This window comes from Pseudophryne corroboree, chromosome 10 (assembly GCF_028390025.1).
Source record: "Pseudophryne corroboree isolate aPseCor3 chromosome 10, aPseCor3.hap2, whole genome shotgun sequence".
NCBI classification, from domain to species: Eukaryota; Metazoa; Chordata; class Amphibia; order Anura; family Myobatrachidae; genus Pseudophryne; species Pseudophryne corroboree.
The window spans coordinates 361441688-361513776 of NC_086453.1; the positions used below are offsets into that span (position 1 = coordinate 361441688).

At 43.5% G+C, this 72089-nt stretch overlaps 1 protein-coding gene across 1 annotated transcript; it reads left to right on the plus strand.

Moving 5' to 3' along the window:
- Nucleotides 1-18333: 18333 nt before the first annotated feature.
- On the plus strand, nucleotides 18334-47174 carry LOC134965657 (indolethylamine N-methyltransferase-like). Its single transcript, XM_063941989.1, has 3 exons — nucleotides 18334-18484; nucleotides 28708-28915; nucleotides 46754-47174. Exons 1-3 carry the CDS (start codon nucleotides 18334-18336, stop codon nucleotides 47172-47174), a joined length of 780 nt encoding a protein of 259 aa, XP_063798059.1.
- Nucleotides 47175-72089: the final 24915 nt, after the last annotated feature.

Genomic DNA, 72089 nt, shown 5'->3' on the forward strand with positions numbered 1-72089 from the left:
TGCACTGCTCAGGCTCAGGCCAGTGTGCTGCATCATCTATTATCTATATATAATATTATATATATCTGATTATCTGTCTGACTGCTCAGCTCACACAGCTTATAATTGTGGGGGAGACTGGGGAGCACTACTGCAGTGCCAGTTATAGGTTATAGCAGGAGCCAGGAGTACATAATATATTATATAGTGAGTGACCACCAGACACATAGTGCAGTTTATTTAATATATCCGTTCTCTGCCTGAAAAAAGCGATACACACAGTGACTCAGTCAGTCACATACCATATCTGTGTGCACTGCTCAGGCTCAGGCCAGTGTGCTGCATCATCTATATATTATATATCTGTCTGACTGCTCAGCTCACACAGCTTATAATTGTGGGGGAGACTGGGGAGCACTACTGCAGTGCCAGTTATAGGTTATAGCAGGAGCCAGGAGTACATAATATTATATTAAAACAGTGCACACTTTTGCTGCAGGAGTGCCACTGCCAGTGTGACTAGTGACCAGTGACCTGACCACCAGTATATATAATATTAGTAGTATACTATCTCTTTATCAACCAGTCTATATTAGCAGCAGACACAGTACAGTGCGGTAGTTCACGGCTGTGGCTACCTCTGTGTCGGCACTCGGCAGCCCGTCCATAATTGTATATACCACCTAACCGTGGTTTTTTTTTCTTTCTTTATACATACATACTAGTTACGAGTATACTATCTCTTTATCAACCAGTCTATATATTAGCAGCAGACACAGTACAGTGCGGTAATTCACGGCTGTGGCTACCTCTGTGTCGGCACTCGGCAGCCCGTCCATAATTGTATATACCACCTAACCGTGGTTTTTTTTTCTTTCTTTATACATACATACTAGTTACGAGTCTACTATCTCTTTATCAACCAGTCTATATATTAGCAGCAGACACAGTACAGTGCGGTAGTTCACGGCTGTGGATACCTCTGTGTCGGCACTCGGCAGCCCGTCCATAATTGTATATACCACCTAACCGTGGTTTTTTTTTCTTTCTTTATACATGCATACTAGTTACGAGTATACTATCTCTTTATCAACCAGTCTATATATTAGCAGCAGACACAGTACAGTGCGGTAGTTCACGGCTGTGGCTACCTCTGTGTCGGCACTCGGCAGCCCGTCCATAATTGTATATACCACCTAACCGTGGTTTTTTTTTCTTTCTTTATACATACATACTAGTTACGAGTATACTATCTCTTTATCAACCAGTCTATATATTAGCAGCAGACACAGTACAGTGCGGTAGTTCACGGCTGTGGCTACCTCTGTGTCGGCACTCGGCAGCCCGTCCATAATTGTATATACCACCTAACCGTGGTTTTTTTTTCTTTCTTTATACATACATACTAGTTACGAGTATACTATCTCTTTATCAACCAGTCTATATATTAGCAGCAGACACAGTACAGTGCGGTAGTTCACGGCTGTGGCTACCTCTGTGTCGGCACTCGGCAGCCCGTCCATAATTGTATATACCACCTAACCGTGGTTTTTTTTTCTTTCTTTATACATACATACTAGTTACGAGTATACTATCTCTTTATCAACCAGTCTATATATTAGTAGCAGACACAGTACAGTGCGGTAGTTCACGGCTGTGGCTACCTCTGTGTCGGCACTCGGCAGCCCGTCCATAATTGTATATACCACCTAACCGTGGTTTTTTTTTTCTTTCTTTATACATACATACTAGTTACGAGTATACTATCTCTTTATCAACCAGTCTATATATTAGCAGCAGACACAGTACAGTGCGGTAATTCACGGCTGTGGCTACCTCTGTGTCGGCACTCGGCAGCCCGTCCATAATTGTATATACCACCTAACCGTGGTTTTTTTTTCTTTCTTTATACATACATACTAGTTACGAGTCTACTATCTCTTTATCAACCAGTCTATATATTAGCAGCAGACACAGTACAGTGCGGTAGTTCACGGCTGTGGCTACCTCTGTGTCGGCACTCGGCAGCCCGTCCATAATTGTATATACCACCTAACCGTGGTTTTTTTTTCTTTCTTTATACATACATACTAGTTACGAGTATACTATCTCTTTATCAACCAGTCTATATATTAGCAGCAGACACAGTACAGTGCGGTAGTTCACGGCTGTGGCTACCTCTGTGTCGGCACTCGGCAGCCCGTCCATAATTGTATATACCACCTAACCGTGGTTTTTTTTTCTTTCTTTATACATACATACTAGTTACGAGTATACTATCTCTTTATCAACCAGTCTATATATTAGCAGCAGACACAGTACAGTGCGGTAGTTCACGGCTGTGGCTACCTCTGTGTCGGCACTCGGCAGCCCGTCCATAATTGTATATACCACCTAACCGTGGTTTTTTTTTCTTTCTTTATACATACATACTAGTTACGAGTATACTATCTCTTTATCAACCAGTCTATATATTAGCAGCAGACACAGTACAGTGCGGTAGTTCACGGCTGTGGCTACCTCTGTGTCGGCACTCGGCAGCCCGTCCATAATTGTATATACCACCTAACCGTGGTTTTTTTTTCTTTCTTTATACATACATACTAGTTACGAGTATACTATCTCTTTATCAACCAGTCTATATATTAGTAGCAGACACAGTACAGTGCGGTAGTTCACGGCTGTGGCTACCTCTGTGTCGGCACTCGGCAGCCCGTCCATAATTGTATATACCACCTAACCGTGGTTTTTTTTTTCTTTCTTTATACATACATACTAGTTACGAGTATACTATCTCTTTATCAACCAGTCTATATATTAGCAGCAGACACAGTACAGTGCGGTAGTTCACGGCTGTGGCTACCTCTGTGTCGGCACTCGGCAGCCCGTCCATAATTGTATATACCACCTAACCGTGGTTTTTTTTTCTTTCTTTATACATACATACTAGTTACGAGTATACTATCTCTTTATCAACCAGTCTATATATTAGCAGCAGACACAGTACAGTGCGGTAGTTCATGGCTGTGGCTACCTCTGTGTCGGCACTCGGCAGCCCGTCCATAATTGTATATACCACCTAACCGTGGTTTTTTTTTCTTTCTTTATACATACATACTAGTTACGAGTATACTATCTCTTTATCAACCAGTCTATATTAGCAGCAGACACAGTACAGTGCGGTAGTTCACGGCTGTGGCTACCTCTGTGTCGGCACTCGGCAGCCCGTCCATAATTGTATATACCACCTAACCGTGGTTTTTTTTTCTTTCTTTATACATACATACTAGTTACGAGTATACTATCTCTTTATCAACCAGTCTATATATTAGCAGCAGACACAGTACAGTGCGGTAGTTCACGGCTGTGGCTACCTCTGTGTCGGCACTCGGCAGCCCGTCCATAATTGTATACTAGTATCCAATCCATCCATCTCCATTGTTTACCTGAGGTGCCTTTTAGTTGTGCCTATTAAAATATGGAGAACAAAAATGTTGAGGTTCCAAAATTAGGGAAAGATCAAGATCCACTTCCACCTCGTGCTGAAGCTGCTGCCACTAGTCATGGCCGAGACGATGAAATGCCAGCAACGTCGTCTGCCAAGGCCGATACCCAATGGCATAGTACAGAGCATGTCAAAACCAAAACACCAAATATCAGTAAAAAAAGGACTCCAAAACCTAAAATAAAATTGTCGGAGGAGAAGCGTAAACTTGCCAATATGCCATTTACCACACGGAGTGGCAAGGAACGGCTGAGGCCCTGGCCTATGTTCATGGCTAGTGGTTCAGCTTCACATGAGGATGGAAGCACTCAGCCTCTCGCTAGAAAACTGAAAAGACTCAAGCTGGCAAAAGCACCGCAAAGAACTGTGCGTTCTTTGAAATCCCAAATCCACAAGGAGAGTCCAATTGTGTCGGTTGCGATGCCTGACCTTCCCAACACTGGACGTGAAGAGCATGCGCCTTCCACCATTTGCACGCCCCCTGCAAGTGCTGGAAGGAGCACCCGCAGTCCAGTTCCTGATAGTCAGATTGAAGATGTCAGTGTTGAAGTACACCAGGATGAGGAGGATATGGGTGTTGCTGGCGCTGGGGAGGAAATTGACCAGGAGGATTCTGATGGTGAGGTGGTTTGTTTAAGTCAGGCACCCGGGGAGACACCTGTTGTCCGTGGGAGGAATATGGCCGTTGACATGCCAAGTGAAAATACCAAAAAAATCAGCTCTTCGGTGTGGAGGTATTTCACCAGAAATGCGGACAACAGGTGTCAAGCCGTGTGTTCCCTTTGTCAAGCTGTAATAAGTAGGGGTAAGGACGTTAACCACCTCGGAACATCCTCCCTTATACGTCACCTGCAGCGCATTCATAATAAGTCAGTGACAAGTTCAAAAACTTTGGGTGACAGCGGAAGCAGTCCACTGACCAGTAAATCCCTTCCTCTTGTAACCAAGCTCACGCAAACCACCCCACCAACTCCCTCAGTGTCAATTTCCTCCTTCCCCAGGAATGCCAATAGTCCTGCAGGCCATGTCACTGGCAATTCTGACGAGTCCTCTCCTGCCTGGGATTCCTCCGATGCATCCTTGCGTGTAACGCCTACTGCTGCTGGCGCTGCTGTTGTTGCCGCTGGGAGTCGATGGTCATCCCAGAGGGGAAGTCGTAAGCCCACTTGTACTACTTCCAGTAAGCAATTGACTGTTCAACAGTCCTTTGCGAGGAAGATGAAATATCACAGCAGTCATCCTACTGCAAAGCGGATAACTGAGGCCTTGACAACTATGTTGGTGTTAGACGTGCGTCCGGTATCCGCCGTTAGTTCACAGGGAACTAGACAATTTATTGAGGCAGTGTGCCCCCGTTACCAAATACCATCTAGGTTCCACTTCTCTAGGCAGGCGATACCGAGAATGTACACGGACGTCAGAAAAAGACTCACCAGTGTCCTAAAAAATGCAGTTGTACCCAATGTCCACTTAACCACGGACATGTGGACAAGTGGAGCAGGGCAGGGTCAGGACTATATGACTGTGACAGCCCACTGGGTAGATGTATGGACTCCCGCCGCAAGAACAGCAGCGGCGGCACCAGTAGCAGCATCTCGCAAACGCCAACTCTTTCCTAGGCAGGCTACGCTTTGTATCACCGCTTTCCAGAATACGCACACAGCTGAAAACCTCTTACGGCAACTGAGGAAGATCATCGCGGAATGGCTTACCCCAATTGGACTCTCCTGTGGATTTGTGGCATCGGACAACGCCAGCAATATTGTGTGTGCATTAAATATGGGCAAATTCCAGCACGTCCCATGTTTTGCACATACCTTGAATTTGGTGGTGCAGAATTTTTTAAAAAATGATAGGGGCGTGCAAGAGATGCTGTCGGTGGCCAGAAGAATTGCGGGACACTTTCGGCGTACAGGCACCACGTACAGAAGACTGGAGCACCACCAAAAACTACTGAACCTGCCCTGCCATCATCTGAAGCAAGAAGTGGTAACGAGGTGGAATTCAACCCTCTATATGCTTCAGAGGTTGGAGGAGCAGCAAAAGGCCATTCAAGCCTATACAATTGAGCACGATATAGTAGGTGGAATGCTCCTGTCTCAAGTGCAGTGGAGAATGATTTCAACGTTGTGCAAGGTTCTGATGCCCTTTGAACTTGCCACACGTGAAGTCAGTTCAGACACTGCCAGCCTGAGTCAGGTCATTCCCCTCATCAGGCTTTTGCAGAAGAAGCTGGAGGCATTGAAGAAGGAGCTAAAAGGGAACGATTCCGCTAGGCATGTGGGACTTGTGGATGCAGCCCTTAATTCGCTTAACAAGGATTCACGGGTGGTCAATCTGTTGAAATCAGAGCACTACATTTTGGCCACCGTGCTCGATCCTAGATTTAAAGCCTACCTTGGATCTCTCTTTCCGGCAGACACAGGTCTGCTGGGGTTGAAAGACCTGCTGGTGACAAAATTGTCAAGTCAAGCGGAACGCGACCTGTCAACATCTCCTCCTTCACATTCTCCCGCAACTGGGGGTGCGAGGAAAAGGCTCAGAATTCGGAGCCCACCCGCTGGCGGTGATGCAGGGCAGTCTGGAGCGACTGCTGATGCTGACATCTGGTCCGGACTGAAGGACCTGACAACGATTACGGACATGTCGTCTACTGTCACTGCATATGATTCTCTCAACATTGATAGAATGGTGGAGGATTATATGAGTGACCGCATCCAAGTAGGCACGTCACACAGTCCGTACTTATACTGGCAGGAAAAAGAGGCAATTTGGAGGCCCTTGCACAAACTGGCTTTATTCTACCTAAGTTGCCCTCCCACAAGTGTGTACTCCGAAAGAGTGTTTAGTGCCGCCGCTCACCTTGTCAGCAATCGGCGTACGAGGTTACATCCAGAAAATGTGGAGAAGATGATGTTCATTAAAATGAATTATAATCAATTCCTCCGCGGAGACATTGACCAGCAGCAATTGCCTCCACAAAGTACACAGGGAGCTGAGATGGTGGATTCCAGTGGGGACGAATTGATAATCTGTGAGGAGGGGGATGTACACGGTGATATATCGGAGGGTGAAGATGAGGTGGACATCTTGCCTCTGTAGAGCCAGTTTGTGCAAGGAGAGATTAATTGCTTCTTTTTTGGGGGGGGTCCAAACCAACCCGTCATATCAGTCACAGTCGTGTGGCAGACCCTGTCACTGAAATGATGGGTTGGTTAAAGTGTGCATGTCCTGTTTTGTTTATACAACATAAGGGTGGGTGGGAGGGCCCAAGGACAATTCCATCTTGCACCTCTTTTTTCTTTTCTTTTTCTTTGCATCATGTGCTGATTGGGGAGGGTTTTTTGGAAGGGACATCCTGCGTGACACTGCAGTGGCACTCCTAGATGGGCCCGGTGTTTGTGTCGGCCACTAGGGTCGCTAATCTTACTCACACAGTCAGCTACCTCATTGCGCCTCTTTTTTTCTTTGCGTCATGTGCTGTTTGGGGAGGGTTTTTTGGAAGGGACATCCTGCGTGACACTGCAGTGCCACTCCTAGATGGGCCCGGTGTTTGTGTCGGCCACTAGGGTCGCTAATCTTACTCACACAGCTACCTCATTGCGCCTCTTTTTTTCTTTGCGTCATGTGCTGTTTGGGGAGGGTTTTTTGGAAGGGACATCCTGCGTGACACTGCAGTGCCACTCCTAGATGGGCCCGGTGTTTGTGTCGGCCACTAGGGTCGCTAATCTTACTCACACAGTCAGCTACCTCATTGCGCCTCTTTTTTTCTTTGCGTCATGTGCTGTTTGGGGAGGGTTTTTTGGAAGGGACATCCTGCGTAACACTGCAGTGCCACTCCTAGATGGGCCCGGTGTTTGTGTCGGCCACTAGGGTCGCTAATCTTACTCACACAGCTACCTCATTGCGCCTCTTTTTTTCTTTGCGTCATGTGCTGTTTGGGGAGGTTTTTTTGGAAGGGACATCCTGCGTGACACTGCAGTGCCACTCCTAGATGGGCCCGGTGTTTGTGTCGGCCACTAGGGTCGCTAATCTTACTCACACAGTCAGCTACCTCATTGCGCCTCTTTTTTTCTTTGCGTCATGTGCTGTTTGGGGAGGGTTTTTTGGAAGGGACATCCTGCGTGACACTGCAGTGCCACTCCTAGATGGGCCCGGTGTTTGTGTCGGCCACTAGGGTCGCTAATCTTACTCACACAGCTACCTCATTGCGCCTCTTTTTTTCTTTGCGTCATGTGCTGTTTGGGGAGGGTTTTTTGGAAGGGACATCCTGCGTGACACTGCAGTGCCACTCCTAGATGGGCCCGGTGTTTGTGTCGGCCACTAGGGTCGCTAATCTTACTCACACAGCTACCTCATTGCGCCTCTTTTTTTCTTTGCGTCATGTGCTGTTTGGGGAGGGTTTTTTGGAAGGGACATCCTGCGTGACACTGCAGTGCCACTCCTAGATGGGCCCGGTGTTTGTGTCGGCCACTAGGGTCGCTAATCTTACTCACACAGCTACCTCATTGCGCCTCTTTTTTTCTTTGCGTCATGTGCTGTTTGGGGAGGGTTTTTTGGAAGGGACATCCTGCGTGACACTGCAGTGCCACTCCTAGATGTGCCCGGTGTTTGTGTCGGCCACTAGGGTCGCTTATCTTACTCACACAGTGACCTCGGTGCAAATTTTAGGACTAAAAATAATATTGTGAGGTGTGAGGTATTCAGAATAGACTGAAAATGAGTGTAAATTATGGTTTTTGAGGTTAATAATACTTTGGGATCAAAATGACCCCCAAATTCTATGATTTAAGCTGTTTTTTAGTGTTTTTTGAAAAAAACACCCGAATCCAAAACACACCCGAATCCGACAAAAAAAATTCGGTGAGGTTTTGCCAAAACGCGTTCGAACCCAAAACACGGCCGCGGAACCGAACCCAAAACCAAAACACAAAACCCGAAAAATTTCAGGCGCTCATCTCTAGATTTAACATGTGCGGAGAGAGTTAGATTTGGGTGTGGTGTGTTCAATCTGCAATCTAATTTGCAGTGTAAAAAATAAAGCAGCCAGTATTTACACAGAAACAAAATAACCCACCCAAATCTAACTCTCTCTGCACATGTTATATATGCCCCCCCCCTGCAGTGCACATGGTTTTGCCCAACTGCTAAAAAATTTCCTACTGCGATCAACTTGGAATTACCCCCAATGACAGTAAAGATAATGACTCTTGGCTAGATGCTTGTTTAAGTGAGGAAGTAGTCTTGAAGAGGCTGAGCAACAGAAAGATTAATAAATCACCAGGCCCAGGGTTATTATGGAGCTTAGGGCACAGCTAGCAAAACCCTAATACTTGATTTTCTGTAGTTCAATTAGATCAGGTATGGTACTGAGGGATTGGGGTATAGCTGAGATAGTGCCATTATTTAAAAGGGATCAAAAAATCATCCTGGGGACTATAGACCAGTTAGTATAACCTCTATAGTGGGTAAAATATTGGAAGTAATTTTGAGGAATAGGATAGAGGATTATCTGCAGAATACTAAGTTTATTAGCAAGAGTCAGCATGGGTTTGTGAGGGACAGATAATGTCAAACTATCTTAATTAGCTTCTATGAGGATGTGCCTCTTTTCAACCTCATTATATATGTTACTACATTACTATGTTACTATGAGATAACACTGAAATCCTGGTTACTGATAAATATATATTACTGGCCAGTTTAAATATCTCAGCATTCAAATTTCTCATTCTCCTAAAGATTTTATAGCCATGCATTTGTCCCCCCAGATTGATCATTTACATACAAAGATGCAAATTTGGCAGAAACTCCCTTTAACTGTTACGGACCGTGTGAATATTGTTAAAATGATCATCCAACCCAAATTTCTTTATATACTGCAGAATGAACCAGTTTATATCCCTGTCTCACAATTTTTGTTGATCTCCCGACATATTGCTTCCTTTATTTAGGGTATTAAACGGGCCTGTATTGCATATAAAACACTTAGCAGACCTAGAGCAGAAGGTGGTCTATCATTGCTGGATATGCGTCTATATTATTTAGCTGCCCAGCTGGTGCAACTCTATGAGTCGGTTACCATTGGGGACTATGGAAACCTCCCTGTGCCTCTTTTGGATAAAGCTGGCCTATTGTTTTCTCCGCTCCAGTTTCTACTAGCACATGTTTCATTGTCCTCTCTTCCCCCGTTATTACAACAGTCTCGTTGAGTCTGGCTGGCAGCTGAGAAGTTAATAGGAGATTCCACAATGGACCCCTGTTCTCCACTCTGGAACAATATATCTTTTTCTGAACTTTATGGTTTGGAGGGCAGCTATGGCTGGACCTCTTTCGGGGTATCTACCTTGGGGCACCTTTATCTGAATGGAGTGCTCCATAGTTTTGATTTTTTATCTACTACATATGCCATCCCTAGACATTATTTTTTTCAGTATTTACAACTCCGGGATGTGTTGACGGTGCAGTGGTGGGGCTCTGCTCCATGACTCTCTGAATCCCCTGATCATATCCGTACATTGCCTTCTCGTGGAAGGGTCTCAGTTCTCTACTCCTCCCTCCTCTCCTTCTCTGGTTCGGATGGGTTGAGCGCCCTCCGAGCTAAATGGGTACTATATTTGGGTGCAATTGATGATGAAGATTGGGACCATATCCTTTCCTCCCCACGTGTGGCCTCAGCGAGTGTTAGATTCCAGCAGATACAGCTGTACATCCTGCATAGTGTCTACTGGACTCCCTTTGGCTTGTTTAAATTTGGAGGCTCTGCTTCTGATAACTGTCCGAAATGTTCTGGTTCAGCTTCTGGGTTTTGGCACTTGCTCTGGCAGTGCTCGCAGGTGTATGCCTTCTGGGAAGAGTTCACGGCCTCTGTGAGTCACACGGGTATACGGATTCCTTTGATGACTCCGCGCATTTGTATATTTGGCCTTGATTTAAAGGAATCCCTCCCGCTCCATTCTCGTTTTTATGTTAACACTGCTTTAACATTTTCCAGAGTGTGTATAGCCCGCAACTTGATGGCTCATGCCCCTCTGACCTCTGCTGAGTGGGTTGCCTTGGTGAATACTACTATCTCTCATGAGCGCTTTATGTACACTAAACGTAACTGTCCACATAAATTTGATAAGATATGGGGGTCTTGGAGGAAATCTCTGCACTTTCTTGATCCTCCGTCTTAAATATTGTGTGAATGAGTTATGTATGGCACTCAGTTGTCCCCGGCATGGTACAGCCTACCTCCCACGCATCTCAGCACGTAATTTAACTTGATTCTCCCTTTCTCCTCTATTTTTTTATATAGTTATCTTATGTATGGTACTGCTGTATCTCTTTTACTTACTGAGGATATGATATTTTTTATTGTACCGTTGCTGGCTGTTATAGTTTAAAACCCTTTATACCCTATTACTAAAAAAATTTGGATCTCCTATCTCCTGCACTCCCCCAATATATAAATATATAAAAAAAGGAATGAACCTCTACTTATCTTAGAAGGCCGGTAATTTTTTCACACGTCCCACCTTCTTCTCATTAGATTTTATTACGAGTATTATTAGATGGTATTATTCCAATGGTCCAACAATAACCCATGCAAGAGACAATAAAACACAATCTAGTGTAATACCGTCATACAAATCCCTTCATTGGATAAAAATACAACATAGATTCATAAGTTCGAATCTATAATAAGTGTGATCCACACATATGTATAAAATACAATTTCTTTAATACTAAAAGTTCCAATCATAAAATATGTTTCAGTCACATTAATACATGACACATGTCCGCTTTTCCATCCAATAATTTGTGAGGGTGGCTTCCTACCAGATTTGGGAATTTTGAAGTGCTTATAAAAAAGCTGTGCAGATGTTTCAGCAATCCCAGGGAAAATCAGCTCCAATGGTCAGCACCCCGTCCTCTCCTCGTCTGGTATGTCCGTCACAAGTCCTCACCGTCATCCTTCAAAATTCCCAAATCTGGAAGGAAGCCACCCTCACAAATTATTGGATGTAAAAGCGGACATGTGTCATGTATTAATGTGACTGAAACATATTTTATGATTGGAACTTTTAGTATTAAAGAAATTGTATTTTATACATATGTGAGGATCACACTTATTATAGATTCGAACTTATGAATCTATGTTGTATTTTTATCCAATGAAGGGATTTGTATGACGGTATTTCACTAGATTGTGTTTTATTTTCTCTTGCATGGGTTATTGTTGGACCATTGGAATAATACCATCTAATAATACTCGTAATAAAATCTAATGAGAAGAAGGTGGGACGTGTGAAAAAATTACCAGCCTTCTAAGATAAGTAGAGGTTCATTCCTTTTTTTATATATTTATATATTGGGGGAGCGCAGGAGATAGGAGATCCAAATTTTTTTAGTAATTGGATAACTTTATTGGGGTGAGGGTAACACCCTTTTTTTGTATTTCCATTCCCCTGCTGCTTGTAAGCGCTTTTTCAAGCAGGTGTATTTCTGACCTTTATACCCTATGCTTACAGATTGTTTTGCTACTAGACGGCCTTTGCATCTGATATATGGATATGACTCTTTACCATATGTTATAGCTAATTTTTGGTAGAGATATATGAAGAACACAAATATGGTTTTGCAACTGTTTATTTGAATGTTTTGTATTGTTTTATGTTGTACTGTTTTTGAAAAAGCAATAAAAAACACTTTATTAAAAAATATATATAACTGGATCCTGGTGAAAATAAGCAGAATTATTTGCAGTCACCTACTAAATCTGACTCCTAAGGGGGTGAAAAGGTAATAAATGTTTTGACCAGCAAACCTTTGCCCAGTTGAAACCAGGCACATCAACCAGTAGTAATATAAATATACACGGTCAAGTCACATTATTATGACCACCTCCTACCTTTAACTTCAACAGTGCATAGTCCATGAAGTATGTCATGTGTTATGCACTGGCTCGGTGGGTATATACGGTGTGTGATTGGCCATCTGCACATATCACTCATTGCTGTCCTGGGTAAAAGGGGTGATTTATTTGAGTTGCAAAAAGGGATTATTATTGGCTTTCAGCACAAGGGGGGTTGTTTTTTTGAAACAGCGCAGTTTGTGAAATGTCACCTGCTGCTGTGGTAGAGGTGTATTGTGATGGTACAAATGGCAACATTGTGAATAACCGACATGGAAACTGTAGAGCACCATGTGCCATTGATTTGAGAGGTGAACATCAGCTATGAAGCTGCGTGAGGGCCGAGCAACACATTGCAGTGGAGTAGCTCACCATCAAAATTAACCTGGGGGGTTCCAGACATGTCTAAAATGACAGTTTACCTAACTCTGCTGCATATGTGGCTTCTAAGCAGACAGGAGAAGATTACAGTAATCCAGTATGGAGATGACCAGTGATTGGACAAAGGTCTTAGTGTTATCCTGGATGAGAAAGGGTCTGATCCTAGAAATGTTTTTGAGATGAAAATGACAGGTTTGAGAGATGTGCTGAATGTTTGGTTTGAAGGAGAGGGAGGAGTCAAGAATTACTCCAAGAAAACATACTTAGGGGCTAGAGGAGATAGTAGTGCCATCAATAGATAATGAAATTGTGGGAGGTGAGATAGTGTGAGAGGATGGGAAGATGATCAGTTTAGTCTTAGATATATTAATTTTAAATAAGTGCTGGGAAATCCAGGAAGAGATAGCAGAGAGACAATTGGATACACGAGTGAGTAGAGCAGGATAGAGGTCAGGGGAGTTAAGGTAGACTTCAGTTTCATCAGCATAGGGATGATATGGTAATTAAGAACAGGTAATTAGCTCACCTAAAGAGGTTATATAGAGAGAGAAAAGGAGTGGTCCAAGAACAGACCCTTGGGGGATACTTACAGTTAGTGGAAGTTTTAGGGAGGTGGAGTCATGAGAAGAAATGTTCAGAGATGAAGGAGCATAGCCAGGACAGTATCATGCAGACCAAGGAAGTGAAGGATTTGCAGAAGGAGCAGGGGTCCACAGTGTCAAAAGCAGTAGAGAGTACAAGGAGAAAAAGCAGAGAGTAGTGGCCCTTGGATTTAGCAAAAAGGAGGACATTGCATACTTTCTTGAGGGCAGTTTCAGTGGAGTGGAGAGTATGGAAGCCAGCAGTGAGTGGTAAGAAAGAAAGGCAGTATGGCAGTTGTAGATATTGCATTCAATGAGTTTGGAGGCAAAAGGGAGGAGAGAGATGGATCTATAATTGGAGAGAGTGTGTGGATCAATGGTAGGTTTTTTAAGAATAGGAAGCATGAGTGCATGCTTGAAGGCAGTGGAGACAGTGCCAGATGAGAGGGAGATATTGAGGAGGTGGGCAAGATGGGAACAGGCAGTAAGAGAGAGGAAGCAGATGAGGCAGGAGGGAATAGGGTCAAGTGGGGAGGTAGAGGGGGGGGGGAATGGATAAGGCCCATAACTTCCTCGCCAGAAACTGTACATAGGAGAAAGATGTCAGAGTTGGTAAGAGGGATTGGGGAGGAGTGGCAAGGGAGAGGAGCTGGCTGGTTCTTGATGGCTTAGTTGGATGTGATGTTCTGACGTATGGAGTCAATTTTGGAAGTGAATTAAGTGGCAAAGTCAAGAGCAGAGAGTGAGGAGGGTAGATGAGGTGGTGGAGGGCAGAATAGGGATATGAGAGTGGCAAAGAGGTGCCAGGGGTTTCAATACTGTGAGGAGATGAGGTTTTTGAATTATGACTGTTTAGCAAGGAAAATTGCAGCACTGAAGGATGAAAGCACAAGTTTGAAATGGAGGAAGTCTGCATTAGAATGTGACTTCCTCCACTGTCCCTCAGCAGTACATGATCATTTTTGCAGATATCTGAAGCATATGGTGTGCCAGGGTTCAAATGTTGATCTGTGAGGGTGAATGATGGTTTGTGGTGTGACAGAGATAAGAGCGGAATTAAGGGAAGCATTGTATAGGGAAATGGCTTGTTGAGGGCATGAGAGAGACAGTATAGGAGAGATAAGGGAGTAAAGCAGGCAGGACTGGGAAGTGGTTTCTACATCATTGTCACTACTTTTTCTTTGTTCACTTGTCCAGGCTTAATACAGTACATCTACCCCTTTTTTAGCCAACAAACAGTTGATTATTGGTTGTCTTGTTCAGAATCTTCTTCTACCCATGAATTATTATTAGCTTCTGCTGAGGTACTTGACGCCCTGGGGGAATTTAAGGGAGCTTCACAGACACCAACATTTTCTGAACCTCCATAGATCCAAGACTTAAATGCAAAATAAAATTCCCAATGTAACCCCCAAACAAACACCTGTTCAGAAGTGAGTATATTAATTTAATTTTTACATAAATAATATTCTAATAAATAAGACTAGGAGATCTTGTGCATAGAAGATTCACAATCTTAATAAGTGGAACATTAATCCATTAATAAAAATCAAATAATTGCCTGATGTTGTAATAAAACCTTCAGATAAAGGGTGCAATGTTGTATTATGGCCCACAGAACTATGGTTGATCGCTCGCTAGTGTTATGAAACACAAGTAGTGCTTCATTCCTGTTTGCTTTCTGTTCATGAATTTTATGTTATAGTTCTGTTTGCATGCCAGGATTTCTCTTGTACTTGTTTAGAAGACTCTTGTTGGCTGCCGGTGGTGCGTCTGTGTAACTGCAGCCTGATTTCTATGTGTTAAGCCTCACCTGTCAGATATTTGGTCATTATGTGGTGAGTCTGTGTACTGCAGTCTGGCTCTTGTCTGTGTAACCTCACCTGCCAGTATTTTTGCCATTACCTTGTGCCTGGCTTCCAGCCATCCTGATTGGGATGTGCTTTCCTTATTACCCAGCTAGCCCTGCAGACCAGTGCTGGTGACAGAAGTTTTTTTATGGTACCTGTATGTTTCAGTTCTTGTTTAGCTTCCTGCAAGCTTGTTCCTGATCCCTGTCAGCAGCTTCCAGTGGAGCCTGTCTTCCTGCATCCAGCTTGTGTACTTCAGTGTCCTGTTTCCAGTTTCCAGAGTACGGTCTGAGGGATCGTTTCCTGCTGTCCTCCAAGTTTGTCTTCCAGTGGAGTGGTTTGGTGTCTGAAGTCTTGGGGTTCCAGTTGTTTCCTGTGCACACCTTCCGTGGTGTCGTGAGTAGCGGCTCTGCCGCATCTTACGGCTGAAGCCGTGTTCTCGTTATCTGTTTTTGGTTGAGTCATTTTGGTGGAGGCTTCTGCATGGTTGTCCTTGCCGAACCATGATGGATTCATATTTGGCATTTGGGCAGCGTTACTTTGGTTACGTTTTTCTTGGTGGCTGTGCCGCACATAAATTAGTTTATTATTTTCTGTGGTTTCCCCTTTCTCTTTTGTGTCTGTCTTAGTTAGTTTTCCCCTTGTTCTCTCTCTGTCTAGGTTAATGCTTTGTCACCAACTAAGACCGGGGTCATCAGAGTTCAGGCAGACCTAATCCGCCCATTCAAACGTGGCTGCCATGGGCCCAAGAAACCATAGTCTCACAGGCGTTAGTCGACCACTAGGGAAGAACAACGGAGTCAAGGTTTTCTGTTAGGTATTGCTGTGTACCCCAGTTCTGTTGCAGCTTCACGCATCTCTACTTGGAACTCTTCTGCTGCCACTCTATCTCCTAGATTCCAAGTACAGAGAACATAACAGCTAGGGTTTTTTTTTGCATTCCTGCGTTCGTATAGTCGCCGCCCACAGGGTAGTGTATTTTAGCTGTGCAAGTGTGTGATTGCATGTGTAGCAGAGCTGTACAAAAAGATTTTGTGTACTGTCTGAGTAGTCCAGAACTTACTCAGCCGCTGCAATCATTTCTGCCTGTGTGGGACCGGAATTGACGTAAGACAACTGCCCTGCAAACGCATGGACATGCCTGCATTTTTCCAACCACTCCCTGAAAATGGTCAGTTGCCACCCACAAATTCCTTCTTCCTGTCAATCACCTTGCGATTGCCCATGCAATCGCTTTTTTCACTCCAACCCGCCACTACAGTATGTCCCGATGCACTGTGCAGTCGTCTGATATACCTGAGCATTGTGGTGCATACACTTGCGCAGTTCAGACCTGATCGCAGGCTTTGAAAAAACACAGCCTAGCGATCAATTCTGCATTACCCCCTATATCTCAAAGAAGTCTAACATCAATTAGAGGACAAACTGTATTAACGATAAATAACTTTAACCCCACTGAGAATTTCTCCATCCTCTATAATCAGATCATCATTAAGGCCAAAGCAGACAGCATTATAACAAAACCTGAAAATGTATTTCTCCATGTAGCCCACCCCAAGATACCCACGTTTTACCTCCTGCTAAAGATGTATTAATATCGCACCGGCCCACCAGATAGGACAATTGTGTCTGGCATACGGGGACTCTCCAAACAGTTGAGCATCCTTGTGGAAAACATTTCATGAATCATGTAACAATCTTACCCTTTTATGCCCAGGATACTGCAGACTTTCTCAGGAGGATTAACAACATCGTACTGAACAAAGATCACATGCTAGCCAGTATAGACATCAAATCTCTCTACACCATCAGCATTCATCTACAGTCAATGGAAGCCATCATTTTTTTTTCTGGATAGAGAAAAGACATCGGACTTCCATAAGTTAATTCTGGATCTACTGGAATTCATACTAAACAGGAATTATTTTGTTTTAAATAATATTTTTTTCCTCCAAACCAGGGCATTGCATGTGCACCCACTTATGCAAATCTGTTCATATGGTGGTAGGAACATGTTTATGTCTTCAATGATGCAAATGATGAATTTACCACACTTATATAAATGTGGATTTATTACATCAATGAAATTTTTCTGATTTGGAATGGATCAAAACAGAAATTCCATGACTTCATGATGAAGCTCAAAAGGAAAATCACCTATGCCATTCATTTTCTAGACCTTTTACTTAATATTTATGAAAAGAGGGCAATCTCTTTTCTCTCCTATATAGGAAGCCAACTGCAACTACAGCCTTCTTCTTTACAAAACACATCACTTTCCACCACCAATTAAAAATTACCTGAAGGGTGAGTTTATAAGAATATGGAGAAATTGCTCCAATGACCTCACCTTTAAAATGCAAAGCAAGGACTTGGCTAAGGAATTATGCAAGAGGGGGTACCATAATATAATGATCAAAAAAGCCCAATACATGGTTGTCAAAACAGCAAGGGACTCACTTATCTTCACTCATAAAAATACTGCTGAGAAACAAATTTTAGGTTTACTAATAACTACTGCAACACGTGGAAAGATTTGACTGACTATAATCATCATCACCATCATCTCTTATGTTTTATTTTTATTAAATTATTTGAATATGCACTTTCTCTTTTTTTTTTCTTTTTTTTCTATTTCTATTTTCTTTTTTTATTTTAATTCTCTTTTTCCCTTTTTCTTCTTTTTGTATTCCCCACCTGCTTCCACTCTCTCTCACAATTATATCCTGGCTGGCATATTTTTATTATTCGTATTCTACTTTCACTGTTCAAACTTTATTTTTTCAAACAAATGACTGTGCCTTTGAATTTTAATTCCAAAATGGCATGCCCAATATCTTTATACAGTATGTGTTTTCACTAGAAATATTTTAATTAAATTGCTTGAATATTTTACAATATTTAAATATAAATTGAAAAATAATTAGTATGATGATTTATTTTGCTTTAGGAGATGATCACACTGTCACCTGCATTACCATGACAGCTCCTGAGGCTGATACCCCATCATGTGATAACACTGATATCCTGGTTACTGATGAATATAAATAACTGGATCCTGGTGAATATAAACAGAATTCCAGAGCCAGTAAATTAATAGACGTGAGAGTCAGACAGCCTGTGACACAGTAATACAAGATGGATTCCAGCGCCCATAAATTCTATCCTGTACACGGCTTTGATTCTAGAGAACATCTGGAAACATATTTTTCTAACAAACCAGACATGATCTTTGGAGACGATTCAATTAAATTTCCAATGGAATGTTTACACCATGCATTCAGTGAGGGTATGTATATTATACTGACAGTATGTATACTATAATGACCAACTTACCCTAGTGTGAGTGACTGCATGTACATGATTGTGTGTTAGGGAATTTAGACTGTATTCTCTAATGGGGCAAGGACTGGTATGTATGACAAATATATTCTCTGTACAGCGCTATATAAAATGCTCGGACTATATAAATAAATTGTAATGATACCTTATGATGGTTTCTAAGATGATATATTTCTATGCAGTTGTTATAGTGAAGAATTACTTTTTTACTTTGCTAAATGCAATGCCTATGACTCTTTCTTTGATGACGGAACATGACTGTGTACAGTACATACTGATTGCCATTGAGTATTAGGAATATGCATTACATAATTATATTATATACATATATATTATATACATGTCTATTTATATACAGTACTGTACAGTAAAGTAGTTCTTGCACTATAGTGTATTTCAATGGAGACATCTCGCATGTGCAATGGTGATTCTTGCACTATAGTATTTTATTTGACACCTCATACATGTGCAACAGTGATTTTTAAAAGCAAAATCTGTTGGATGATCACTAGTATTACACCCACCAGTAATGACATACACCAAACACCAGAGATGGATAGATGAGCGAGGCTCCATCTGTATGCATTATATCATTAGATCTGCCCACTTACATACTGTAGTTACAGTGTATTGAGTGAGGATTGAAGAACCCTGTGTAATCACTAGAGATGAGCGCCTGAAATTTTTCGGGTTTTGTGTTTTGGTTTTGGGTTCGGTTCCGCGGCCGTGTTTTGGGTTCGAACGCGTTTTGGCAAAACCTCACCGAATTTTTTTTGTCGGATTCGGGTGTGTTTTGGATTCGGGTGTTTTTTTCAAAAAACACTAAAAAACAGCTTAAATCATAGAATTTGGGGGTCATTTTGATCCCAAAGTATTATTAACCTCAAAAACCATAATTTACACTCATTTTCAGTCTATTCTGAATACCTCACACCTCACAATATTATTTTTAGTCCTAAAATTTGCACCGAGGTCGCTGTGTGAGTAAGATAAGCGACCCTAGTGGCCGACACAAACACCGGGCCCATCTAGGAGTGGCACTGCAGTGTCACGCAGGATGTCCCTTCCAAAAAACCCTCCCCAAACAGCACATGACGCAAAGAAAAAAAGAGGCGCAATGAGGTAGCTGTGTGAGTAAGATTAGCGACCCTAGTGGCCGACACAAACACCGGGCCCATCTAGGAGTGGCACTGCAGTGTCACGCAGGATGGCCCTTCCAAAAAACCCTCCCCAAACAGCACATGACGCAAAGAAAAAAAGAGGCGCAATGAGGTAGCTGTGTGAGTAAGATTAGCGACCCTAGTGGCCGACACAAACACCGGGCCCATCTAGGAGTGGCACTGCAGTGTCACGCAGGATGTCCCTTCCAAAAAACCCTCCCCAAACAGCACATGACGCAAAGAAAAAAAGAGGCGCAATGAGGTAGCTGTGTGAGTAAGATTAGCGACCCTAGTGGCCGACACAAACACCGGGCCCATCTAGGAGTGGCACTGCAGTGTCACGCAGGATGTCCCTTCCAAAAAACCCTCCCCAAACAGCACATGACGCAAAGAAAAAAAGAGGCGCAATGAGGTAGCTGACTGTGTGAGTAAGATTAGCGACCCTAGTGGCCGACACAAACACCGGGCCCATTTAGGAGTGGCACTGCAGTGTCACGCAGGATGTCCCTTCCAAAAAACCCTCCCCAATCAGCACATGATGCAAAGAAAAAGAAAAGAAAAAAGAGGTGCAAGATGGAATTGTCCTTGGGCCCTCCCACCCACCCTTATGTTGTATAAACAAAACAGGACATGCACACTTTAACCAACCCATCATTTCAGTGACAGGGTCTGCCACACGACTGTGACTGATATGACGGGTTGGTTTGGACCCCCCCCCAAAAAAGAAGCAATTAATCTCTCCTTGCACAAACTGGCTCTACAGAGGCAAGATGTCCACCTCATCATCACCCTCCGATATATCACCGTGTACATCCCCCTCCTCACAGATTATCAATTCGTCCCCACTGGAATCCACCATCTCAGCTCCCTGTGTACTTTGTGGAGGCAATTGCTGCTGGTGAATGTCTCCGCGGAGGAATTGATTATAATTCATTTTAATGAACATCATCTTCTCCACATTTTCTGGATGTAACCTCGTACGCCGATTGCTGACAAGGTGAGCGGCGGCACTAAACACTCTTTCGGAGTACACACTTGTGGGAGGGCAACTTAGGTAGAATAAAGCCAGTTTGTGCAAGGGCCTCCAAATTGCCTCTTTTTCCTGCCTGTATAAGTACGGACTGTGTGACGTGCCTACTTGGATGCGGTCACTCATATAATCCTCCACCATTCTATCAATGTTGAGAGAATCATATGCAGTGACAGTAGACGACATGTCCGTAATCGTTGTCAGGTCCTTCATTCCGGACCAGATGTCAGCATCAGCAGTCGCTCCAGACTGCCCTGCATCACCGCCAGCGGGTGGGCTCGGAATTCTGAGCCTTTTCCTCGCACCCCCAGTTGCGGGAGAATGTGAAGGAGGAGATGTTGACAGGTCGCGTTCCGCTTGACTTGACAATTTTGTCACCAGCAGGTCTTTCAACCCCAGCAGACTTGTGTCTGCCGGAAAGAGAGATCCAAGGTAGGCTTTAAATCTAGGATCGAGCACGGTGGCCAAAATGTAGTGCTCTGATTTCAACAGATTGACCACCCGTGAATCCTTGTTAAGCGAATTAAGGGCTCCATCCACAAGTCCCACATGCCTAGCGGAATCGCTCCGTGTTAGCTCCTCCTTCAATGTCTCCAGCTTCTTCTGCAAAAGCCTGATGAGGGGAATGACCTGACTCAGGCTGGCAGTGTCTGAACTGACTTCACGTGTGGCAAGTTCAAAGGGCATCAGAACCTTGCACAACGTTGAAATCATTCTCCACTGCGCTTGAGACAGGTGCATTCCACCTACTATATCGTGCTCAATTGTATAGGCTTGAATGGCCTTTTGCTGCTCCTCCAACCTCTGAAGCATATAGAGGGTTGAATTCCACCTCGTTACCACTTCTTGCTTCAGATGATGGCAGGGCAGGTTCAGTAGTTTTTGGTGGTGCTCCAGTCTTCTGTACGTGGTGCCTGTACGCCGAAAGTGTCCCGCAATTCTTCTGGCCACCGACAGCATCTCTTGCACGCCCCTGTCGTTTTTTAAAAAATTCTGCACCACCAAATTCAAGGTATGTGCAAAACATGGGACGTGCTGGAATTTGCCCATATTTAATGCACACACAATATTGCTGGCGTTGTCCGATGCCACAAATCCACAGGAGAGTCCAATTGGGGTAAGCCATTCCGCGATGATCTTCCTCAGTTGCCGTAAGAGGTTTTCAGCTGTGTGCGTATTCTGGAAACCGGTGATACAAAGCGTAGCCTGCCTAGGAAAGAGTTGGCGTTTGCGAGATGCTGCTACTGGTGCCGCCGCTGCTGTTCTTGCGGCGGGAGTCCATACATCTACCCAGTGGGCTGTCACAGTCATATAGTCCTGACCCTGCCCTGCTCCACTTGTCCACATGTCCGTGGTTAAGTGGACATTGGGTACAGCTGCATTTTTTAGGACACTGGTGACTCTTTTTCTGAGGTCTGTGTACATTTTCGGTATCGCCTGCCTAGAGAAATGGAACCTAGATGGTATTTGGTACCGGGGACACAGTACCTCCAACAAGTCTCTAGTTGGCTCTGCAGTAATGATGGATACCGGAACCACGTTTCTCACCACCCAGGATGCCAAGGCCTCAGTTATCCGCTTTGCAGTAGGATGACTGCTGTGATATTTCATCTTCCTCGCAAAGGACTGTTGAACAGTCAATTGCTTACTGGAAGTAGTACAAGTGGGCTTACGACTTCCCCTCTGGGATGACCATCGACTCCCAGCGGCAACAACAGCAGCGCCAGCAGCAGTAGGCGTTACACGCAAGGATGCATCGGAGGAATCCCAGGCAGGAGAGGACTCGTCAGAATTGCCAGTGACATGGCCTGCAGGACTATTGGCATTCCTGGGGAAGGAGGAAATTGACACTGAGGGAGTTGGTGGGGTGGTTTGCGTGAGCTTGGTTACAAGAGGAAGGGATTTACTGGTCAGTGGACTGCTTCCGCTGTCACCCAAAGTTTTTGAACTTGTCACTGACTTATTATGAATGCGCTGCAGGTGACGTATAAGGGAGGATGTTCCGAGGTGGTTAACGTCCTTACCCCTACTTATTACAGCTTGACAAAGGGAACACACGGCTTGACACCTGTTGTCCGCATTTCTGGTGAAATACCTCCACACCGAAGAGCTGATTTTTTTGGTATTTTCACCTGGCATGTCAACGGCCATATTCCTCCCACGGACAACAGGTGTCTCCCCGGGTGCCTGACTTAAACAAACCACCTCACCATCAGAATCCTCCTGGTCAATTTCCTCCCCAGCGCCAGCAACACCCATATCCTCCTCATCCTGGTGTACTTCAACACTGACATCTTCAATCTGACTATCAGGAACTGGACTGCGGGTGCTCCTTCCAGCACTTGCAGGGGGCGTGCAAATGGTGGAAGGCGCATGCTCTTCACGTCCAGTGTTGGGAAGGTCAGGCATCGCAACCGACGCAATTGGACTCTCCTTGTGGATTTGGGATTTCGAAGAATGCACAGTTCTTTGCTGTGCTGCTTTTGCCAGCTTGAGTCTTTTCATTTTTCTAGCGAGAGGCTGAGTGCTTCCATCCTCATGTGAAGCTGAACCACTAGCCATGAACATAGGCCAGGGCCTCAGCCGTTCCTTGCCACTCCGTGTCGTAAATGGCATATTGGCAAGTTTACGCTTCTCCTCCGACAATTTTATTTTAGGTTTTGGAGTCCTTTTTTTTCTGATATTTGGTGTTTTGGATTTGACATGCTCTGTACTATGACATTGGGCATCGGCCTAGGCAGACGACGTTGCTGGCATTTCATCGTCTCGGCCATGACTAGTGGCAGCAGCTTCAGCACGAGGTGGAAGTGGATCTTGATCTTTCCCTAATTTTGGAACCTCAACATTTTTGTTCTCCATATTTTAATAGGCACAACTAAAAGGCACCTCAGGTAAACAATGGAGATGGATACTAGTATACAATTATGGACTGCCTGCCGAGTGCAGACACAGAGGTAGCCACAGCCGTGAACTACCGTACTGTACTGTGTCTGCTGCTAATATAGACTGGTTGATAAAGAGATGTCTATGTAACTATGTATGTATAAAGAAGAAAGAAAAAAAAAACCACGGTTAGGTGGTATACAATTATGGACGGACTGCCTGCCGAGTGCAGACACAGAGGTAGCCACAGCCGTGAACTACCGTACTGTACTGTGTCTGCTGCTAATAATATAGACTGGTTGATAAAGAGATGTCGTAGTAGTATGTTTGTATAAAGAAGAAAGAAAAAAAAACCACGGTTAGGTGGTATACAATTATGGACGGACTGCCTGCCGAGTGCAGACACAGAGGTAGCCACAGCCGTGAACTACCGTACTGTACTGTGTCTGCTGCTAATATAGACTGGTTGATAAAGAGATGTCTATGTAACTATGTATGTATAAAGAAGAAAGAAAAAAAAACCACGGTTAGGTGGTATACAATTATGGACGGACTGCCTGCCGAGTGCAGACACAGAGGTAGCCACAGCCGTGAACTACCGTACTGTACTGTGTCTGCTGCTAATATAGACTGGTTGATAAAGAGATGTCTATGTAACTATGTATGTATAAAGAAGAAAGAAAAAAAAACCACGGTTAGGTGGTATACAATTATGGACGGACTGCCTGCCGAGTGCAGACACAGAGGTAGCCACAGCCGTGAACTACCGTACTGTACTGTGTCTGCTGCTAATATAGACTGGTTGATAAAGAGATGTCTATGTAACTATGTATGTATAAAGAAGAAAGAAAAAAAAACCACGGTTAGGTGGTATACAATTATGGACGGACTGCCTGCCGAGTGCAGACACAGAGGTAGCCACAGCCGTGAACTACCGTACTGTACTGTGTCTGCTGCTATTATAGACTGGTTGATAAAGAGATGTCTATGTAACTATGTATGTATAAAGAAGAAAGAAAAAAAAAACACGGTTAGGTGGTATACAATTATGGACGGACTGCCTGCCGAGTGCAGACACAGAGGTAGCCACAGCCGTGAACTACCGTACTGTACTGTGTCTGCTGCTAATATAGACTGGTTGATAAAGAGATGTCTATGTAACTATGTATGTATAAAGAAGAAAGAAAAAAAAACCACGGTTAGGTGGTATACAATTATGGACGGACTGCCTGCCGAGTGCAGACACAGAGGTAGCCACAGCCGTGAACTACCGTACTGTACTGTGTCTGCTGCTAATATAGACTGGTTGATAAAGAGATGTCTATGTAACTATGTATGTATAAAGAAGAAAGAAAAAAAAACCACGGTTAGGTGGTATACAATTATGGACGGACTGCCTGCCGAGTGCAGACACAGAGGTAGCCACAGCCGTGAACTACCGTACTGTACTGTGTCTGCTGCTAATATAGACTGGTTGATAAAGAGATGTCTATGTAACTATGTATGTATAAAGAAGAAAGAAAAAAAAACCACGGTTAGGTGGTATACAATTATGGACGGACTGCCTGCCGAGTGCAGACACAGAGGTAGCCACAGCCGTGAACTACCGTACTGTACTGTGTCTGCTGCTAATATAGACTGGTTGATAAAGAGATGTCTATGTAACTATGTATGTATAAAGAAGAAAGAAAAAAAAACCACGGTTAGGTGGTATACAATTATGGACGGACTGCCTGCCGAGTGCAGACACAGAGGTAGCCACAGCCGTGAACTACCGTACTGTACTGTGTCTGCTGCTAATATAGACTGGTTGATAAAGAGATGTCTATGTAACTATGTATGTATAAAGAAGAAAGAAAAAAAAACCACGGTTAGGTGGTATACAATTATGGACGGACTGCCTGCCGAGTGCAGACACAGAGGTAGCCACAGCCGTGAACTACCGTACTGTACTGTGTCTGCTGCTAATATAGACTGGTTGATAAAGAGATGTCGTAGTAGTATGTATGTATAAAGAAGAAAAAAAAACCACGGTTAGGTGGTATACAATTATGGACGGACTGCCTGCCGAGTGCAGACACAGAGGTAGCCACAGCCGTGAACTACCGTACTGTGTCTGCTGCGACTGGATGATAAATGATATAAAAAATATATATATATCACTACTGCAGCCGGACAGGTATATATTATATATTATATAATGACGGACCTGCTGGACACTGTCTGTCAGCAGAATGAGTTTTATTTTTATAGAATAAAAAAAACAACAACACACAAGTGAAGTCACACGACGAGTGTTTAACTTTTTCAGGCAATCACAATATAAGTATACTACTAACTATACTGGTGGTCAGTGTGGTCAGGTCACTGGTCAGTCACACTGGCAGTGGCACTCCTGCAGCAAAAGTGTGCACTGTTTAATTTTAATATAATATTATGTACTCCTGGCTCCTGCTATAACCTATAACTTGCACTGCAGTGCTCCCCAGTCTCCCCCACAATTATAAGCTGTGTGAGCTGAGCAGTCAGACAGATATATAATATACATAGATGATGCAGCACACTGGGCTGAGCCTGAGCAGTGCACACAGATATGGTATGTGACTGAGTCACTGTGTGTATCGCTTTTTTCAGGCAGAGAACGGATATATTAAATAAACTGCACTGTCTGGTGGTCACTCACTATATAATATTATGTACTCCTGGCTCCTGCTATAACCTATAACTGGCACTGCAGTGCTCCCCAGTCTCCCCCACAATTATAAGCTGTGTGAGCTGAGCAGTCAGACAGATATATAATATATATAGATGATGCAGCACACTGGGCTGAGCCTGAGCAGTGCACACAGATATGGTATGTGACTGAGTCACTGTGTGTATCGCTTTTTTCAGGCAGAGAACGGATATATTAAATAAACTGCACTGTCTGGTGGTCACTCACTAGTAAACTCTCTGCACTCTCTACACTTCTACAGTACTCCTCCTAGTCCTAAGCTCCAGTAAATCTCTCTCTCTTATAATCTAAATGGAGAGGACGCCAGCCACGTCCTCTCCCTATCAATCTCAATGCACGTGTGAAAATGGCGGCGACGCGCGGCTCCTTATATAGAATCCGAGTCTCGCGATAGAATCCGAGCCTCGCGAGAATCCGACAGCGTCATGATGACGTTCGGGCGCGCTCGGGTTAACCGAGCAAGGCGGGAAGATCCGAGTCGCTCGGATCCGTGTAAAAAAAGCTGAAGTTCGGGCGGGTTCGGATTCCGAGGAACCGAACCCGCTCATCTCTAGTAATCACACTGTCAGATGACAAGGACTAGAAGGGCAAATTGAGCACTTGAAATGGCCTCAGACAAGACCAACTAAAAAGTAGGTGGGGGTGAATTGTCACCCAGGACAAGGCAGCAATTTGGGAACCCATCCCTTTCTGACATAAAATTAACATCATTCCCCCTCCCTACCACACTTTACAAAGGACAGAGGGGGTAAAGTTCTGATTGTAGTAGCAAATTTGTAAGCAGTTGGGGAAAACCATGTGCACTGCAGGTGTGGCAGATATAACATTTGCATAGAGAGTTAGATGTGGGTGGGTTATTTTGTTTCTGTGCAGAGTAAATACTGGCTGCTTTATTTTTACACTGCAAATTAGATTTCTATTTGAACACCCCCCCCCAAATCTAACTCTCTCTGCAGATGTTATATCTGCTCCCCCTGCAGTGCACATGGTTTTGACCAACTGCTAACAAATTTGCTGCAATGATCAGGTCTGAATTATCCCCAGAGCGCACTTCAAAAAAAGGGGTCTTACAGTAGGGTGGGTCCCGTGGGTGGGTCCCTGGTGGGTGGGTGGGGTCCCTGGCAGTGATGAAACCCCCAAGTCTTACAGTTGGGTGGGAGGAGCCCTGGCAGCCATGACAATCCCAGGTCTTACTCCAGGGTCACAGAATCCCTGGCTCCACTGCACCAGACCCCAAGACATGATGCAGGATCTCCTCACCTATGTGTAGACACCTGCACATGTACAAGCTACTGTAACTCACCATCTGTCCCCCTTGTCAGATGTACTTTCTGGACACACCATCTGGGTTCCCCCTCCGAGCTCAAAGTCAGGTCAGTGGTGGAAGCAGAGCCACCGCGATGCTACCAGAGCAGGATGTGGGACTGTACCATTGCTAGGGAGTACGGAGTAGAAGATAGTTTAAGTAAGAGAAGGAAAATCACATGATGGAAGAGGGCCCTGCTCAAAAAGTTTCCTACCTAGAGTAGAGCTGAGATGGGAAGGGCTGGCAAAACATATGTGCGGCCCAGAAGATACAGGGGATGTTTCCAAATACTGTAGGTTTGGTCATGCATAAAAAAAAATGAATGAGGAACCTATGCATACACTATGGACAGGGGCATTCATCCCCCTCACCAGCTGGCCCAGGTATCTGCCAGTACCCTCGGACAATCCTGGACCCATGTAATGAGTCACTAAATCCATATATGAAGTGCTACAATGCAGCAGCAACACTTTGTTTCCATGCCATGTTCTGTTGTGCTTCACATACAGACTGATTCGCAGACAGATATACTGTACAAGTGTTACATATCATATTACCCAGCACAGTCTCCTGGTATGTGCTAGGTGCATTGCATTGTAATAGACACTAGCAGAGGGAACTGGTAACTCACTCACACCAGGCATCAGTGATATGTAAGTGTGCATGTTTCCTAAGAGTTTACATTATGGTATATTATGACACTTCTGAGGTGTGTAAATGTCTGTGTGTATATGCAGGAAAAGTGGCCTCAGTTACTGGAAATGCTGATCAAAGAAGTACTTACATACCTCATACATTACAGTGAAGCAGCAATAGGTGTGTTGTGAGGAAGCTGCTTACCTGTATCTAGGGATGTGCGGATTCTCACTTGTTTTGGATGACCAATAAGATAAATCTGGATAAATCCGAACTTGAAATAAATTTAGCAAAAAAAAATGTTAATCTTTACCCGCACACCTCTACCTGGAACAGGACATTATAGAATGATGCATAGTAGAGTACTGTAGATGCTACATATTATATTACACTCTGTAATCACTGGGATCTTTTCCTGCAGGTCACATTAAGGGAGACCTTTTGATTGACATCAGTGCTGGATCAGTCATTCATCATCTATATACAGCCAGTGGATATTTCAAACAGATCCTTGTGCTGAAGTGCTCTGAGCAATGTATTATGGAGGTGAACAAATGGATTAACACACGTACCGGAGCGTTTGATTGGTCTCACATAATGGAATATATTAAATGTCTAGAAGGAAACAGGTAAGAAATTGTATTTTCCAAAACATCTATCAAGTGTAACCCCAGTGTCAGTACTCAGTAAACTATTCCAAATGCTTCACACTGGGAGTCATTTATCCTGGGATGAAAAAATAATTTCTGTTGTACAGCTCATGACATGGGGGGTCATTCTGAGGTCAGCGCTAGCTGCCATTGTTCGCTGCATAGCGATCAGTAAAAAAAAAAAAGGCAAATCTGTGCATGCGTATGCACCGCAATGCGCACATGTGTCGTACGGGTACAAACAGCATCTCGGTTTTGCACAGGTTCTAGCGACGATTCCGTTCGCACAGCCGATCGCAAGGAGATTGACAGAAAGTGTGAGTTTCTGGGGTTCAATTGACCGTTTTCTGGGAGTTTTTGGAAAAATGCAGGCGTATCTAGCATTTGCAGGGCGGGTATCCAACGTAAATTCCGGGACCTCCATCGCTACAATTATTGCACAGAATTATTAACTACAGGGCTGGTCTTGTTTTGCCCTAGATTTGTTTGCAGGTGCACTGATGCAAAGGCGATCGCACTCCTGCAAAGTGAAAATACACTCCCCCTTGGGCGGCAACTATGCACTTTCACGGCTGCTAAAAGTAGCTAACGAGCGATCAACTCGGAATGAGGGCTATGGTCTCCTGTTATATATATTTCAACAGACTTAGCTAATATTACTAAACCTATTACTGTTTAAATATTTCCTTTGAAATAAACAACTTGCCCAAATCCATTGATTTTAATCTCATTCATCGCCTAAATCCTTATGGATTCTACTTCTCTTCTCTTCTAAAGGAGAGCAATAGGTAAGAATACAAAAACCTTTATTGAGGGAGATGAAGTTGCTCTTTGCAGAATATAGACATGAATTAATCAAAAGGAGCCTTATAGCACATACCCATTGTGAGTCTGGCTGCAGTATGGGAAACCATTCTGTTGGCTGTTCATGATTGACTTCTTGTGGTCAATGAATGAACATATTATTAAGATAGATTGATTAAAGTGCTGGCATCTACTTTTAAAGGTGGGATGCAGCTAGTGGCGGGCTGGTATGAGGGAAGGGTGCCATCTGAGCTCCTGGGCCACCTGCATCCACACTCTGCTTGCACATAGCCAGCTGTGGGAGGCAGGAAAGAGGTCGTAAGCGATGATGCTCCCTGCCTGGCCGCTCTGCACTATAACACAATAAGAGTAGCTGGCTGGGCAGCTCCGCCTCCCTGAGCTCAACTCTCACTGACAGTCAGTTGTGGCTATGCATGTGCATTGGGCTGCTGTGTGCCACTGCTGGGGAGCTTGCCATCATCAGACAAGAAGAGCTGAGCAGCCACAGGAGACTAGGCAAAAGTATATCATGTAAGTTTGTGCTGCTGAGGTGTGGTGATTGGAGGAACCAGGGAGATTGCTGTGACCTGGGCGGAGTAGAGAGTGTGCTTTGGGGTGGCCATGTAGAGGGTTGATGTGTGGTGGTTGTTGAAGGGGGGAGTGCATTGAAGGGAGATGATGTAAGATGGACAATGTAGGGGGGTGTGCTGTGTGGGGTGGATAGTGCAGGGAAGTTCTGTGATAGCTGGACAGAAAAATGGGGAGCGGTGCTTTGACATGGACATGGAAGGAGGGTGAGTGCTAGGTGGTGTGAATTGGAGAGGCAATGGGGACTGTAAGGTAGTTATTAAAGGTCGGGAGTGCTTAGGATGGACAGTGAAGGCTCCGGTGGGAGTGCTGTGAGGTGGATATTGAGGGGCCAGAGTGCTGTGGGGTGGTTGTTAGAAGGGGCTGGGGAAGGGGGGGGGGGTGCTGTGAAGTGGATAGTAGAGAAAACAGGAGGTAATCATTAAATGGAACCAACATGGATTTGTGAAGGACAGATCATGTCAAACTAACTTACTTGGCTTTCATGAAACCTTGATCAGGGTAAGGAGATGGATGTAATCTTTTTAGACTTTGTCAAAGCTTTCGATACTGTACCACACATGCATCTTATCTATAAGCTACAAGAAATAGGGCTAGGGAGCACAATATGCACTTGGGTTAGTAATTGGTTAGTTAATAGGTAGCAGTGCTTTGTGGTCAATGGATCATTTTCAAATTGGACTAAAGTACTAAGTGGTGTGCCACAAGGTCCTGTACTTGGACCACTTTTGTTCAACATTTTCATCAACGACATAACAGTAGGTCTAGAGAGCATGGTGTCAATTTTCGCAAACGACACCAAATTGTGTAAGGTTATAAATACGGAGGAAGATGCTGAGTCTCTTCAGAATGACTTAGCTAAACTGGAAGCAGGGCGGCAAAATGGAGAATGAAATTAAACACAGACAAGTGTAAGGTAATGCACTGTGGGGGCAAGACCAAAAATAACACCTACAGTACATACTAAATGGGGTAATATTATTGGATTCTGTACTGGAAAAATACTTAGGGGTTCACATAGATAACAAATTAAGCAGCAGTACCCAAAGTAGGAGTGCAGCAAAGAAGGCAAATAATATATTAGCATGCATAAAAAGGGGAATTGATGCAAGGGATGAGAGTATTATACTCCCATTATATAAATCACTAGTGAGGCCACATCTTGAATACTGTGTGCAATTTTGGGCACCATATTACAAAATGGATATCCTGGAGCTAGAAAAGGTTCAGAGGCGGGCAACCAAACTAATCAAGGGCATGGAGACGCTGGAATACGAGGAAAGGCTTGCAAGGCTAGGCATGTTTACATTGGAAAAGAGGAGATTAAGAGGGGACATGATCAATCTCTGCAAATGTATAAGGGGTCAATACACAGAGCTTGGGAGGGACCTGGTTTCTATAAGATCAGCACAGAGGACATGTGGTCACTTGCTTAGGTTAGAGGAGAGGAGTTTCCTCACATTGAGGTGAAAAGGTTTTTTCACAGTAAGGACAACACGTGTTTGGAATTCCCTGCCTGAGAGAGTAGTAACAGCGGACTTAGTCAACACCTTTAAGAATGGGTTAGATAAATTCCTATTGGATAAAGATATTCAGGGTTATGGTGCGTAGGCACGCATTATAGTTAATATAATTAGTCCTAACATAAAATTAACTAGTTCTATAATAGGACTGCATAGGAGACCAGAAATAGGTTGAACTCAATGGACAATTGTCTTTTTTCAACCTTAGTTACTATCTTTGAAAGGGACAGGGGTGACACATCGTAAACAGTGAAGGAGAAAGTTCTGTAAGGAACCAGTAAGGGTGTCTCTGAGATGGACAGTAAGTGCTGTTGTTGGTACAGTGAGTTTAGTGTGTGCTGTGCAGTCAGTGAGTGAACTGTGGGGGAGGGGTCAGTGGGTGAGCTGTAAGGTCAGTGAGTGCAGCAAGGGGCTTAGTGTTATATGGAAGGAACTTACTGAGTCTGAGAGCTATAGAGGGGGTATTAATAGACAGCTTTGGAGGGGGAAATTTAAGATATATGCAGGGAGAACTAAATGAGGCAACTATGGAGGGGACAGTCAGGGTTTTATGTGGCACCCCACCAAAAGAAAGGTCATGTTTGAATAGTCAACAATGCATGTGTCGACATTTCACATGTCAACCATTTCCGTGTGTCGACTAGTTGCCCATGTCGACCATGTCAATGTGAACCAATAGTGGTCGACCTTAACACTGTCGACCAACTGAACGGATACCCCAAAGGAAACCTTTCCCTTTTCATATTCACTGTTGAATTACTAATTTGTACTCATATATTTGTCTTATGTGTTGTTGTGATATACTGTATCCATTTATTAATGTCTACAATTGCAGAGAGTGACCCTCGTACATTGGTGACAATGGACAGTAGTGTTTGTTAAGATTACAACTTCCTGAGAGCTACTTTTTGAATTTTAATGAGACAGCAATTAAATTGATGGGCTCTTACCATAGTAGCAAAGTGACCTACCCTGAGTTGTCAGACTTTCAGGAGGTGGGCAAGGGAAATTCTTGATGAACAAAAGAAGTTGCTTCTCAAGGGGCCCAGAAGCCATTCCCTGATCAGCTACAAAAATTGACAGGGCGAGTAGAGAAACTAAGTACTTGCATGGCAAAAATGTGCAAGGAATTAAACAAATTTGCTACACAAGCCATGGAACCTCGAGAGGATAGACAACAGCCAGAATGAAGGAGAGAGAACACTGACTGGTGGACTCCTCAATGTTCAATTGGGCATTGACCCACTGACAAATTTGTTTCACAGGGGTGCCCAATCTGCCGTCGGTGCAACCGGAGCGGACACATCAAGAGGAATTGCGGTCAAGCCAGATCTTTAAACTCCCCTGCCCCAAAGATGGAGGATAATCCTAGGGGGAACCAGCTAGAATAGACATAACACCAGAAGTGTGGTGGCAACAGTATGTGGGAAAGTGTCCAATTATAAATATCTTATTGAATAGCATAGAAATACCAGCCATGCTTGATACTGTTTCCCAGGTCACCACTATACAGTTAAAGACTTACCTGAAGTATTTGGGAGCGAAACCGGTTCACCATTCACCGCCAACATGGTTACAGTTAATCGCCAGTTATGGAATGGGAATATCCTGCCATGGATACTGGGAAACTGATATTCAAATTGGCAATGTTCAGCTGCCTAAGCAAGGATGTATTGTTGCTAATGTAGATGATGCCAATGCTACCCCTGTTATAATATACTAACCCTTTATGCCTGAGATACAATAGCGGTATCAGGTAAAAGAAGACACAGTGACAAAGAGTTCTGGAATAATAAAACTCATTTATTGTTTTTGGATGAGCAAACTTTACTGCATTGTTGTAATGTAATTCTGTTCTAATAACATATTGCTATTGCGAGTTCTTTATGTTGTGTTATGTTTGTGTAACAAAATCTTCCAAAAACTCCTTATTGTGGAAACCATCTTTGCCCCTCTGGAAAGAGTGGGGTCTTAAAGAGACCTGTAGAATCAAGAAGAGACAAGGTACTTCTATAGTTACTGCGTACTTACCTGCAACTTATAAAAGCATAATTACCTTCCAACACCTAACTCCGGTACCTACCCGAGTGTAACAGATAAGCAGGTAAGGGCTGGTAGGAAAGCAGGTGCCAATTGGTTGCATTTGCCACCCCCCAGGCTTAAAGTTGCCAGCCAGCCCCTGGATGTAACATTCTGCACTAGTGGTAACCAGTATATGAGGAAAAGATATACAGTAATCTGTACAGAACTGACAGTAAATGTCTGTTTCCCTATTTTGTATTTAGTAACATCATAAATACTTTCCGTGTGGTGCCCCAAATAATGTGTCTAAAGCATGTGGCAACAAAGAAAGTATTCTTAAGGCTCCTCTGACTCCGAAGCATAAGATGATCCCAGAAGTGCCTCTTCATGTGCAGCAAATCTCTGTTACAGCCTCTAAGCCATAAGAGCCACCACAGATTCCACTGTGCCTGTATAATGAGTCCTCCCATGGCCTGAGTCAGTAGTGCATCACGCAGATGGGTCTCAGGCATAACGTGTGGCTTCAAAGTATTGGAAAGGCATTCCACTTCCAGCCTAGACCAACATCTTCTGACCTCACCATAGGAACCTTCTTCATCCTGAAGCATGCCAACGCTCAGTCTTGTCAGTACTGTAGACTATATAGAAATCTCTCAGGTACTATTATCATATATATAATTTATTGAGGCACACTGTTTGTTGCAATCTACTGTAAATGCTGACACCTCCTATAATTTCCTGTTTTCTATTTTGAGCAGTTACAGATGTAGCCACACTCATTGTGGCTGCACCTAGTTATGGTTGCGACCTAGTTGCTGCGATGCGCACACACATCTGCATGTGTATGTATATTCCCGCATGTGATGCATATGCATTGCATGGACTTAGTCTTGGGTGTGAATAGGCGTAGCCAGGCATGGCTAGTCATTGCTGTGATGTGTTTTCATGTATGTACATATTGCAGCAGTGATGAACGTGGTTATATCTGTAAATCTCCTAATCCAATGGCTCTCAAACTTTTTGAATCACGCCGTCTTACAGTACCAGAAATCTTTTCATGGCACCCATAGGCTAAAAGTTTCTTTATAGAGTTATTAAGAAATAAATATTAAATTAAGTAAATTGTCTTTTTATGTTATCCTTAGGTTCAATTGTGTGGTGAGCGGCAAGATCTGCTTCTGTTTGTCCACATATATTATGATTAGCAGCCACCAGCACTGGTTTTTGCCTATTACATTGACCATAAATAATTTGAATTAGTCCTTGACCATAAATCCAAGACTCCGCTGCAAGTTCCCTGAGGCACACCAGGGAGCCACAGTTTAAGAACCACTGTCATAATTGTAGAAACATCTCAAAGGATGAAATGTTCCTGACTTTACTATAGTTGTAATGTTTCTGATAATAATAACAAGTGTAATACCTGCCCGGTGCTAATGCTTCATATTTAACTGATGCAATCTCTATTGCCATTTGTCTGACCTGGCCAGAGTCAGACTGGCCCACAGGGGTACAAGAAAACCCCCCAATGAGCCCCATTGCCTGTTGGCCCACCTCCTCCTCTAGGGATCATGTTCCAGACTGTGCACTTGAATTTTGTCATAGGCACAGAGGTGCAGCACACTGAGCCAGCACGTGGGGGTAGGAGACACTATGACACAGAAGTTTAATCAAATTCTCTATGGTATAATACCAACAGCTGAAAAATGAATTTGTAGACTGCAATAATCATCTGATTATTATATACTCACTCATTGAAGTTGTTACTGAAATACAGTGCGTTTACAGCCCATTATATATCATCAAAAGCAGGGATAAGTTTGGGATCCTGACGGTCACCAGATTACCGGTGAGGGGGCGCAATGTAGCCCCTTGTGCTCGCCATATAGTGGGCTCAGTTGCTACTGCACTCGCCACAGGTTCTGTTCCCTCTCTCTCTATAGGTGTCGTGTCATGAGTGGGAATAGTTCCTGTTAGCATGCCGGCTGTCGGGCTGTTCAGCGCTTGGGATTCTGACATTGATATAGTGACCGGCGTTCTCTCATGACCACATCCCAATAGCAGCTATATTAATACACAAGTCTAATGAAGTTCTCTAAGGTATAATAATGATAGCTGTAATTGGAATGTATAGACTGCAATAATTAAAAACAGCTGACTAGTATATACTCATTCAATAAAGTTGTTACTGAAATAAAGTGAGCTTATACAGTAGTATACTAAATATCATCAAATAGCAGCTACATAACTGACTGTGACTATAGAAACTCCCAATAAAAGCCACCTTATAGCCTATAATGATATCAGACATTGAGCGATACACTGAGTGATAATAGAACACTTCAGATAGAGTTTGTGTATGAATCTGTCACACCAGAACCAATTGCAGCAATTGTTACCCCTTATGCAAACTGAAGAACATTAATAGGCAGGCCCAGCGCTTACCGCTCAGCAAAGGGATGCAGAGCAGGTAGGCGCCAGGCAGTGGAGGCTCTCTCCCTGCTCTGCATCCCTGTGCTGAGTTACCCTGCTGCTGCCAGCTGCCGCTGCGCCTGTCACACTACTGACACAGGAAGTGGTGTCGGCAGCTTGAAGAGTCCGTCCTCCCTCTCCCTGTCAAACTTTGAAGCAGTAGTGTTGTTGATGAGAAAGGCGTAGAGCTAAGTCAGATGGGTGGGCTGAGGCACACGGAGCAGAGAGGCGGAGCTATACAATCCAGGCTGCTGTGAGTGAACTGTAAAGAGGGAGAGGATACTGCTCCAGATCAGGCCAGACAGACCTCGGCGTTGAGTGAGTGAGTGAGTGTGTGTGTGTGTGTGTGTGTGTGTGTGTGTGTGTGTGTGTGTGTGTGTGTGTGTGTTTGTTGGGGGGATTATGTGTACAATTGCCACTACTATTGGGGGTATTATGTATAACTATTACTATGGGAACTATATGTCTAATTGGTGCTATTACTGGGGGCACTGTGTATAAGCAGCACAACTACTGGGGGCACTGTGTATAAGTGGCACTACTCCTGGGGGCACTTTGCTTGTAATCGGTGATACTACTGGAGGCACTACTACTGGGGGCGCTATGCGCTATGCTAAGCTAAAATACACTCCCCCATAGGCGTGGACTAGTTGATCGCAGCAGTAGCAAAAAGTTGCAGGTTGCGATCAACTCGGAATTACCACCAATGCGTGTAAACGGCGCTACTACTGACAGCACTATACATGTAATCGGCACTCCTACTAGGGGCAATATGCATGTCAGTGGAGCTACTAATGTTGGCATTATGCATTACAGCGGTACTCCACCTGGGGGCTTTGTGCATATAAGCAGCGATACTACTGGGTATACTATGCGTGTAATTGGCGCTACTACTGGGGGCACTATGCATGTAATCGGCGCTACTACTGGGGGCACTATGCATGTAATTGGCGCTACTATTGGGGGCACTATGCGTGTCAGCAACGCTACTACTGGGGGCACTATGCATGTAATTGGCGCTACTATTGGGGGCACTATGCGTGTAAGCAACGCTACTACTGGGGGCACTATGCATGTAATTGGCGCTACTATTGGGGCACTATGCGTGTAAGAAACGCTACTACTGGGGGCACTAGGCGTATAAGCAGCGCTACTACTGGAGGCACTATATGAGTAATCGGCGCTACTACTGGGGGCACTATGCGTGTAAGCAAGGCTACTACTGGGGGCACTATGCATTTAAGTGGCACTACTGCATGCGGTGTAATGTGAATAATATTGTCCTACTGTGTAAAAGTAATTTGAAATGGGGGTACTATTGTGTAGCCACGCCCCTTTTTGTGAGACCACACACCCTTTTTTGCTGCGTGCCGTCCCTCTGTAAAGTATGGGAGGGCACAAATTTATAGTTTGCAGGGGGGTGCCGAACACCCTAGCACCGGTCCTGCTAATAGGCATATGGCCTTAGTGGATTATAAGAGCAACAAGATAATATGTGAAAGATAATAGCCGCTGTGTTCGCATAGAATTGATTTAAAAACCCAAAACAGAAAACATTTAATTTTGGATAATTTTATATTTATACACACTTTCAGGGGTGTATCTAGGGGTCCGAGCGCCCTTGGCAAAGTAAGAAAATGGTGTCCTCCCCCCAGGATTGATGTTTGGAAGGCCGAAAAAGGCGTGTGGCCACACTACAGTACCCCCAATTCAAATTGCAAAACACAGTAGTACCCCTCACTCACATTACACCACACCACACAGTAGCATCCATTCAGTGCCGTAAAAACTATACATTTGGGTGCCCAGTCCCTGTGCAAGAAAGAGAGTTGGTAGCCCCCCCCCCCCTTCCCTTTTGTAGCAGGTATAGAAACAGAGAGAGCAAGCACTACCGGCATGTGCCAAAAATAAAGGGGCGTGGGGGAAGGGGAGTGAAAAACAATATAGTACCAATCCACATTACACTGCACAGTGTTACCACTTGTACACATTACACCTAATCACACAGTAAGGACATTACCGTCTGCCTGCAAGAGACACTAACCCCCCCTGCAGCTGGCCACCTGCCCGCGACCTTGAGAGACAACACTAACTCCATCCCCCTGCGGATGCCCACCCACACAAAATACTAAATTCCCCCTCGGCTACCCGAAAGGGACACTCCCATCTGCCCACAAGAAACATTAACTCCCACCTGCGGCTGCCCACAAGAGACACCCTTCCCCCACAATAGACACACTGGGGTGGCCAATAGGTGTCACTCACGGATCTCCTGCTGTAGCAGGGACTTCACTTGAGCGACCAGCAGGTACAGCGCGTTGGAATGGTTACTGTCTCGCGGGATCCCCCTTCACTGTCCCACGAGACTAACTGTGATTGGAGGAGGTCCTCAGCGGTAGCTGCTACTGAACAGCGGATCCGCCGGAGGGAGAATCCTCAAATAGACAACGGACAGTGTTGGGGCCCCGGGACTGCCGCCACTGCCTTAATTCGGCCATGCCCATATGCAGTACCTGTGTAGCACAGCAGATAGCAGCCACTGGAACTTGAGCCGGAGTCCAGCACAGCGCCCGCACTACAATGAGCAATGGAAACTCTAAATAAACTGCAGTTCCCAGCAGTCATTGCTGCCAGGAGGTCATGGCAGCAAGGGCTGCTGGGAACAGTAGCTTTAATCGAGTTTCTTCACTGTAGTGCGGCCACGGCGTCGGACACCGACTCAAGTTCCAGTGGCTGCTATCTGCTGTGCTACATAGGTACTGCCTCTACTAATTGATTCTCCACCCTGGCTGCGGGTGGCACCACCGGACGGCATCCCTACTCTGCCGGCGGCCCTGGCGAGTGCCATCCTGGCCAAGGCATAGATATGTCCACTGCACACTTTTACTCTTCTTTATCACTATCCTTTATTTTATATTTCCATGTTTTAGCAATGAAATAATGAGATATTTTAGTGCATACCAATAAAGTGATAAACCCTTAATAGAAATTGTTTGATTCCCGGTGCACCCTGGTAAACTACTTACTCTCTTCTTCTGTTACATCTCTCATGTATTTACCTTGGTTCTGATTTATGCTTTCAACTATAACCAAATCTCATTTCTTTAAATATTATTCAGAAAGCTATCCTTTGTGCCTAAAGGTATTGTTATCATTGGCTGAATCCCACCATGGTTAGTAATGTGGAAACATCTAGAGCAGAGGTTCCTAAATGCGGTCCTCAAGACTTAAATGTATCCATGCTTAGCCACAGGTGACTTAATTAGCACCCCAGTCAATTTGATTTAACCATCTGTGCTGTGCCATGGCTATACCTAACTCCTAGACTGTTGGTTTGCCTTAAGGATCACATTTGGGAACCTCTGATCTAGGGTAAATAATTTGTAAGACACGTAAATATCCAATAATAAAATAACTCAGCTAGACATTTCACACCCAATCCTATAAGGCATATTCTCAAAACGATTTCATGTAAATAAATGTAATAACTCACTTTCTGGTAAGGGCTAATATAGCATCAGTTGTCTTGTCAGATCCTTCTTCTTTCTCCATGATAATAGTCGCCCTACTTGGTGACTTGATAGCTCTATACTTTTGAAATGTCCTTTGCAACTAATAGTTCTTGCACAACCATTTATTGTACATGATGCACAGTAGAGAGTCAACTAGTAATATAAAATGGAATCTGCTCAAGCAATTTAGTAATACTTTTCAGTGCATGAAAGTGAGGGGTTATTCTAAACAAGAAAAGAAAATGTTTCCCCAAGCATACCAAGATGAATCAGCAAAAATTTGAAGGATATTAGAACATTCAGTGATTATAAAGATATAGGCCCTCATTCCGAGTCGTTCGCTCGGTAATTTTCATCGCATCGCAGTGAAATTCCGCTTAGTACGCATGCGCAATATTCGCACTGCGACTGCGCCAAGTAATTTTACAATGAAGATAGTATTTTTACTCACGGCTTTTTCTTCGCTCCGGCGAACGTAGTGTGATTGACAGGAAATGGGTGTTACTGGGCGGAAACACGGCGTTTTAGGGGCGTGTGGATAAAAACGCTACCGTTTCCGGAAAAAACGCAGGAGTGGCCGGAGAAACGGGGGAGTGTCTGGGCGAACGCTGGGTGTGTTTATGACGTCAAACCAGGAACGACAAGCACTGAACTGATCGCAGATGCCGAGTAAGTCTGAAGCTACTCTGAAACTGCTAAGTAGTTTGAAATCGCAATATTGCGAATACATCGGTCGCAATTTTAAGAAGCTAAGATACACTCCCAGTAGGCGTAGGCTTAGCGTGAGCAACTCTGCTAAATTCGCCTTGCGAGCGATCAACTCGGAATGAGGGCCATAGTTAAGCCACCAGGCCTCGGCAAGACTTCTCTGTAATATTCAAGTCGTATTGCTGATAATTCTTGGTGTGCTGGGGGAAATTTCTTTTTTATTCTTTTTCTTGATTAGAAAGTAAAATAGGCAGAACAATATACCATCCTCTATGTCACAGATCTTGGATGGAAACATGGACTTTCCTGTAGTAGGAATTGGCTTTACCCAGTGCAGGGGCACGGAGACTAATATGCTGGAGGTGTTCAATATGCTGTTCCCAGCACACAGGTTGCAGTCCTCTGCCTGGGTTCCTAGGGCAGGTGCTGGAATACACTGGAAAATGTAGAGTACACTTGGACCTGATTGAAACTGGCCTCTCAGGACACCAGACCGGGACCAGAATGGGTAAAACCCAGGCTAGAACCGGATTAACTTGATGCTGGGTATTGCTGGGTATAGTGGTGTAATGGATTAAATAAATCTAAACTAGGATCAGAATTGCTGAGAAAGTCTAAGTTCTGCAAGTCTGAACTGAACTGGGAACTGAGTAACAGACAGGAACTGGAATAGCTTGTATTAATGTGCAGGGAAATACTGGAGTAATCAGATAAAGAGAAATATGAACACAGTACTGAGCTGATAAAGTCCTCTAGTGTGATCTTACTGTAACTGGGACTTGTACACATGTTAGATTACTTGCTTACATCTAGTCGCACTGCATGTTAAACAGCCCTTCTAGTCATGCCATGGCATTACTCGTAGCACCAAATTTCTTTATGTGTAACTTTTCCATTCAAATGCATCTTATTTAAAACAATGTGAACATGCTGCACAAACAGCTTATGCTGAACAAAATGATATGCAGCATGCCTATATTCTGTGTGTGACTGCGGCTGCTTCTGCACATGAAATGCTACATTACAGTGTTTTCCTAGTAAAAACTGTAACATATCATTTTGTATGGAGATACAGCCACACATACACATATCATTCTAATCGGCAGTGTCTGCGTATACATCATATTCAAATTGTGATGCAAATAAGATGCATTTCAGCAAAAAACATATCTGTAGTTATGGTACATGGAATCAGCAGACAGAATCATGCTGGAGATGATTACAGCAGGCTGAGAATGAAGCTCACAAGGAAACTAGCAATCAGTGCAGATGGTGGTCAGATCGCAGAAGGCAAATGAGGTCAGTGGCGGATCTTGCCACTGGCAAGCAGGACTTTTGCCCGGGGCGCCGCCTTCTGGAGGGCGCCGGCGCCATCCGGAGGGCGCTGCACCATGGCAAGATCCGCCACTGTGCAGAGTGCCCCCCAGCAGTGCCCCCGGGCTGTGCCTCCACCCGCTGTGAGAAGGGAACCAGACGCTAAGCGTCTAGTTTCCCTTCGTGGCGCTGGTCCCCCCCGCTGTGAAGGGAATCAGACGCTAAGTGTCTAGTTTCCCTTCATGGAGAGGACCTTTGCTGTGTGGTGCGCGATGACGTCATCGTGCACCGCACAGCATTGTAGCACAGACGCTAGGGGTCATAATTGACCTCTAGTGCCTATGCTGTGCTATGGGGGAGACGTCATGACTGACGTCTCTCCCATAGATCCGAGGAGAAGAGCGGCGCCGGGGGTAGGTCTGCAGGTCTGGAATCAGGAGCAGGGTATAGTAAGTATACTTTGTTTGTTTTTTATTTCCTTTCAGCGGCGCTACAAATGGGGGCGTGACTGACCACGCCTCCACATTAAGCCACGTCCCTAACTTTTGCCCGGGGAGCCACAAGGGCAAGTACCGGCCCTGATTGAGGTGATAGCTGTATGAACACTCTGGAAGCACTTGATATACTGTACTTGTAACAAATTTCAACAGCACAGATCCTTGCTGTCAGGTGCCGGGGGTTTTCCTCCGGAGTCGGGGTCCGTGGCTTACCCGTTTGGATGCTGGTGGTACTGCGCGGCCTTGGCGAGGCACAATGGTGCTGGCAGTGGTGATGGTGTGGCTGCCGGAGTATGGGAGATGGGTGAAGTGCTGGGTAAGAGGGAGCATGATCCTGTGTGTCTGAATCACTGGGAGCCACCATGTTGGAGACCAAGGTTCTCTGTGTCCAATCGCTGAGCTCTGTGGAATGCTCAGTTTAATGGGAGGCAGCATCCTCTTAAAAAAGGGATCAGCCCACTCTTGCATGCTGACAGCAGAAGCTCCAGCTATGAGCTCCCTCAGGTGTCCCCTGTGGTTTCACATGATCCAAAGGGTCTCCAACTCCACTGAGCAAGCCTGTCTGTCACCTTCCACTGCACCTCTGCTGGCGACTCTCTGTTACGCAGTCTGCAGCTGTCCACCCTCTACCTTCAACAGTAACATTTTGTGTTATTTAGTCATGCCTCTGCAGCATTCATTCTTCAACAGTTACATTCAGTGTTCTTTAGTCACGCCATCGCAGCATTCATTTTTCAACAGTTACATTCAGTGTTCCTCAGTCATGCCAGCATTCATTCTCCAACAGTAATACTCAGTGTTCTTCAATCATGCCTCATTGGCATTCAGTCTTCAGCAGTAGTTTTATGAGTACTTCAGCGTTGTCTCTCAGTGAACATTCTTATAGCTCCTTCCAGAGTATCATAGCCTAGCTCTAAGTTTTGTTCTTCAGTTACTCATCCTAGAACCTCGAGTTATATGAAAAGGAATTACATCCGGACTCCCCAGTTCTTCCCTGCTTCCACAGCCACTCCTCAAGCGAACGCCCAGCCTTCAGATTCTCAACGTCAGCCCACTGTGATACTTGCAGAGTGAAACCCAGCAATTAAGGAAGACACAGGAATCTAGGAAGACTGTAGTAAACTGCAGATCTGAATCCAGATAAAGAGCAATGCAAACAGAAGCCAGGGATTAGCAGAGTAATTTAGGGACGCAAAAGTTTGCTCTGGCCATTAGCGGGAGTCCTCACAGGGAATATGTAGAAACTGCAAAGCCCTTATTGGCTACTAGGATCAGCTGAGACAGGAACACTCCAACTGGAGGAAAGCAGTCAGCTGACAAGCTCCCAGATGGCAATGTCAGTACATCAGGTTCTCAGACCGGGCAAGCAGGAATCCTGACCTGTAGGACAGGTGGCATAGGTAAGTCACACAATAATTTTCCAGAGTGTGACTCTATTACTGAATAGAAACAGTATAAAAACATATTTCAATGTGTCTTCAATCTACACTGTATCTCTGTAGCTGATTCCTTTCCCACATCAAGATTTTCCAATTCGGTTATGCTTAATAACTCATTCTCACAATAGAGGAGATCCCTAAGGTCAGTCTAGATGGAGTTACAACAATCCTCATACACAGTGACCTTTCAGGCATTCATTTGGCAAATATATTTAACATCTTTCTTGATGTAGCTCAGTATGACAACCCACATTCTCAGTATCCTCAGAATACAGTTCATTAAGCACTATGGAAATGCATATACCATGTGACACTTTTTTTCCGTCCTCTGTAGAGACATAAAAGGCAACTTTTCTGATAGGAAGACACTACTAATCTTGTGGTTCATAACATACCTCAGCTGTCAAATGAGATATTGTTACTCCATTAATTTGGGCAGTGGGTTGAGGGTTTGATTGCCACAATGGCCCTTTGTGCGAGTTTGTATGTTCTCCCCGAACTTGCATTAGCTTCTTCTGGGTGCTCCAGTTTCCTCCCACACCCCAAAAAATATATTAGGTGGTTAATTGGCTTCCAACCAAAATGAACCCTAGTGTGTGTGTGTGTGTGTGTGTGTGTGTGTGTGTGTGTATGTGTGTGTGTGTGTGTGTGTGTGTGTGTGTGTGTGTGTGCGTGCGTGCACACGTGTCCATGGTCAGACGAGATTGCCTAAGTGTTCTTTTCTGTCATCACATTCTATGTTTCTACAGTATATTTCTTTAAAATAATGCTGATATTGTAGTTATGTAATTTCAGCAGGTAAGGTAAATAAAACTTGTTATTTTACAATGTATTTTATTATATTCTCGTCATTTCTCCATTCACTATGACAGTATCCAAAAATTATATTCTTCCTCAATCAAATCTATAAATGAAAACTTAAATAAATAGGTTCTATGCATTTCCTGAGTAGAAATTAGGCAGAATTAGCAATTCCCCAATATGTGGGAAAGGCCGCCTGATGCTGTTATGGTTCCCTCATAATGGGAGCCAATCATGAGACTGCCTGTCAGGATCTCAGCGATCACAGTGCCGATGAAGGAATCCCAACAGGTGGTGAAATGTCGTCACTGGAATGCAGGCACAACAGGCTTTTCTCCCTCTGTAGGTGTCCACGACACCCGTAGAAGTAGAATAAAATCTGTGGTGAGCACAGCAAGCCACCATGTCCGCAGAGTGGCGAGCACAGCAATCCTGCAATTGGCTGTCTAGCACTCGCTTTGCATTTTATAACACTGAGGAAGCCACTGACACCAAATTTGGAGGCGGGGAAATGCATTTGTTACAGGACAGGACACTATTCCAACTATTGCAGCATTTATATGCCAGCCAATTTCTTCACTGCCATACCCCAGTGCTAAGGGGACAAAAGCAGGAGTCCATTCACCATCGTGTGATCCCGGGTAGAAAGCTGCTTGCTGTACAGCCACGGGGAGAGGTACAGTATTAAATTGAGTGCATTGCATGGTGTATCCTAAATGTTTGCTGGACCTGATTATAGCCTTTATGCTGCTGGATCTTATTATATCCTGTATGCTGCGTTACATGAGTGCACCTAAATGAATCACTAACTGGTTTTAAAGTGTTAATATCTTGACGAAAGCTGCATGCCATACAGACTGTGCTTCACTAATCCATTATTAAGCATGGATTCAAAGTCAGAATTATCTTGAGCGGAGGCCTCATTGGGACTGAGAGTTAATTAAACATCTTGTTGGAGCCACAGGATCTAATAAGAACTGTTTGTGGAGAAATCTTGGGTTATATATGCTGCCAAGGTTTAGGGACTCACTTGGTTCAATACTGTGTTAATATTGTGCTTATATTTTTTTATGTGTAATTTTATGATACTGGCCGGTATCTGTGTGTTGTATATCTTTTAATTATTGATACAATTGTCATGAAATTTAGAAGTGCAGTCTCATTATTTTTGTATTGTTTTTGTATTTTTGTATTGTTCTTGGTGTGTGGTTAAGGTTAATTGGTGATGTGAGAAGGGGAGTTAATGAGTGCTGTGGGTGAATTGATTAATAAGTGCTAGATGACAGGGTTAGTGGGTGTGGAGCATGAAAGGATAAACAGGTGCTGGGAGTGGTGTGGGGTGATTTTTGCTGTGAGGGGGGTTAATGAGTGCTTGAAGTAAAATGACTAATATATGCTGGGAAGGTGTGGGGTAGGAGGTAATTTTTGCTGTGAGGGGCTTAATGAGTTCTCTGGGTGAATTGGGTAGGTGTTGGGTAGCGGGAGGATAGGGGGTGCTGACAGTGTGGACAAATGTGTTAATGGGTGCTGTGGGGGTTGATAAACGGATGTGCATATGAAAAATGACTCCGCCCCCATTGTCATAGACCAAGTGTGACTTTATCTAAATCGACTGAAGGATTATATTGGGGAAATAGGGAAGTAATGTAAATCTTGCCTGGGGTGTCAATAATTATCAGCCCACATGCCGCTAAATTCTTCCACTGACCCAAAAGTGCCAAAAATGTGTTTAGATCCAAATGGTAAAAAGAAAATCTCATACTCTGATCTTTTTCAGTCTTATACTCTGCTTTATAATTGATTCTATATGGGTTTTATGCAGAGAATAAGTCTGAGGAATAAAGGAATACAGATGGAAGGAGCTGAGTATTCTGGATAGAGATATCTAATTGCCACCTGTTTCCTACCACTGCCATCTAAAATGCACCTGGAAGAAGAAAGGGGTGTCTGATTGAAAGTGTGGAATAATGTCCAATCTCTGCCAATTTTGAGGAACCCTTCTAGAAAACAAACAATGCCTTCCTAAATTAGACCTTCCCACCCATTGGATCTCCATATAAAACTATATCCTATTTCTCATGTGGTGGCATGGCTAGTCCTAGATCCCAGTGAAATTTATTTTGTTTGTATATTTCAGTGACCAGTGTCAGGACAAAGACATGACATTGAAGACGGCAATAACAAAGATCATGAAATGTGACACTGACAAAGAGAATCTCACAGACCCGGAGGTGCTCCCACCAGCAGACTGTGTCATCAGTGCATGGATGTTAGATACCATCAGCAAAGACCAAGATGATTATATAAATAATTTCAGAAAAATTGTAAAGCTACTAAAACTAGAAGGACACCTGGTATTGTTTGGGCTTTTAAATACAACTTATGTGTTGGTTGGGCCGGACAATGTACATATGTGCAAATATGATGAGAACTTTGCAAGAAAAGTTCTCACTGATGAAGGGTTTATTATTGATCACTGTGCAGTCCAGAAAAGAACATCAGTGAGTGACCTTTCTGACTATGAGGCAGTTATATTTATCACAGCTCACAAAGAGTAATAAAGGCCTGATTCTGAGTCACATGCTGTATCAGGTGCAGTTGAGCATTTTCTTTGTACTGCGCATGTGTCTAAATCGCACTGTGCATACATCCTGATTGTGTTTGTACAGAGGTGAAGTAGCTTTGACATTCTCATGTAGAAGTGTATTGAGAATGCACTGGGTTTTTCCAGGTGTGGTTTCAGAGAGGAGCGGCCAGTATACAGGTTCCATATGGGCCAGGAGCGTATCTAGTGAGGACGGGACCCATGTGCAGTCTCTGGGTGTGGGCCCCCTTCTCGTACCACGTAGCAGCGCTGTTAGTTCTCTGTCTGAGCACTAGATACTCTGGAACAGTGCCAGAGTCTACAGCGCATGCGCAAGTCTCCAAAAAAATGGCACGGCGGCCATTTTTTAGGAGATCTGCACATGCGCTGTAGACTCTGGCACTGTACCAGAGTCTCTAGTACTCAGACAGAGCACTAACTTTGCTGGTGCAGCTGCCAGCTATGGGTCTCAAACCCAAACACCAGAAACGTTAGTACAGATGGAGCCACAATCATATTGGCTTCTCTGCTGTGCCTAGGCACACCATGGTTTATTAGCATAAGCCCTTCATCTATTGTTCTCAGCTGCAATACAATACAGAGAGAACAATACATCAGGGGATTAAGTCATCAGAGCAGGAGATTAAGTCCAACTGCCCTGGCTCAATTAATCCTTTTAAAGGCCAAGATGAAGATGGCTCCATCTGTATATAGAAGAAATGGGTGCAATGTGTGCGGTGTGGGCCCCCTCTGGACCCAGGGGCCCGTGTGCGCCACACACACTGCTCCCATTATAGATACGCCACTGGTACGGTCTCCCTCCTCTCTGGCAGTGCATAGTTTACTCTACATGCGCAGGTCTCTGGGAACATGGCACCTGTGCCTTCTTCCTATGGACATCTCCACTGAACGTGCATAAGGATAATGGCCATGGTGGACACTTTCACTGTGATTTATGCAGCTCTGCAGCCAGCGCTGGGCCAATGGAGTGGTAAGTATAATTATATGGGTGCAGATTGTGCGGTGTGTGGGCTTGAAAACAGGGACATGGCTTATGATCACATCATTCCCGTGAAGCTATGCCCCCACTTTGCCATGTCCATGTTGCTTTTTTGGGCGCAGGAGTCACTAATTCACCATGGAGAATGTTGGGTGGTATGTATGAGAGTGTCATGGAAGTGTTGCAGGCACATTACTAAAGTAGCTGTATACACAGGCATTTAGTCGCTCACATTGGAGGTCACACTCCGATGGAAACACTGCAAAGAGCATGCTGCTGTGGTGTCTATGGTGTGACTGAGGGTGATGTGTAATGACGTACTGAGCGGTGTTACAGTGTCTACAGATGCTGGAGGTCAGCGTCTCGGTCCTGGCACAGTCAGACGCATCTTGTACACCAGGGGAAGGGCTATTACCCGCATTATCATATAGTCACAGACACAACACAGAAGTGGCCGCAGCGTGTGACTCAGATCAGCCCCTACTGTAAGTCTGAGATGCAAATAGACATAAATACACCAGATCTTCCTGACAATTTGCAAATGATAAATCCTAATAATAAATAATCACATATATTACTGTACATTTACATTGCGTTAATCAACAGATAAAGTAATTAATATTTTTTTGCAGTTTACTGTTTGATTAAAAAGTCTGAGATTCATGTGTGATCTGTGAGTGGTACTGTCACCCGGGAAACATTCGATATCCCGGCTGTCAGGATCCTGGCACTCAGCATACCGGCGCTGGGATCCCAGTCTGCCAAGATACCGACAACTGTTCTCCCTCATGGGCTGTCCATGACACCCCTAAAGGGAGAATAAATAGCATGGTGTGTGTAGCGCAACACCGTGACCACAGAATGGCAAGCACAGAGAGCCTGTAAGGGGCTCTTTTGCACTCACCTCATTTCCTGCATTCCGGCAGTTGGAATCCCGGCACTGGTATCCCGACAGCTGGGTTATCATAGTAGACCACCTGCCACCCACCAGGGATCATTGCTATCATTCGCTCAGCAGACTCGTAGTTACTACAACAACTCACATATAATTTTATTATCACCTGATATCTGACATAGAGACAAAGAATTAATGAGGATTAATGTCACAGAGAAAAAGAGACTTTGTGATTTACTGTAATGTAACCTTAAAACATTTTCAATTGAAATATGTTGTCAAAATACTGTAGAACTTTAATCCATCTAAGTAACTCCTCGGTTCTTCCAGCCAACATACATTTACAGCAAGACTTTCTTTTTCCACAATTTTTTTTAAAATTATTAAAAGGTGTAATATACAATGATACATGGTATTGATCATTTCAATGTTTACAGCCAATGATAACATACAAAAGATATGTAACCAATAGTAGAGACATTTGAAACACTACGCGTAATAAAATATTAGAAAACATTTCAATATGTGTGACATGGTAATGTGTGAAAAATCAATCAAATCACCAAGTATCTGAATACCTAGTGGAGTAGAAAAGAGGATAAATAGTAACTTATAACATAAGGGAGATAGGAAAAAAGAGTATAAATGTGAGGGCAGGATTAAAATGAAGAAAGATAGGGGAACTCATCATTGTAGCATTAGGACGCAGGAGGTACAACCTCAGTCATATGGCTTTTATAAGTGGGAGATTCTTTAAATCTAAGCCACTCAAACCATGTAGCCGTAAAGAGAGAAGTGGATGATGGTGGGTCTATAGAAAGTTCTTCAATTGCTTTATAAAAGTCAAACCAGCAGGATATTGGGGGTTGTTGAGCAGATCTCCAAAAACACAGTATAGTGGTCCTACCAATGTTCACCAGATGTTGTAATATTGATCTCTTATAATGAGAAAGAAAGATCTCCATCAAGTCTTAATATGCCCACCTTGTTCCATGTAAGTAATAAGGAATGAGTAAGGGCATTTGGAGGAAGCTCAGGATAGTGTAAGAGGTGCATAGGCAAGGAAGGGCCTGGGCTAAACATTGGTAAATTCTTAAACAATGCATTGTTAACTCTAAAGTTATATGCCTAATTTGAGGAATTTTTCTCTGCCATAGGACAACATGAGGAATTAAGCCAGCTGAGAACCCCACAAAAAGTGACTTTTGTTTTGTCGGAGGGGATTTTGACATTTCAACAACCCTAGCTTAGTGAACTGCATGATAATAACTACTAAAATGGGGTAGTTGAAGACCTCCCTCTGTACGATTCCCAATCAGAATGGACTGTGGTAGCCTATGACCGCCCATACCCAAGACAAAATGACCTACCATAGCTTGGAGATCTCTAAAAAAAATATTTGGGTATTAAAATGGATAGTGCCTGTAGGAGATAAAAGATTTTAGGTAAAATGTTAATTTTTATTGTATTGATTCTACTCCACCATGATAAGTTAAGGGATGACCACTTATTAAGATCCATTTTAATTTTATGCAGTACGGGTAGGAGAATAAGTGTATATAAATCTGAGGTATTATGAGAAATTATCTTCTAAATATTTCAAATGTGAAGGATGCCACAGAAATGGGAACGAGCCACGGAGACCCTCAATCATTCGCTGTGATGTATTAATATTCAGAGCAATCGATTTGGCTTAGTAAATTTTAAAATTAGACAAAACAATGGATCTAGAAAATTCAGTCATTGAGGCCAGAAGAGAAACAACAGGATTAGAGAGTGTAGCCAGTAAATCATAATCATATAGCGCTAATTTATATTCTAGGTCACCCACTTTTATGCCATGGATGTTCTGATTCGCTCTGATTGCTCTGGTTAACGTTTCCATACTGTCAATAGGCACCGGTTTTCCCAAGATAATTTGATGCAGATAAATTAATATTAAAAATGTTTTATTTAAAAAAATCCAACACAACTTTGATACAATGACTATATACAGTCAAATTTCATATAAAATATACAAATGAAATTATGAAGGTAAAGTGACATTGTGCAAGTATTTAATACAATTTTCATTCATCACAGTACCATATTTTAAAGTGACACATTGCATGAGGGCATCAGATTTAAATCAGTCTCTCACCAAGAATAGGTGCTACGGTGGGCTAGCTATATGATGGTACAGGTCCCGGGCTGTTAGGCTCGGCACCACCGCAGGAGGCTTCAACAGATCGATTAGATATTTCTCCCTTCTGTGTTCTCCAAGGTGCAAATATTCCAAACAATGCGTTTTGGTTATGATGACCTTTTTCAAGAATGGATAACATGCAGTCCACATCAGGGGTTTATATACCCTGTAGTGCTATACCTAATTGCACCATAATTAGCTAATTTTCACTGGAAATGACCTATTTGCGTGTCATTACAATGCTGTGGTGATTGTGTGATGTGCAAAACAACAACTAGGGCTAATATAGAAAGAAAAATGGTAGAATTTGTAATTAATGGAAAAAAATAAAAATAAATGATTTTATTAGTTGCCATTCTTGCAATGTCATCTATTTACATGAATGTGGATGTGGCCTTATCTACATAGGCAAAACTTCCAGACCCCTGAAGAAAAGAGCAGCAGAATATGTTTACAATATACGGAAAGGGTTAACTACACATCCGCTGTCTGAACATTTTGATGTTAATCATAATAAATGTGAGAGGCAGATTAAAAGATTCTTAGGGATTCAACAAGTACAGGCAAATTGGAAAAATAGAAATGTGGAAAAAATGTTAGCCCAGTGAGAAAAGGATATATGAACTCAAGACACTGAAACCTAATGGTCATAACGTTGATTTTGAAATGAAGTTGTTTTTATATTAAAAATAATGTAAGGGCATTTTATTATTGTTTTTATAATGTTTTGTTTTATTGGTACTGTTGTTTATATATGTGCCTCTGTTGATTTTAATATATATTTTTTCTTTTGTATTCCACATAATACTGTTAAAGATGGTTAACTTACAGGATGAAAAAGCAATAACCTTTTACACTAAAACTCGAGCTGCTGCGGCCACTGAATATAAACCTTAACCTCCGTACTTTTTACCCACTTAGCATTCACAGGCCCGTACCGCGTACTCACTTTCCGTCCTCATGCCGCAACGGACGTACAAAGTACACGCTTTGCGTACACACACACACTGACACGCTGTAAGCACAATGCAGCAACACATGTGGCTGAAATACACTTTAAACCTTTAGCAGGAAAGGAACACGACACCAATTGTATTTAAAAATGTTGGGATCCGACCCACCAACAGTTATTTACTCAAAGGGGGTTACAACGATAATACAAATACAATTAAAGAAAAGAGGCTACAATCAATGATACATACGTTTGTTTCTCCAGCGCCACCCAGTCCCGGTCCTCATTAAATCAAGATAGATGACCTTCAGAGAATGTGAATGACCGGCCAGGCAGCGTGGCTTTTATACATTTGTACAAATCATGATACAATAGAAACTGTAATGTCTTCGCCCATATGTCAAAGGCTGGTTATTTACAGTACAGGAGGGGTCATAGGTCGATTTGAATAGGTGGGCGATGCCTGGTCCAGGTGCACTTGCAGATGGTCTCCACTGGGTTCCCGCCGAATATCAAGAGTACAGTAAATACAGTTAATATTAATATTCTGTCCCTGCGCATTTCTATGCGCAGGAGCATGCTATCTTCTGCAAACTGCTACCGGAATATTGCTCTTACAATACTGTACAGCTGGATACCAAACACCACCTCCTTTGTGGTGTTTGTACTTGATGTGTGTGACTATAGTATTTTCGACTTCGACAGTCCACCCTTTGGCAGTCATCAATAACTGGCACACTTAACTACTAAACTGAAAATATTATCTATACAATATATACAAGTTTGGATGATCAGGGGAAAGTTGTAGGTGGGAAATGTATAGCCTAGTGGAATAATAAAAAGCATGTGCCGTGTTTGCGCCGCATCAAGATTCGAACACACCCGAATATCAGACCAATAATTATGATAACTCCCAGGATACAAAGGAGAAACTTTCCCACATTCACAATAACATTCTCTGCCCACTCTCCTAACCCTGAGAACCACTTGCGTGGGTTCAACCATGAGACCCAGGCGGTCAGTTCATTACCCACAGCCGTCAAGGTAAGGTTGTGTTTTCTCCTGAACTCCCACTTCAACTGCAAGATCTCGTCCATCTTTTGATCGATGATCTCTGCGGGGTCGTCAGTGCTATTTGTAATATACGTACAACACTTCACACCATGGTGGTCATTCCGAGTTGTTCGCTCGGTAAATTTTTTCACGTCGCAGCGATTTTCCGCTTAGTGCGACTGCGCCAAGTAAATTTGCTATGCAGTTAGGAATTTTACTCACGGTTTTTTCTTCGTTCTGGTGATCGTAATGTGATTGACAGGAAGTGGGTGTTTCTGGGCGGAAACAGGCCATTTTATGGGCGTGTGGGAAAGAACGCTACCGTTTCTGGGAAAAATGCGGGAGTGGCTGGAGAAACGGAGGAGTGTCTGGGCGAATGCTGGGTGTGTTTGTGACGTCAAACCAGGAACGACAAGCACTGAACTGATCGCAGATGCCGAGTAAGTCTCGAGCTACTCAGAAACTGCACAGAGATGTCTTTTCGCTATATTGCGAATCTTTCGTTCGCAATTTTACGAAGCTAAGATTCACTCCCAGTAGGCGGCGGCTTAGCATGTGTAAAGCTGCTAAAAGCAGCTTGCGAGCGAACAACTCGGAATGAGGGCCCATATTGAGTTTCCAGGGTTACACAGTACCCACCTGTCACAGCCATAACATCCTGTGCTGAATCAGCTCCTTCTTGTAGGCTTGTAACTCCCTACCCGTATACCTGATGGTGTCATCATACATCTCAGTGATATTATCTATCAAGTTCGCCAGCGCAAGGATGTACCTATAATTTATAGTTCCTCTGTCAGTACAGGTGATATCTAATGCGAGGAGGAACTGAATCCCGGTGGATTCATGGATCAAATCAGTGGCTGCATGCTCTGTCCTATCTATGAGGTGTCTCTTGATGATGTGTTCATAATGGGTATGAGTATAAAGAGTCTGAGTGTTGCAGTGAATGTCTTTCATTTTATCGTGCGCTATGGTCATTTTCTCTGGTAGTACTCTCTCAATATAGCACAACCCTTCAGAGCTCAGAGTAAGCCACTTGTACACTCGCCTCCCACATATGAAATAGGCATCATCTGGGAGAACATAAGGGACAAAATGTAACAACACCATATCACAAATCTTCCTTATAAAGAAACCAATCCCTAGTTCTTTCATTTGTTCAGTACAAGCATCGAGCTGGAAGATGTGGGCACAATACCCTTGCGATACTTTTCCAACCCACATGGTTTTGATCCCACGTGTATACCTATACCGAAAATACTTCCCACTGGTGGCTATCTTGCATACAAGCTCTGTGTGAAAAGGTCATTGTCTGGTTATTCCACATCACTTCACAATTTCCTGGTTTTCAGAAATTGGAAACATTAAAACACAACAGGGACCTATCTACGTTGTACTGGTGGAGCTTCAAGGTAGGGGGCCTAGATATATTGAATTTCTTGCCCACCGGTCTCCCACCCCGTAATTTGAGTAACCAATACTGAATCTAGCGCTCTGTCACTCCAATCAATATGCTGCCAGTAACATAGGGCTACTCACCCCTATTAGATTAAAAAATCAAACAAGCAACAAAGAAAACTAATGTTACAGCGCATATGGATTAGAATTTACAAAGGTCTTTTTATTAAAAAACATATATATATATATATATATATATAAAATATGCAATTTATACCACCGGCCGGTCAATATACTTTTGCAATGATTATTTCACATATGAACTGGATGTAACATATATTGTAACAAGTTACTCTATATCCACTTAGAATTTCTTAACAACACCTATTTATAATGGTTAAAATATAACTTATCCAATATTTACTGAGGCTGAATGATACACACAATGTTCTTTTCTGTGGGGCTATATAACAGTCACTTTGATGAAAAAATGATGAAATAAAGTTATTCCTCACATAGAATGCGGGTATATGCGCTTTGTATAGCCACAGCCTGTTAATAATGTGAGCCAATGCTCCCTCTAAAAGCGTGTCTGACCAGACATTTATGCAGTGCGGTCTCACCACTCCTGTGTATGGATTATTTCACCCAGAATGTACTCCCCGGCTGCTGGTGCTTTCAACGTTTTATCGTGCAGTCATCTCTGGGGGATCATAAGAAAAGGTGAAGAATTCCAACTACAACCTGCTGGAGTGTACGTGTTGGTTGTCGAGACCTCCGGATAGTGGTATATAGCAATTTAAATGAGTAGTTGACGCGTTTCCCCGCCTCCCTCCGGGTTCAGCGGCTTCATCAATTTGAGTACCTCATCTATTGTTAAAGGGTATGGCACTAATCTCGACTTACTCTGTCCTTGAGGTACCTGTGAGCACACCCAACATTCTGTTTGGTTTAAGACCTTACCCACTAAAAAGTAGTAATCACTCCACGGATGTCAGCCAATGTCGATAATACTGTTTGACTGACATCCCTGGATGCATCCATCCTCGACTATGTTCTCGCAATGCTTACATATACAATATTCATCAGACAATAACCCCTCACATTGCCTCCGAGCTCTGTGACTACCAGAATGCTTACTGATACCAGCCTTTACTAGAGTGATGTGTTGCTCCTGAGATCCTACAGATCCGTAATCACCATCAGAATCCATCAGAACCCATTCCAGATCCTTGCTCGACGTCTCTGGGACCCTCACAAAAACAGATTGTCCTGATTAAAAACAGAGTTACCAGAAAAACCCGAAATGCAGTCTCTTGAGGTAGATCCATTTCGTTAAGGAGCTAACAGAAAAAAATAAGAAGGAAACAAAATAAAAGAAAAAAAAATGCAGTGGGGGTGAGGTGAAAAAAGAAAAATGGTACGACAACCGTCTTTGATTTTGTTGTGCTCCTCCCTCAGGTGCCGTTCACCAGTCCTGCCTCTCAGCTTTCCCGAAACAAATTCTCTAGTGACAAGAGGTTCTCTTCACCTTGCTCTTTGTCACGAGTTTTCTCCGGGTCAGCGACTTTCTTGCAGTGGGATGAGTGTACCCAAGTCTCTCTTTCTGCAACATTTAGTGCTGTCCTGCTGGTCAACAAAACTTTATACAGTCCTTCCCACCTGTCTATGAGGCAACCTGAGCGTAAAAAAATTTGAATCACATAATCCCCAGGCTCAATGTCATGACAAATACTGTTCAGTAGGTCAGGAATCACCAGCTTTAGATTCCTTTGTTGATTTCTCAGCTGCTGGCTCATCCTAACCAAATATTGCACAGTTATTTCATTATTGCACTTCAAATCATTCTGGGGTCTATCATTACATGGGGTTGTCGACCAAAAAGAACTTCGAAGGGTGATAAGTTAAGCGGTGACCTGGGAGTGGTTCTGATGCTGTAAAACACTAATGGTAAGGCCTCTGGCCACAACAATTCAGATTCAGCCATCACTTTGCTCAACTTATTCTTAATAGTGCTGTTCATTCTCTCCACCTTCACACTTGCCTGTGGCCGGTACGGAGTATGCAGCTTGCTATTAATACCCATCAATTTGCACATGACCTGAAAGACTTCACCTGTAAAATGGGTACCCCTATCACTGTCAATCATTCTAGGGATACCATATCTGCACACAAATTCCTGCATTGTTTTCTTTGGAGTGAACACAGCAGTATTTGTGGCAGCGGGGAATGCTTCTACCCAGTTTGAAAACACATCAGTACATACTAACACATATTTAAAATTCCTACAGGGTGGTAACTGTATGAAGTCAATTTGTATTACCTGAAAAGGTCAGTCTGTAGGAGGGATATGGGATGGCTCTGCTGGTATTGCCTTACCAATATTATTCCTCAAGCAAGTAGGACATGTCATTGCTTTCTTACCTGCATGAGAAGATAACCCTGGTGCACTCCAGTAGGCTCTTACCAGCTTGCACATACCTTCTTTACCTAGATGAGTCAGACTGTGTGCCACCTCAGCTAGGCTTGGGAGTTATGATCTGGGGGCCACTGGCTTACCGTGTCCATCTGTCCAAAGTCCTGAGGACTCCTGGCCATATCCCTTCACATTCCAGACCACCTTTTCCTGTAGGGAACACAAATTTTGCATTTCAATTAACTGTTGCAAATTAACCGTGTTGAATGTCATCAGTGGTGTGATGTCAGTTTGTATGGTGGTGCTTGCTGTTGATTTTGCAGCTTCAACTGCCCAGCTGTTACCAAGTGAAATTGGGTCTTGGTCGTGTTTACTTTACACTTGATAACAGTCACTCTGGTTCCTGTATTGCTGTCAGAAGCCTCTTGATGTGGGATGCATGCACTACAGGTGTGCCAGCTGCTGTCATGAAATTTCTGAGGTGCCACAGGGCCCCAAAATTATGCACCACTCCAAAGGCATACCTAGAGTCCGTGTATATATTAGCTGACTTACCCTTTGCCAACTCACATGCTCTGGTCAGTGCTACCAGCTCAACGACTTGTGCTGAGTGCGGTGGGCCAAGGGGTTCAGCTTCTATGATACCTTTGTCATCTACAACTGCGTATCCAGTGCACAGGTCTCCCGATTCCGTTGGTCTGTGGCAACTACCATCAGTGTAGAAGGTAAAGTCTACGCCTTCCAATGGGTTGTCACTAATGTCAGGTCTTGCATTGAAAGTTTGGTTCAGGTATTCCATACAATCATGTGCATCAGTATCTGCACTAAATCCTACTTCACCATCATTCTCATCCTCCACCCTTTATGCATGACCAGGCACACTTGACAAGTAAGTTGCAGGATTTAGTGAGCTGCTTCTCTTAATGGTGATGTTTACAGGGGCCATCAGTGATAATTCCCACTTTGTAAACTGAGCAGATGAGACATGTCTGGTTTTGGCGGAGTTTAGCAAAGCTGATACTGCATGAGGTGTATACATAGTCAAGTCGTGTCCTAACACTACGTCCTCGCTCTTACCAGCAAATCTATGGCTGCAACACTTCGCAAGCAAGTGGGGAGAGGCCATGCTACTGTGTCCAACTGTGCACTGTAGTAGGCTACTGGTCTGCTAGCATCACCATGTTTCTGTTAAGACTTCTGCCACGCACCCAGCATTTTCAGTACTGTATAGTTCAAAGGGCTTCTCATAATCTGGCATACCTAATGCTGGTGCCTGTGGCAAGCACTGTTTCAGTCTCTCAAATACCAGTTTAAACTCATCTGTGTGAGAGACCCGTTCTGGCTTATTTGAAGAGACCATTTCCTGCAGCAGTAGTGCCAGTATAGAGAACCCTGGAATCCAGTTCTGACAGTACCCACACATTCCGAGGAAAGTGCGGACCTGTTGCTGAGTTTGTGGCAAAGTCATGTCGCGAATGGCCTGTATTCTATCAACAGTCAGTTGCCTAAGTCCTTGCTTCAAGCAGTGTCCCAAGTATTTAACCCTAGTCCGACACAACTGCAACTTATCCTCTGGGAGAGATGAAACAGAAGCTGTTTAGTATCTGCCAAGGACGACTCAAATGAGTCAGAGCACAACAACAAGTCATCAACATATTGTATTAGCACTGACCCACTCTCAGGTTGAAAAGATTGCAGTCATGTAAGGCATCGGAGAAAATACACAGGCTGTCAATGAAACCTTGGGGTGACGAGTCCAGGTGTACTGTACTCCCCTGTAAGTGAATGTAAAGAGGTATTGACTGTTAGGATGGAGAGGAACAGAAAAGAAAGCAGAGCAGAGATTAATGACAGTGAATAATTTGGAGGTAGAGGGGATTTGCATAAGGATGACAGCTGGATTGGGCACTACGGGGAATTGGCTCTCAACTATCATGTTTATCCCTCTTAGATCCTGTACTATCCTGTAACCCTTCCCCCCACTCTTTTTCACAGGGAAGATGGGACTATTGGCTGTGCTGGACGTCCTGACTAGGATGCCCTGCTGTAGCAGCCGTCTATGACGGTGTACTCTTCTAATTGTACCTCTGGCTTCAGAGGATAATGGAGAATTATTGGAGCTATTCTGCTATCTTTTACTTGTACCGTTACTGGGGCTACATTCGCCATCAATCCAGTGTCTTGTCCATCTTTGGTCCAAAGGGAACCCGGTATTTTCAAGATCGTTTCCTCTACCTTTGATGGACACTTCTCTATAACAGTAGAGTGCAACATTAGTCTTTGATGGGTGTCTAATATATCTTGCACCTCCTGTGCATGGTTCTCAGGTATATCTAAGATTACGCCCTCAGGGGTACAGTATATGACACACTGCATTTTACACAACAGATCTCTGCCAAGTAAATTAGTCGGAGCCGATGCAGCCAGCAAAAAGGAATGCTTGGTTTGTAAAGGCCCTATCGTAATCTCTGCTTGTCTACTCAAAGGGTATTGTTGCACCTTTCCTGTTACTCCCATTGCCGAAATCGTTTTTCCCGTCGTTTTTTACACCTGTGGTGGAATTCAACACTGATCTGGCCGCCCCTGTATCTACAAGAAAAGGTAGTGGTACACTAACTACATCAACCATGACCTCAGGTTTACTACCAAGGCTAGCAATCAATTTCACTGGCTGTAGACTATAGGTGTTGCCCAACCTCTATTGTGTAGTGGGACCCTCCTGCAGCGCATTGGCAGCTACAATATGTGAGGGAAATAACTGTGAGTTTTCGGGTCCTGCCAGTCACTCCTGGGTGGGTACCTCCTTGTTTCCCCTCTATGCGGCTCATAATCCCTTCTATGTGGTCCCTGGTCTCAACTATGTGTATTGTAGCGTGGTTCATATTCAGGTTTAGGGGGTCTATATATGCTATGTGTCCCACTACTTCTGCAATCTCTAGCAAAGTGCCCTTCCTTTCTGTAAAGGGATCTGGGGTTTGGGCTGATGGGGCTTTCCTGTAAGAGCCTGTATACTTACCATCATCAGCTTATCCCCTTGCAACTCCATGTGTTTAGTGATATTACGATCATGCTCGATAGCGGACTCTCTTAGTGCAGCCACCGAGATACCCCTCCAATTTGGCAGAGAGGTTTGCACCCTTTTCCTCAATGCCTCCTTTAATTCATCCATTAACACAGAGACTGCTACCTCCCGGTGGTTGGCATTTTCCTTAATATCCTCTATCCCAGTGTATCTAGCCATTTCTTGCAGTGCTCTATGGAAATATTTGGATGCCAAATCCCTGTCCTTCTGTCTTATGGAAAATATTTTATTCCATTTAACAACAGTAGGGAAGTACAGTCCTAATTGTATGTTAATTTGCCGTACATTCTCCTGGTTATATGCATCAGTGAGAGGCACTTCTACATCTAATTTACAATCAGTAATGAATTTTGGGATGTCAGTATTTGGGGGTAGGCTCGCTCTGAGCTCTGTCCGCCAATCTTTGTTTATGGGTTTGGTGGCGTTACCCAATTCTTTAATGAATTTCTGGCATCTGACTAGATCTTTTCTGGGATCAGGGAATTCTGACATAATTGACCTCAACTGTGATCGGGACCAAGGACAATGCATAGCAATGTTCCTGATGGGAGTTACTCACTGACTATCAGTTCTTCCATTGGAAACTGCAATCACCCTGACTGGATTTAACTCAACTACATCATTTTGGTTTAATTCTATAATATGGGGAGCTATTGTCACATCATAATGAATACATACTTACCGGTGGACACAACCTCACTCACCCCTCCACTGGGGGGTATTGCTACTACTCTCAGTGGTTGGGCAGTGCCCACCTGGGTTTCCTGTATGGTAGCTGCTAAAGAGAGTGCCGATATTGTGCTGGGCTCATCATCCTTCTCACAACCCTGGGGAAAATTTAAAATGGGATAAAACTGGCAAGGGTTAGGTTTAACACATTGATTAATCATTTTACTACTATTTACCAATCCACCAATGGTTGTAGCCAGTTTATCCCCATTGACATATGGCGGTGGTGGTGCGCTCATGATCGCTTTCCCACTAGGTTTGGAACTTGCTGTGCGAGCCAGTTCCCTTTGCACCTCCCCCTCTTGCTGCCACAGGTTTAAACATTCGGTATGTCTGATTCTCTGTTTTCTAGATTTGATCAGACATATTCTAATCCTTATGTTCTGTAATACCTCTGGTTCAAAGCTACCCACCCTAGGGAATGATGCCCTATCTTCAGCAATCATACGTACCCATTCATTGCAATAAGCCTCCGCGTGTGGACCATATTTCCCACACATACAGTAATAAACCTTGCTGACCCCCTGGGCCGCAACTCTCCAGCCTGAACCCTCACTGCTGTACGTCTCTCACTTGAGCACCTGGCTCCCATACTACCAAACTACACAATGCAAGCAGATGGTGAAAGTCCTCCGAGCGCTCTTCACCCGCTCTCACCCATGTTGGCCAGTGCAATGATACACTGTCAATAGTGGATCGCAATGTACCCAACTAGGACTCCTATAAGACCTTACAGCACCGCAATTTCTTTTGGTGGAGGCTATGTTGGAATATTTTCCTGAGAGAGACTGCAAAAAAATCGTTTTTGGTATCTTTCCACTGGAATTTTTTGTAGGGAAAGAAACAACCATCGATCACCCTTTCCAGTGGAAGCCCACCAGGGGTATTTCCTGTAAAGCTAAAAAACCCTTGTTTACACAATCACATTTACGTGTGCTCCCCACAGTGCATATGACACAATAATATCACGTTGTGCTGTGTAGAACACACGGATGTGCGGTTCAATCGCACAGCCTATAGATATTAGTTATCTATATGCCCTATGATCGCGGGAGTCAAATTCACAAGCTGCGCTCCTCAGCCGGAGCATAACAAAAAACCTTTTACTTCAATTCACAATTCTATATTCACAATTCACAATTCCCTATCATGCTCCAGTGCAAGTCTCCTCACGACTTGCATATTTCTCTCTTTATGTTCACGTAAGGTAGCGAACCTTACGCCGCCGGGCCTCTACTAACCCAGTGTTCCCACGGGACCCAAATTTACGGGGTTCAGCTCCACTCACTCTTACTTTCACTCACTCAGATACACCTTGTTTTTTCTTTTCTGTACAGAAAATATCACTCCCTTTGACTGGCTACTGTACCCCAGAGGTAGTACAGTTTAAACAAAATATCAAGGTAAACTGCTTTTGAAATCGGATAGTTATGTGCTATTGTATTAAATATATACTATCCTGCCTTTAATTGAACAACTATCATGTGGTTTTACTTTGCGCCCGCAATCCTATGCAACTTTGCGTAAACACGCGACCGTGCATGCCTTTACACTATGTGCGCGCTCCTGTACTTTGTCTGTACCACGTGTACAAACGTGCGTCCACAACTCAATAAACGACACAATCTCTATAAATGTGAGCAATAAAAACTACTATCGCTCACTAACACAACACACAATTTTTTTTCCATATTAATCTAAATGACCAGGCCGGAACTGCGTTTTGTGTTTTACAATTACACCCTATTTCAAATATTTATATAGCAAACAAATGTATCCGATTTCACACAGATCTATAATGACTGTAATAACCTATGGCAACAGTATGTGAGAGAGTATGCAAAGTATCGGTTTGCTTTGTGTACGCTTTTTGCGCCAAAAATTTTACACACAGATTTTAAATAGCTTTTTTTCCTGTGTTCTCCGGGTTACATCAGCACCTCTTAAGACTGCAGTACAGACGTGATCTAACAACACAAAAGAGGGTTTTAAAACACCCAAGCAACCAGAAAAAGGTTTACCTAAAGATTCAAATAATCAAAGTCTGTTTTATGGTCTGCAAGTCTATGAGTGTGTGAAAAACTGGACTGAACCCCCAATTGTTAAAGCTGGTTAACGTACAGGACGAAAAAGCAATAACCTTTTACACTAAAACTCGAGCAACTGCGGCCGCTGAATATAATCCTTAACCTACGTACTTTTTACCCACTTAGCGTACACAGGCCCGTACCGCGTACGCACTTTGCGTACTCACTCTGCAATGGACGTACAAAGTACATGCTTTGCGTACACACACACACCGACATGCTGTAAGCACAATGCAGCTACACGTGTGGCTGAAATACACTTTAAACCTTTAGTAGGAATGGAGCACAACACCAATTGTATTTAAAAATGTTGGGATCCGACCCACCAACAGTTTTTACTCAAAGGGGGTTACAACGATAATACAAATACTATAAGAGAAAATAATCTACAATCAATGATACATACGTTTGTTTCGCCAGCGCCACCCGGTCCTCATTCAATCAAGATAGATGACCTTCAGAGAATGCGAATGACCGGCCAGGCAGCGTGGCTTTTATACATTTGTCCAAATCATGATACAATAGAAACTGTAATCTCTTCACCCATAGGTCAAAGGGCTGGTTATTTACAGTACAGGAGGGGTCATAGGTCGGTTTGAATAGGTAGGCGATGCCTGGTCCAGGTGCACTTGCAGATGGTCTCGACTGGGTTCCCGCCGAATATCAAGAGTACAGTAAATACAGTTAATATTAATATTCTGTCCCTGTGCATATCTATGTGCAGAAGCATGCTATCTTCTGCAAACTGCTACCAGAATATTGTTCTTAAAATACTGTCCAGCTGGATACCAAACACCACCTCCTAACCTAATTCTGTCCCGTCATATCTTGTAAAGGTGAATCCCTTTGTTGTTGTACCTTTTAAGTAAGTGTAACTCGCTGGTGTGGTACATGTGGGCTATGTGTAAATCATGCACTATGTGGATTAAATATGAAATGTGTCTTTGTGGCTTTTCCATGCAAACACATATGCTACCGTAATTACTCATACCACGCGCTAATACACACTACAACGTGAGTGATGTTACGCAACTTGCGGGCATGTGCACGTACGGCAGAACAAGTACACGCACGGAGGGCATCTGTGTGGCAGTAAGATTTTCGACTTCGACAATACATTGGAGCAAGTGTGAGTAAAAGAGTGGGAACAACCCTTGCTCTAGTTAGGGAAGGACTATGTGGGAATACATAGTACCACATTAGATCATTCAGAGCCAGGATCAGTACCACTCTTATGAAAAGGATCTGTTGAATCATCCATTCCATAAGAATCTTACCAGAAGTTATGTTCATGGTGGATAACTGTTCAATCATAGCGACTATCATATAAAGTATGTTATAAAGGAATCCTTGCCCTAAGTAAAGATGGCCGTCGCTTCAAGTATAAAAAGAAATTCTAGATATCTGGCATCAGAGATAGGAGGTATGAAACTCTATATCAAGTGAACAACTCAAACGGTATACACTAAATAAGTGGGTCATACAACAAGATTCCTATGAGACACTTCATAAAGTCCAGAATCAACTGTGAACGCTGTGGAACGCAAACAGAGTTTCCGGGTGGAATGCATGACGTCACTTCCGGTTCCGGCATGGCGATATTGGAATCACTATCTTTTGGAATTTAAATCATTGTAATGACACGCAAATAGGTCATTTCCTGTGACAATCAAATGCAAATTAGCTAATTATGGTGCAATTAGGTATATCACTACAGAGTATATAAATCCCTGATGAGGACTGCATGTTATCCATTCTTGAAAAAAGTCATCATAACCGAAACGCGTTGTTTGGAATATTTGAACCTTGGAGAACACAGAAGGGAGAAACATCTAATTGGTCTGTTGAAGCCTCCTGCGGTGGTGCCGAGCCTAACAGCCCGGGACCTGTACCATCATATAGCTAGCCCACCGTAGCACCTATTCTTGGTGAGAGACTGATTTAAATCTGATGCCCTCATGCAATGTGTCACTTTAAAATATGGTACTGTGATGAATGAAAATTGTATTAAATAATTGCACAATGTCACTTTACCTTCATAATTTCCTTTGTATATTTTTTATATGAAATTTGACTGTATATAGTCATTGTATCCAAGTTGTGTTGGATTTCTTTAATTAAAACATTTTTAATATTAATTTCTCTGCATCAAATTATCCAGGGAAAACCGGTGCATTTTCATATACTGTATACATCTATTCAGTTATGTCTTGAATGTGGAACTGAATGCTATGTTCCTATCTTTTATGTATTAAGGCTGCTTGGTTGTTCTTCCCTACTGTGTGGAAAAAAGGTGATTACACTTTTCTTTTTTGAACATTTCCATACTGAGCACAATGATGATTTTGGAAAGGGGACACCCCGGTCTCATCCCATTTCTAATCACAAAGGGGTCAGAAAGAAACCCGTTCACCCTGGCCATGGGTAGACTGTATAGGGCTAGTATAAGTTGAAGACAAATGGGTCCCACACACAGATGACTAAGGACACCTTTCTTAAAAGGCCAGTAAATCCTGTCACATGCTTTCTCCGCTTTGGCCAGAAAAAGCCGCAGTAGTCAATCCGGAGTTGGCAAAGTGAATGAGATCAATAATCTTGGACGTATTGACTTTTGCCTCCCTGCCTAGAATGAAACCCTACTGATCTCCTTGTACCACCTCCGGGAGAAAGAGGCATAAGCGGTTTGCTATCATTTTGGCATAAAGTTTTAAATTGCAATTTAATAAGGAAATAGGTCTGTAGCTTGAGCATTGTGAAGGGTCTTTATCTTCTTTGGGTATTACAGAAATATGGGCCTCCAACGTTTGTTTGGAAAATCCACTTTTTCATGATATCGAGCTACAAGCATTAATAAATAGAGGTAACAATGATGTTTTAAAGGCCTTATAGTAACAGGGCATTGCATGCTAACTCATTAATGCAAATCCGTTCATATGGTGGTAGGAACATGTTCATGCCTTCAATTATGCAAATGATGAATTTACCACACTTATACCAATGTGGATACATTACATCAATGACATTTGTTGATTTGTAATGGACCAGAACAGAAATTCCATGACTTCATGATGAAGCTTAACAGGAAATGCACCAGTGACATTCATTTTCTAGACCTTTTACTTAATATTTATGAAGATGGAAATCTCTTTTCTCACTTATATAGGAAGCCAACTGCAACAACAACCTTCTTCACTACAAAAGACATCACTTTCCACCACCAATACAAAATGTCCTGAAGGGTGTGTTTATAAGATTATGGAGAAATTGCTCAAATGATCTCACCTTTAAAATGCAAAACAAGGACTTGGCTAAGATATTATGCAAGAGGGGGTACCGTAAAAAAACAACCCAATACATGGTTGCCAAAACAGCTTATCTTCACTCATAAAAAAAGACTGCTAAGAAACAAAATTAAGGTTTGTTGATAACTACTGTAACAATTGGAAAGATTTGAAGGACTACAATCATCATCGTGATCTCTTATGTTTTATTTTTATTATATTATTTGAATATGCACTTACTCTTTTTTTCTCTCTTTACTATTTCTACTTTCTTTTTTCATCTTCCTTCTCTTTTTACATATTTCTTCTTTTTGTATTCCCCACCTGCTTCCACTCTCTTTCACAATTATATCCTGGTTGGCATATATCTATTATTAGTATTCTACTGTCACTGTTCAAACTTTATTCTTATTTTTTTTTTCAAACAAATGACTATAGTTTTGAATTTAAATTCCACATTGGCAGGCCCAATGTCTGTACGCAGTTTGTGTTTGCACTAGAAATATTTTAATTAAATTGCTTAAATATTTTAATATATTAAAATTTAAATTGAAAGTTAATTAGTATGATGATTTATTTTGCTTTAGGAGATGATCACACTGTCACCTGCATTCCCATGACAGCTCCTGAGGCTGATAAACAATCATATGATAACACTGATATCCTGGTTACTGATGAATATAAATAACTGGATCCTAGTGAATATAAACAGAATTCCTGAGCCAGTAAATTAATAGATGTGAGCATCAGACCGCCTTCTTCACTACATATGACATCACTTTCCACCACCAATTCAAAATGCCCCAAAGGGTGAGTTTATAAGATTATAGAGAAATTGCTCCAATGATCTCACCTTTTAAATGCAAAGCAAGTATTTGGCTAAGATATTACGGAAGAGGGGGTACCATAATATACTGATCAAGAAAGCCCAGTACATGGTTGCCATAACAGCAAGGGACTCACATATCTTCACTCATAAGAAAGACTTCTGAGAACCCAAACTATGGTTTATTAATAACTACTGTAACAAGTGGTAAGATTTGAAGGACTATAATTATCATCAACGTGATCTCTTAGGTATTATTTGTATTATATTATTTGAATATGCACTTACTCTTTTTTTCTTTTTATTTTTCTACTTTCTTTTTTCTTTTTTTTTTCCAATATATACTTTATGGAGGTTTGTACAGTACAGCAGTATGCAGTAAAAGCAGGAACTTGAGATATATTCAAAAAATTAACAGTATAGCACACTAGATATATCAAGGCCATAAATATCAACCAGTACCTCAAAATATTTTAATTTTTCAACATACAACATACACAGAAATAAACCATTCCAAAACACAGTAGTAAGCATAAAAGTCTCTGATAGGTATGAGTTAGCAAAAAGATGGACCTGAAAGATCATCCATCCACGTGAGGAACAGAACCAAAAACATAAATAACACAAATAGATATACATTGCCTATCGAGGCCAGGAGACCACCTACACATCTATGGAGAGACCCTACACATCTATGGAGAGACCAACTGATTGGACAGTAGCATATAAAGTAAGAAGGAGATTCAAGAAAGGAAAGGAGGAAAAGAAAAGTGGTGAAAGAAAAGGAAAGAGACAAATTTGAGAAGTGACAGAGAACAGAAAATATATAAGAATGATGAGCATGTATAATTGAGACTATGGGAGGGAGATGTGGGGTCTATTATCTAAAAGTTGATAAGAATACCATGTAGTAGATTGGAAACATTGTTTTATTGTTAAGGAGAAATAGGTAGATTGGGACCAGTATCGTGAATCCATTGCTGGAGTATGGACTTCCGCCCTACAGCTGAAATAAGTGTTACTAGTTTTTAATCATAGTGAGTGATGTCTGGCTGATCAAGTAGATGCAAAAGAGAGCTCAAGAGGCAGTGCAGCAAAATTGATTGCCCAACACAGAAGCGCTATATGTCTGTAGCTCATTCCAAAATATTTGTATATAGAAGTAGTGCCAAAAGCAGTGCATAATGTCAGCATCTGGTGCAGAGCATTTAATGCATTTTTCTGAGTCAGAAATGCCCATTAAATAACTTCTTTTGGGGGATATGTATGCCCTGTGCAGTTTCTTATAAAACATTTCTTGGTATATGCTCACTGGAATAAGTTTCAAAGATGCAGAAAAATTGCCCATTATGGATTCAGGCGACATCAAGGGAATTTGAGATGACCATTATTCCAATTGTGTAAGGTCAGATGCAGGGATAATCTCAGTACATATAAACGGGCATACATGGTCGAAATGGAATATGTGCCAGAGTGCAAAAGCATGTCTAGAGGGTTCAAAAAGTCTTGTTTTTGTAGTTTAGACAGGACAGATTGTAAATACTGAGAAGCCTGAAAATATTGAAATTCATGGAGGAGGCTAATGCCATATTTTTCCATGACCTTAGTAAAGGTAAGTGGCTTATTAGTAGAGATGAGCGGGTTCGGTTCCCTGAGAACTGAACCCCCCGAACTTTGAGATTCAAGACCGGATCCGAGTCAGGCTCGGTTGTTTGCTGCTATCTTGGATCTGAAAATGAGACAAAACTTCATCACCCTGCTGTCAGATCTCACGGGTTTTGCATTCTTTATATAGTCTCAGTGATTGGCTCCATCTTCACTCCGGACTTGGAGAGTGCACAGTAAGGACGTGTTCCTTCTGTGCTGTATTCTGTGCTGTAATTGGATAGACAGGTTAAGGATGGAGGACAGGAGGGAGCAGAGGGGTTGCAGCAGGAGAGTTGAATTAACCTGGGGTGCTGCTTGTGTAGGTGTGTTGTGACTGTCACTGTGTTAGGGCTCTGCATAGTAGACACCGCATTGCATATAGCATACTGTGGCTGTGTATAGGACCAGGTGTTGTCTCTGTCTATAAGGGGATGTGTACTGCATTACACTACTTCTATCACTGACCTGGTTTGGGATTGTTGTGGACTCGGGGTATCTTCCGAAGATCGGAAAGAGGAACCGCAACTGGGCCGCAACAGGGATGGCCGAATGTAGGTTTTCCTCATACAGGATTCGGACAGCAGGCAGATATTGAAGATCTCCTGAAAAACAAAAACTTGAAAGGGCTGATGAATCCTCTGCAGACAGATGATAATGAACGTGGCTGGAGAACAGGAGGATTGAGAGTAGTAACCGTGACTGGAATGCACGGTGGTGCTTGGTGGCACTGAGGTGCTTGAGGCACGGAGGTGCTTGAGGTACGGAGGTGCTTGGAGGCACGGAGGTGCTTGAGGCACGGATGTGCTTGAGGCACGGAGGTGCTTGAGGCACGGATGTGCTTGAGGCACGGAGGTGCTTGAGGCACGGAGGTGCTTGGAGGCACGGAGATGCTCGGAGGCACGGAGGTGCTGGAGACACGGAGGTGTTGGAGGCACGGAGGTGCTTGGAGGCACAGAGATGCTCAGAGGCACAGAGGGGCTGGAGGCACGGAGGTGCTCGGAGACATGGAGATGCTAAGAGGTACGGAGGTGCTCGGAGGCACGGAGATGCTCGGAGGCACAGAGGTGCTGGAGGCACGGAGAACTGGCGATCACCACTCCTGGGGAACTGATGATACTCAGGCACTGATGCAGTGCCTGGCGCCTGAATTTATACTTCCCACCACCATCTGGTTGGTGGGAAGTGCCTTATGACGTCACCCGCCAAGACGCCAGGCCGAGCGACGGAAGCCGGGAGCCGCCAGCGAGGACGGCCACAGAGAGGACCAGCGCGCCCGGAGAGGTAAGTAAGGCGGACGGGGCGGCGGCGTGACAGTACTTCCTCCTCTAGGGGTGGCCCCTGGACACTTCCCAGGTTTCGTAGGGTGCTTGGCATGGAAGATCCGGATTAGTCGAGGAGCTGAGACCTCAGAAGCTCCTATCCAACTTCTCTCCTCAGGACCATAACCTTTCCATTCTACCAGATATTGCAAGTTCTTATGAATATAACGAGAGTCCAGAATAGTTTTGATCTCGAAGTCTGTCCCAGTTTCAGTTTCTACCGAAGTGGGGCTTGAGGGCTTAGAATGAAAACGATTAAGGATGAGAGGATGAAGGAGAGAAACATGAAAGGCATTCGGTATGCGTAGATGAGAAGGTAATCCCAACTTGCAGACCACAGGATTCAGGATTTGTAGCACAGGGTATGGACCGATGAATCTTGGGGCAAACTTCATGGTGGGTACCTTTAGCCGGAGGTTACGTGTGGAGAGCCATACCCTGTCACCAACCTTGTATTGAGGAGCGGCTTGCCGTTTCTTCTCCGCGAAGAACTTGTATCGGACAGAAACCTTTTTAAGACTAGCATGAACTTTACTCCAAATTTGTCTGAAGTGTAGTAGAGTGGAAGTCACAGCTGGATCCTCTCCTGTTGGAAGAATTGGTAATTCCGGAACTTGTGGGTGGAAGCCATAGTTGATGAAGAACGGAGTTTCGCCAGTGGAGGAATTAAATGAATGGTTATGTGCAAACTCTGCCCAAGGCAATAACTCTATCCAGTTGTCCTGTGAAGGGGAGAGATACAGGCGGAGGAAAGTCTCCAAGTCTTGATTGACTCGTTCCGTTTGCTCATTAGTTTGGGGGTGATAAGCGGATGAAAACTTAAGTTTAATTTGTAACACCGAGCAGAGAGCTTTCCAAAACCTTGCGGTGAACTGTACCCCTTGATCAGAGACTATTTCTTGAGGCAACCCATGCAACCGAAAATGTTCTCGGACAAATATTAGAGCTAATTTAGGAGCTGTCGACAGACCAGTCAATGGAACGAAGTGTGCCATCTTCAAAAAACGGTCGACGATCACCCAGACAGTGTTGAAACCTTTGGAACAGGGAAAGTCGGTGACGAAGTCCATGGAAATGTGAGTCCAGGGTTTCATAGGAATGGACAGAGGACGAAGTAACCCAGCAGGAGGTAGGCGAGGAGATTTATGCTGTGTACACTGTGGACAAGAATTAACATAATCCTGTACATCCTTCCTCATGGAATCCTACCAGTAAGATCTTTGCAGAAACTTGTACATCTTCTGGGCACCGGGATGACCGGAAAACTTGGAGATATGGGCCCACTGTAGTATCCTCGACCGTAATTTAGCTGGTACGAACATTCTTCCAGGGGGAGGACCTGGAGTAGTTGAGGCAGCGGAGACAGAAATTGGATTCAGAATTAAACTCCGCTCTAAAGAATCCTCTTCATCTGTGGGAGTTTGTGAACGGGACAGTGCATCTGCTTTAGTATTGAAAGTTCCGGCTCGGTACTTGATAAAAAAAGAGAATCGAGTGAAGAAGAGTGCCCATCTAGCTTGGCGAGGATTCAAGCACTGTGTGGTTTTGATGTACAACAAATTTTTGTGATCAGTGTAAATGGTAATCACATGTTTGGCCCCTTCTTTGAGATATCTCCACTCTTCCAAGGCAGATTTAATTGCCAAGAGTTCCTGGTCTCCAATAGTGTAATTTCGTTCAGCCGGAGATAATTTACGAGAGTGGAAGCCACACGGATGTAATCTCTTTGTCTGAGGAGTACTGAGAAAGAACGGCCCCAACTCCGACCGAGGATGCGTCAACTTCAAGGAAGAAAGGTTCCTCGAAATTTGGTTGTTGGAGTACTGGAGCGGACATAAAAGCCGATTTCAAGTGGGAAAAAGCCTCTATGGCTTCGGGAGGCCACAAACCCGGGTTGGAACCCTTTCTCGTCAAGGCGGTAAGGGGCGCAACAATGGTGGAGAAACTTCTAATGAACTTTCTATAATAGTTCGCAAAACCCAGGAATTTTTGTATTGCTTTCAAGGAGAGTGGCTGTGC

What these genes read in the sequence shown, in the direction of transcription:
- LOC134965657 (XM_063941989.1), top strand. Translation starts at nt 18,334, where the DNA reads ATGGATTCCAGCGCCCATAAATTCTATCCTGTACACGGCTTTGATTCT. An exon ending in ACACCATGCATTCAGTGAGG is followed by an intron (nt 18,485 to 28,707) that starts GTATGTATATTA and finishes CTTTTCCTGCAG; the next exon opens with GTCACATTAAGGGAGACCTT. An exon ending in AAATGTCTAGAAGGAAACAG is followed by an intron (nt 28,916 to 46,753) that starts GTAAGAAATTGT and finishes TGTATATTTCAG; the next exon opens with TGACCAGTGTCAGGACAAAG.